Consider the following 60,654-nt stretch of genomic DNA (forward strand, 5'->3'; position numbering starts at 1 on the left):
ACATTCAAATTAGTCCATATTAAAGTTTGAAGGGTCCAAAATTAAACTTTGTTTGATTTCAACTAAAATTGAATTTTTGGTGTTTTTTTATATGCTGAATCTAAACATATTTGTTTAGGGGCCAGCTGAAGGACGCCTCCGGGTGCGGGAGTTTCTCGCTGCATTGAAGACCCATTCGTGGCCTTCGGCTGTTGTCTGCTCTATGGTCGGGTTGTTGTCTCTTTCGACACATTCCCCATTTCCATTCTCAATTTTATTTTTTACAGAGTTTGTCTTTAGTGCCTTGTGGAGACAGTAGAGTGCCTCCCCGTGCTTCAGGTTTATGCTCTTATAATATACTAGATTATGGAGTGTGTGTCCGAGCGAGAACTTCTCTATGTTCATTACTTTAGGAATATTTATCAAAAAGTAGTATTTCACATTCAGCCCCATTCTTCTATTTAGTCAGACGTCAGTCGCTACCCTGATATACCCTATCTTTTGTTTTATTTTTCGGGTAATATATGACGGATAGCGTTTGACGTCTTTAGCCGAACAGTTTTATCATATTCACATAATTCAATTTATTGTGTGCTGGTTCATATTCTGGACGCCAGTCTTTGCTCCTTTCTAATAAAATCCACATAACAAAAAACAAATATGAAGCTTAGAAATGGAAACATATTAAATACTAAACTCGTTCAAAGGGTATCTACACGTCTCAATCTTCAAAATCGCTTATCTAAAAATACTACCATCGCTAAGATTTTTAACAATAAAAATCGTGGTTACTCTTCTATCGATAAGTGTCATGCCAAAAAATGACTTACATGTCCCCGTCTTTCCACCAACAATACGGTAAGGTCTACGTTTAATGGTCGCACTTTTTCTTTAAATTTTGGAACTGATATAACTTGAAAAACAAACAGTATTATTTATTTACTCACATGAAACAAACCGGGATGCGGTATTCAGTACGTAGGTGAAACTGGACGATATTTATCTAAACGCACGCAAGAACACTTGTATCGTTTTAAAAGACCCAATAAATTCAAAAGTATCATTTATCAACATCTTAAAAAGCACAATCATCCTATTAAATATTTAACAGTTCAACCTTTAGAAGTAGTAAATAAGCAGCCTGGTGAATCTCATTCAAAGTTTGTACGATCACGGAAAATAATTGAATTAAATTGGATTAAAAAATTACAGACAGTCTACCCTCTCGGTCTTAATGATAATATCATGGGAATTGGTAATATATCAAGAACCGATTCTGTTAACATTTTGGATATAGTTTCTAAAACTGTTCGTAAAAACCGTTTCCATGGGCGTAGAAAAAATCGCAATCAAAGAAAATTTCGGACCAACCATACAAATATTTCAGACCTAATTTCTATTTCAAAAAACAACGGCAGACATTATCTATTAACCAAGCTCTGTTCTTTACCTATAAATAAATTAAATAAAATTTTAGAGGATTGCAACACAATTTCATATTGCAGTCCTAAGTATGAAATCTTTCAAATTATAATGGCATATTGTTATTCTAAACTGTTTCCCAAAATTGATCGCCCTGAAGATCATAAAAAACATTTTATTAAAATAAAATATGTCAATAAAGGTTTTGATTTTGTAAATATTGCCGGTATTTTTAACGACCATTCTGTTAAAGAACAAATTCCTGGATATTTTGATAATACTGAACTTCCTCTTATTTGTTATATTTACAAGAAATCTACCCGAAAATTTGTGTTTAATTATAACCAAGTCTGTAAAGATGTCAATATCAGTGAAAATATACCTACGTCATGTAATTGTAGTAATTCCGAATACACTTATGGCCCCATTTCCCATGTTATAACAGGAGACCTTAACATTGTTCGCGACCGAGAGTTAAAATCGTTCCTCAGTAAAGGACACCTAAATATCGTCCCCCTTCAATTATTAATTGGAATGAGTGTCGTAATATCATCCACGACTCACTTCGTGCTTACTGTTTGAAATGGATAAAACGAGAAAAAGCTGACAAAAAATCTTTGGACTCTTTTTTTAATTCAGTAATGAAGATAGTTGATATACGTATACAACATTTTAAAGAACATTTTACTCTTAACAACAACCATAAAAATCCTATTTCTCGTATCAAACATAAACTAAAAGAACTAGCCAAGGAATTTGTTTTTGTCCTGGCTGATAAAGCTGCTAATAATATCATTATAGTTTGACGTAAATTTTACATTGAGGTTCTGCAAAATGAAATCACGAATTCACCAACATTCCAACTTCGACTTCATTTTCAGAAAACGATATCTGTAACAAACATAAACTATTAGCTACTTCTTTACAAGCAGAACCAAATACAATGAAAGTCCCAACTATGTACTGGCTTCCGAAGCTACGCAAATCACCTTACAAATATAGATTTATTTCGTCTTCAAGTCATTGTTCCACTACTAAATTGTCTATTCTACTTACTAGTACACTTGGTACAATCAAAAACCTGATAATAAATTGTTCAAATAAAGCCTTTGAAAATAGTGGAATTAACTACTTTTGGAGTGTCAAAAACTCGTTGGAAGTACTTGATAAATTGCATGCATACATTGGTGATTTTGAATCTGTTCAAAGTTTTGATTTTTCTACCCTATATACCACTTTGCCTCATATTCTTATTAAGAAAAAATTGACACACCTAAATAAATGGGCATTTAAAAAGTCAGAATGCGAATACATATGTTCAAACTCTTTTATGTCATTTTTTAGTAGCAAACAAACACAAGAACTATGTCAATTGGACATGCTTTGATCCTATATCTGCCCTTGAATTTTTACTTGATAACATTTTTGTTCGCTTTGGAGATTCCGTATATCGTCAAGTTATTGGAATTCCAATGGGGACTTACTGTGCACCACTTATTGCGGACCTGTTTTTGTATTGTTATGAGTTACAATTTATGACTAAAATCAACAAAGACCCATCGAAACAACATCTGATACAAAAATTTAACAATACTTTTAGATATTTGGATGATATATTGGCTCTCAATAATGACGACTTCAGTATGTTGAACTTACTTTAAATAAAGCTAATACTAACAATGACCACTTTCCTTTCCTCGATCTTGATATCTATGTCATTAACGGGAAGCTTAATACAAAAATTTATGATAAAAGAGATGATTTTTCGTTTCCTATCGTTAATTATCCCTTTTTAGATGGTGACGTTCCCTTGTCACCATCTTATGGTGTTTATATATCTCAACTTGTACGATTCGCTCGTGTATGTAACAACGTATTAGATTTTAGCGAGAGAAATTTATGTATTACTGAAATATTATTACACCAGGGTTTTCGATATCATAAACTAGTCAAAACATTTACTAAATTTTATCATCGGTATAAGGACATCATTCGTAAATATAACTCAACATGCAGACATCTTATATATTAACGTTCGGGTATTTCACATCCAATCTTTTATGGTCATATTCTTTACAAAGCACAAAAATGTCAGTATTCACCTCAAAAGCTAACAAAACCTTTAAACAGACTTATTAAGAAGGGATATAGTTACGATACTGTTGTCAGGTCATTAAAGATTGCATATTTTGGCTTTAATATTGATTCACTTATAGGGTCTTTGCATCGGAATTAAACATATTTATTCTAAAACAAGTTGTTGGCATGACACGGGTTATGTTCTTCTCATATATTTTATGATGGTATAATACTAAACCCCTAACAGGAGGGATTGTGCCTGATATTCATATGATGAAGACATAATCTTTCAATCAGTTTAATTGAGGTCTGGAGCTGGCATGTCAGTAACTGCTACTAGTCTGTTGTTATTTATGTATTATTGTCATTTTGTTTATTTTCTTTTGTTTCCTATTCTGACATCGGACTCGGACTTCTCTTAAACTGAGTTTTACTGTGCGTACTGTTGTGCGTTTGTTTTTTCTACATTGGCTAGAGGTATAGGAAGAGGGTGGGGATCTCAAAAAACATGTTTAACCCCGCCGCATTTTTGCGCCTGTCCCAAGTCAGGAGCCTCTGGCCTTTGTTAGTCTTGTATCATTTTTGTCGAGCCTTCGACTTTTGTCGAAAAAGCGAGACATATGCGATCCTACATTCCGTCGGCGTCGTCGTCGTCGTCGTCGTCGTCGTTGTTGTCGTCGGCGGCGTCCACAAATATTCACTCTGTGGTTAAAGTTTTTGAAATTTTAATAACTTTCTTAAACTATCCTGGATTTCTACCAAACTTGGACAGAAGCTTGTTTATGATCATAAGATAATATTCAAAAGTAAATTTTGTAAAAAAAAAATCCATTTTTTCCGTATTTTCCTTATAAATGGACTTAGTTTTTCTGCCATGAAACATTACATTCACTCTGTGGTTAAAGTTTTTGAAATTTTAATAACTTTCTTAAACTACCCTGGATTTCTACCAAACTTGGACAGAAGCTTGTTAATGATCATAAGACAGTTTCCAGAAGTAAATTTTGTAAAAACAAAATTCCATTTTTTCCGTATTTTACTTATAAATGGACTTAGTTTTTCTGCCATGAAACATTACATTCACTCTGTGGTTAAAGTTTTTGAAATTTTAATAACTTTCTTAAACTATCCTGGATTTCTACCAAACTTGGAAAGAAGCTTGTTTATGATCAAAAGATAGTATCCAGAAGTAAATTTTGTTAAAAAGTTTTTAAAAAAATCCATTTTTTCCGTATTTTACTTATAAATGGACTTAGTTTTTCTTCCAGTTAACATTACATACAGTCTGCACTTTAAGTTTTTAAAACATTTATTAGATTCATAAACTATCCTGGATTTTTACCAAACTTGGACAGAAGCTACTTACAATCAAAAGTTAGTATAGAGAGGAATATTATAATTAATTTTTTTCCTCATTTTTGTTGAGCCTGCGATTAACAGCAAAAGTAGGCGAGATACTGGGTTCCGCGGAACCCTTACGAATTTTTAATGTTAGTTTCTTGTGTATAATTTGGAGTTTAGTATGACGTCCATTATCACTGAAAAGTATACATATTTGTTTAGGGGCCAGCTGAAGGACGCCTCCGGGTGCGGGAGTTTCTCGCTGCATTGAAGACCCATTGGTGGTCTTCGGATGTTGTCTGCTCTATGGTCGGGTTGTTGTCTCTTTGACACATTCCCCATTTCCATTCTCAATTTTATGTTGTTAGATTTTGGATATCAGACCATACTAGGTAAATTAAATGTCCCATTTCAAATTTTTAAGATCTTTGACCACATTTATTTTGTGTCAGAAACCTATATTATGTAAAAAATTTGATCACAATCCAAATTTAGACAGTATCAAGCTTGAATATTGTGTCCAAACTTGCCCCAACTGTTCAGGGTATGACCTCTGCGGTCGTATCAGGTTGCGGACGGCGAAGCATTTTATTAATACAGTTGAAAAAGTGTTTAAAGAGATGTAAACCCATTTGTGATGACAGTATTGCACAGGCACTTGTCTCAGAAAAAAATTTCCTATATACCTTAATATGTTTAGGAAAATTTTTTTCTGAGACAAGTGCCTGTGTCCAAAGGGTCCAAAATTAAACTTAGTTTGATTTCTTCAAAAATTAAATTGTTGGTGTTCTTTCATATGTTGAATCTAATTGTGTATTTAGATTTTTTAACTTTGGAGCCTGTCTTCAAATGGTCCACATTAAGGTCCAAAGGGTCCAAAATTAAACTTTGATTGAATTGAAAAAAAAATGAATTCTTGGGGTTCTATGATATGCTATATCTGAACGTGTATTTAGATTTTTTGATTTTGGGCACAGTATTCAAGATGGTCTAAATTGGGGTCCAAAATTAGAATTTGTTTGATTTCATCAAAAATTTAATTATTGATGTTCTTTGATGTGCCAAATCTAACCGTGTTTTAGATTTTGGGTCTGTTTTTCAAACTGGTCCAAATGGTCAAATATTAAACTTTGTTTGATTTAAAAAAAAAAAGGATTATTTGTTGTTCTTTGATATGCCCAATCTAATAGCGTATTTAAATTTTTGTTTTTTTGGTCCAGTTTTCAAGTTGGTTCAAATCGGGGTTCAAAATTAAACTTTGTTCGATTTCAACAAAAATTGAATATATGGGGTTCTTGATATGCTGATTTCTAACCATGTAATTAAATCTTTGATTTTGGGTCCTGTTGTCAAATTAGTCCACATAGACTAGGTCAAAGGGTCCAAAATTAAACTGTGTATGATTTCATCAAAAAATGAATTCTTTGGTTTCTTTGATATGCTGATTCCAACCATGTATTTAGATTTTGGATTTTGGACCATAATTGGTAAATGTCCAATTTCATATTATTTAAGAACTTAGACCACATTCATTCTGTGTCATAAACTATGCTATATCAAATATTTAAGCAGAACTGTATTGCACAATTGATAGAAATTATAAGTAGTTATTGTTAAAAATAGATATAGATAGCATCATATAGTTTGAAATTTACTGTTCATTATTAAACAATAAAATGGTTAAGTAGAGCTGTAAATCTGTCATCTCATGCATGCTGATAAACGGACAGATAATATTACTTAACAAACAGATGTTTAAAACAAAAAACTGAAGGAAGATTGTGTCCAGTTTCTGCTATTTCCACTCCAGGACAGGAACAATGAAGTTAATGAAATTTTGTTTATTTTAACATTTTTATAACTAAGCATGGAAATTAAATATCAAAATGAATAAAAGAAAGTTTGTGATTTACTAATTCCTGACACATTAGCTAATGCGTGTACTTGTTTGATTATTTTGTAATTCTTTGTTTGTTATATTTCAATGTTAGTTTTACAGCTCTCTTTAGACAAAAATTTATTATTACATGTATTATTATTATTATTATTATTATTATTTGAAAAAAAAAATTAAAAAAAATTCTTCCTTTAAAAAATTGAAAACAACACGTTTAATAATTTCATGCGTCCGAAGCTACACACAATTTGTATTGCATATTTACATTTGTAATTAACTAAATATTCAGACCTTCACACAGCCCTCAAATTGAAAAGTTTAGACAACTACTGTTGAGATAAAACCAACATAAAACTTAAGTGGCTGTCAACATCCATTTAATGAAATTTGTAAAATTTGTAATTTTAAAAGTAAAATTGACATTACACAGGTTGGTTCAGATATCTTACTAGCTTCAGTGATAATTTCTGCATCCTTTGTGATAAAACTGGTCATAGATGGCATTGTTTTTGTGCAAAACATGAAATATAAGTTTAGGTGTATATATACACATTATAAACATAAAAGAATTTCTTACTTTTTGTTAGGGCTGAAAAAAAAATCAACAGAAAGTAACTGTTTGGTATAAACATTTCAACCAGTTTTTACAAATAATAACATTTTAAAAGTAAGATAGAATTATACAATTGAACATATATATGTTTCACATCTGTATGGCAATTGGCATTTTCAAAGTTCATCTTTTCAGATATTTTGCACTTACATGTATCACAATTCAAGTTACTAAACTAAAGAACAAACAAGAGGCTGTCAGAGTGACAGCAAACCGGATTTTCCTGCAGAGGTCGAACCCTGAACAGTTGAGCAAGTATGGACACTACATTTAAGCTTAAAACAGCTCTGAATTTGGATTGTGATTGAATTTTTGACACAGCATAGGTTTGTGACACAAAATGAATGTGATTTAAGAACTGAAATACTTGAAATTCGACATTTAAATACCTATTATGGTCCAATGTCAAAAATCTAAGTACATATTAGAATAAGCATATCAAAGAACCCTAAGAATTCAATTTTTGATGAAATCAGACAAAAGTTTAATTTGAGACCCTTTGGTCCTCAATGTGGACCAATTTGATAAAGGAGCCCACAATCCAAAATCTCTCAATACATGGTTAGATTCAGCATTTCAAAGTACCCATAAATAATTTTTTTGTTGAATCAAACAAAGTTTAATATTGGACCCTGATTTGGACCAACTTGAAAACTGGGCCCAAAAATCTAATATTTAAATACAGGTTTAGATTCAGCATTTGAAAGAACCCTATATATATTTAATTTATGTTGAAATGAAACACAGGTTAATTTTATCCATAATATTTTCTGTGCAAAGGGAAATAACTCAAACTGGATAAATAGTTCTCTAAAATAAGATATGATGCAATTTTTCAAATTATAATCAATAATATGGTTTAGGGATGGGGATCTCGACCGTTTACAAGTTCTCAAACAGGAGGTGGTGGGGGTGACCCCAGGGGACTCGCCTTTTTTTTATTTGATTTGTTTTATTGTCCCATACAAGAATATATATAGTTTCAGGGTGTGGATCTTGACAGTTTACAAGTTTTCAAAAAGAAAGGGGGTGGGGGTGACCCCCATGGACTTCCCCTATATATCATTTGATTTGTTTTATTGTCCCATTCAAGAATATATATGGTTTAGGGGTGGGGATCTCAACGGTTTACAAGTTCTTAAACAGGATGGGGTGGGGTGACCCCAGAGGACTCGCCTTTTTTTCATTAGATTTGTTTTATTGTCCCATACAACAATATATATCTGGTTTCGGGGTGGGGATCTTGACCGTTTACAAGTTTTCAAAAAGAAGGGGGGGGGTGGGGTGACCCCCATGGACTTCCCTATATTTCATTTGATTTGTGTTATTGTCCCGTACAAAAATATATATGGTTTAGGGGTGGGGATCTCGACCGTTTACAAGTTCTCAAACAGGAGGGGGTGGGGGTGATTCCAGGGGACTCGCCTTTTATTTCATTTGATTTGTTTTGTTGTCACATACAAGAATTTATATGGTTTCAGGGTTGGGATCTTGACCGTTTACAAGTTTTCAAAAAAATAGGGGGGTTGGGGTGAACCCGGGGACTCCCCAAATATTTCATTTGATTTGTTTTATTGTCCCATACAAGAATATATATGGTTTAGGGGTAGGGATCTCAACCGTTTACAAGATAAAAGCACATTCTCAAATTGAAAGGGGGTGGGATAAGAATATATATGGTTTAGGGAGACTTAATTATCTACAAAATGTCTAATGATGAACAGTAAATTTCAAATTTCATTTATACAGTCCTACTAGTAAATTTCAAACTTTATATATACAGTCCTACAGGAAACAGAAAATTTTTAAATAAATCTGTCACTCCAATGATATTATATGCTAAGATATAACCCAGATCTAATTAATAATTAATAATGTAATTAACTTCAAAATGTCTAATAATATCGCTTATAATCATTACCACTTAGGAAATAGATAATTTTCAAATAAATCTGTTAATTCATTTTTTATTGTGAGATAAGACATTATGCTTAGTCATAAAAAAGATAACAAGAGTAAAATATTTTAAAATTCCACTTTTGGATATTAAAAATGGCGATAACTCACAAAGGAGATAAACTAATGTCTTGAAAATTGAGCTAGACCTTCATTAAGTCCCAGGAAACAACATATTTAAATTTGAAAAAAAAAATTGTTAAAGCGTTTTTCATGTTATTGTGCTGACACTGTTTGGCAGCCGCCCGTAGGCCCGCCCAGCCGCCCGCCGTACATCACCATTTTAATAACCGATATTTCCTTCGGGGGTTGAAAAATTAATTAATTTTCATTTAAATTTTGCAAATGAATAAAAAATCCATAAATATCAGGATTCACAATTTATTCTTTTAAAACATTTCACCAAGACTCTAGCAGAATCCCCCCTCTTTCCACACACACACCCCTTGTTAATATTTCAGGACAAATTTAATTGTTATTCTATTATTTAGTCATATTAGAACATTCTAATTCTGAGCTGACCAGTCTGCATTTACTCATTTATGCTTTGTGCTTAGCAGAGAAGCAGCAAATACCAATCTTATTTTGTCTTGACTTGGAACCAGCCACCTCCCCCTGTCCCACCCTATTTGAACCACAACATCCAGATTCTAAATTCCATGATAAAGATTTCAGTGTTATATAAACAACCCGTTTGTAAAAGAATACAATTAATAAGCATGAAAATAATTACTTTTCTATTTTCTTTCTAAGTTTTTTTTATAAAATGAAATCTCCATCTATGACAAAAGTTGTAGTCAGTTAGTTTTTACATTGTTTGTAGTCATTTATGAATATGGATAAGTGTTGTGTATTTACTATTGATTCATTCATGCACAAATACCACCCATTATCTAGGAAAAACAAAACCTGTGGTATTCATCAAATAACGGAGTGACAAATTTATTTGAAAATTTTGTGTTTTCTTTGTGGTCTGGATGATAAGCTGATTTTGATAAGCTGATTTTAAATCCATCATCGATCATTTTGATGTGTTTTCTTGGGTATAACTGTAGGACTGTATTAATTGGGAATGATATTTTTGAAATTGTTTTTTTTTCAAATTTTTTATTTAAATTTTTTTGAAGAACTTCGTGATAGGTTTGTTTGTTATTCTGTATAAATTACTTTTCAGAATACTATATATATATATGATATATTCTATGAGTGAAGCGAACCCCTTTAAAAAATTAGCTCATATTGTCCATTTATAAATAAATTGATTAAAATCTTGGTGTACTTTGATATGCTGGATCTGTCCAAATCAGGGTCCAAAAATTCAATGTAAGGGGTTCTTTGATATGCTGAATCTAACCTTGTATTTAGATTGTGGGTTTCATGACCCTGTAATCAAATTGGTCCACATTGAGGTCCAAAGGGTCAAAAAAATTATTTGTTTTATTTCATCAAAAAATAAATTCTTGGGGTTCTATGATACCGGTATGCTGAATCTAACCGTGTATTTAGATTTTGGATAATGGACCAAAATAGGTAAAAGTCCAATTTCAAATTTCAAGTTCTTTGACCACATTTATTATGTGCAAGAAAATTATGATGTGTCAAATATTTAATCAAAATCCAAATTCAGAGCTGCATCAAGCTTGAAAGTATAGTGTCCATACTTTCGCTAACTGTTCAGGGTTCGACTTCTGTGGTCGTATTAAGCTGCGCCCCGCGGATCATTTTATCTTATAATGGGAGCAAGGTCTCTCAGGGGGCAACACATATACACGTGTTTCGTCTGGTTTGCCAAAACTAAAGCAGGTTAAATTATTGCTTAGTCACACTTTCATGATTTTTACTCAGCCGTTCTTGATGGGACCACTCTTGATTAAAATTTGTCAAAAGTCTGATCAATAACCTGTGATTTTAAAATTGGAAATTTAAAAAAAGCCAATTCTAATCTATACCATAATCAGATATTGTTTAGGAAGCGTCCCGATTCAGCTATATCCTGTCGAATTCGTTCCGATTATCCAGTTCTCAATCCAAGTATATCTAATTTGTATATTTCACATAGTGAAAAGCGACAGAATTTTTGTCGACAGCTTCAAGATTTTCCAAAATGCAATCAGATAGTGATCCAATGCAGATGAAAGGCATTCAGCAAGATAGTTTACCCCCCAAAAAATATCATTTGGATTAAAGAACTCAAAAAGGAGTCACATTATTTTTAAAGGCAGTGGCTATATTGCCGGCTCCGGCAAAATAGCCTCATTAGCGCAATTTTGCCGGGTCCGGCAGAATAGCGATTTTTTAAGGGTTTTGCTATTTTGCCGGTTTTAATGCAGATTTTTCCGTATATTGATTACGAATAGAAAGAAATAAAGAAACATGCATTTTAACATATTAATTAGAAAGTTTTTTAAAATATAATACATAAGCAAAGCATATCAAATTTGTTATTCTAATTAAAAATTATAATAAAAATATCCCATAAGATCCGAAATATAAAGTGAAACTCAACATCTTCAAAATGCTTTACAAGTGTTACAATACCAATGCCTTGCTTTGGGTGTATTTTTAGTCTTGCACAAGAAAGATACTACAGACATGAACTGCACATAATACTTGTTGTATAGGGTTTTTCAGAATAGTTTGTTTAGGATTTGTTATTTAACAAGAATAACACAATTATGTTTTATGCTTTATTGGTTATTTTAAGTTTGTAATATTATGCATTATAACAAACTTGTTAGTGCAAAGTGCATACCAAGTTTGGTTCAAATCAATTTAAAGATGTTAAATGACGGTCAATTTCGCAAGTTTTGGCAATATTATTTTCAGTGCTGCTTGTCATCTCAAATGCGTGCCACCATTCGTAACTGTATATAGTTACAAGATAAAAACGAAGATATACGTACATGTAATGATGAAACAACTTGACTATCCAGTGGACGAAGGTTTGTGGTCATTTTTTTTTTGACAACGAAGTGTTGTCTTCCATTTTCGAATGGTTTCAATGAAAAATCATTTCATTTAGTCTGAAAAAAATATGAAATAAGACCGGCAAAATAGCAAAACTCTATGTAAATCGCTAAGGAGGTTTTTTTGCCGGAGTAGGTAAAATAGCACCTGTCTTTTTTAAAGCTTCTGTCACACATTCAGGATTTTTACTCAGACGTTCTTGAAATGACCACTCTGGATTAAATGTATTAAAAGTCTGATTAATATAGGAGATATATAATCCTGTTCTCAATCTAGCAATTATGATCCGGTTTGTATATTTCGAATAATAAAAAAACGACAGAATTTTTGTCGACAGCTTTCCGATTCTCTTAATTGCGATCAGACAGTGATCCAACGCAGATGAAAGGAATTCGGCAAGATAGTTACCTCACAAAATCATTTGGATTAAAGAATTCAATTAGAAGTCGCATCATTTGTTAAGCGTCGAGCGATTTAGGAAGAGCTTAGGGTATAAAAGCACGGAGGTGGTGTATTTTGCATGTCTCTGGTCAATAAGTTTGTCGTACGAATTGACATGACATGCATGGATATGCTATTGTAAGATCTGCAAATGCAGGCACTTGTTTCATGTGATGGTAAAGGCTAGGCGGCTTTTACTATTGCATGAAACAATCAAAATTTTAAAATCTACGAAAGTTGCAATGTAAACAAATCTTTTTTCTTTCCTCCGCCTACATTAATTTTCTATTTGGAGGAACCCCTTCAATGTTTAATGCTAATGCGTATCACGAGTTACAGAAAAGGAACAATTTCTTAATATAAATAGCCAAGATGTTAAAATGGTGTTTTTATAATTTGCATACGGTCTCCTTCTGCTGCAAATAATGAGTATATCAAAATATGTTTGCCAAGCTTCAAAAGCTTCGGAGAAATCAAAATTGGTAAAAAACCGTATGGATTTTAGTTTCACTTAGTCAAAGTTTTGATTTTCAAAATGTCGAAAATTCGAGAATTGAAAATGCAAATGTTTTAGCTTAACCATATAGAAATATGATACATAACAAAAATAAGTTAAAATTTCACAGAGTTTCAAATTATAAATGTCTAGAAAGATTAATTGAAACATCGGGAAACTTTCACTCTACAGATAAGCATTCATTATTTATATCTTTGATAAAACATAATTTGATGTGTTATTCAGAAATTTGGTACATGGGATTTTTTTTATGAACAAGATATAAAGGCCTCACAAAGGGCATACACCAATATACTTTGTTGTCAGAAACAGCTTGAAAATAGAATAAATGTCTTTAAAATGCGAAGTAGTGATCATTTTTAGAATCTGAAAGGGACAGATATAAAAAGATTAAAAGAGAAAATAGGATTTGCCAATATTACAGTTTCCGGGGAAAGAAATAGTTCATGTCAAGAGTGAATTAATTACACTTGTTTTTCACCTGTAAACTCTTCGTTTAGAATTTGAAAAAAACCATTCCAGAACTAAATAATTTCGATAATAAATACTATAATCTAATGAAAATAGTATCTATGAGGGAAGGACAAGGATAAGGGAACATACGAATGAGGGGTGGGAAGCGGGAGTTAGTGGTAGGGAAGCAGGATACAGGGGGCGGGTACCGGGGAAAGAAGGAGTAAAAATAGGAATATGCTGGAAATAACATTTTGACCGATTTTCGCTCGTATTGTTTGAAAATCATTAGAGAAACAGATTCCACCACCAAAGCTCGTGTAATACGACATTAATCCACTCTCGACAGTTAGGGTGAGGGAAGTTGGAGTAGGGGGGGGGGGTGAGAGTTGGATATGGAAGTGGGATTCAGAGACCCACCATCCACCCCTCCGTCTATTTCTGAGCTTATACAGTTTGTCGCCTAGTCTAAAGTACTGCGGAAAGTGAACTCTTTGTCTAATTAAATGAAAGTGCTTACTTACTTACTTACTTACTTACTTACTTACTTACTTGCTTACTACTTACTTACTTACTTACTTACTCTTACTTACTTACTCACTTACTCTTACTTACTTACTCACTTACACACACTCGCTACGACACTTTCATCTTTCCGCACTGCTAATGTGTCTACGTAACGCTATAACATAACAAAAGGTATCTAATGACAACGTTACTTTCTAAACAAAGAAGATAAGCGACAGCAACAGCAACAGGATGCCACGCTTTAGTTTTAGCTCGTATGTCACCAAAAAAGTATTAACTGGCGTAAGTTCTATAAATAAAGAAGATTTAGAACTGAAAGATGCCTTCAAGAAGCAAGAACTCGAAGACAGTCAACTTATTCTTTCCATTGCGTCTACTAGCATCGACAAGCAACAGTCGCTTTCGGAAACATGCGATTTCAAAGATTTTGACAATGTATCAGATGATATAAGTTTATTGAAATTCAAAGGACTCGATGAAAAGGAAAACACAGATCAACTTTCTATAGAACAATCTGAACATGTTGAAAGTGAAGCAGATAGCACCATTTTTGGACCGGAATCAAGCTGTGTAGATGATAACATTGATGGGTTGTCGGACCAACATGCATGTCCATTCTTATTCAACGGATCTGAACACTCTATAGAATGCAACCAATCGGCAGTAAATCCTCCAAGTCAAACAGAAAAATTGGAAAGTCGAAACAATTTAGAAGAAGCAGAACAGACACGTACACTTAAGATGTATATTGTTGATAAAACAGAAAGTAAAGGTAATATGTATGTGATATAAAAGAATTATAAAATTATAAAATGCACTGTACTTAATAATTTTCTTTTTCTTTTTCTTTTTACCTTTATTCCAGATTGGATTTGAAGTTATTTCATATAGCTTCCTAATGAAAATTCTTATCTCTTGTAGGAAATTTTCAATCCAGAGCTTTAATATCTTACGATATCCAAGATTAACTTTTGGAGAGTTGATACAGTTTCGCATTGTATTGTGTTTTTTTATTGTGATTTTTATATCTGTTGTAGATCGAGATGGGATCTTTAAAGAACCATAAAATAAAACAGGTTTCCGCGCTTGTTTATTATATGAGGTTATTTCGTTAAAATCATATGAAAATGAGTTGAATTTGCTATCCTTTATTCACAAGGCTCTTGTTATGTTGTTCGAATACGTTATTACTATATGTACTGTGTAATCGTAACAACGGGAAATTGAGCGTGTATTATCGCGTTAACAGTGATCTCACTGCCTTTTTATATATATTTGATAAGATGAGTTTCTAATTGTGTTCGTCAGAAAAAAAATTAGAAACTCATCTTATCAAATATATACTTGCTGTACCCTTCACCATTTACAAAATCTGTGACGGTATAATTAAGGAAACCAAAATTTATTTCAGGTCATTTTTTAAACACTTCTTATTAAATTCTGTGTCTGCTTTTTAATCAGACCTGTTTATCCTCATTTTCGAAAATAAAAACAGTTTGCAAAAAATATTTGCAGTGAATTCCATAGCGAAAAAAAAAAGAAAACGGTTGATTTCCCCTTCAGCATTTAACGGGAATATATTCTTTGTTCAATCACTGCATCTCATATTTTTGGGGGAATTTGGGGGATCAATATCGATTCGTCAATATATAGTTTGACGAAAAATTAAAATAACTTTTAATTTTCTGTATAGTTTGTTTTGAGCATTGAAAAATATCTTGTATTTCTGTATTGTCCATGACATTGTTGTATGAAATCTTCTATGATGTACAGCAACCGATATTAATATTAAGTATAGGACGGCATCATATCTTATCAGCAGGTTAAGTACTTTGAACTTGTTTTTAGTAACTGCGAGTATTCTTTGATAAGGTATAAATTTTTTAAATTTTTATTTTGTTCTATTTCAATTATCTTTTATACCGTTATTTTAGTGTTTTTCATGTACTCGTTTTTATTGGAATTTCTTTTCTCTTCTTTCTGTTTTTCTTATAAAAGGAGAAGGTTTGAGATCTCTTAAACTTTTGTTTACCTCCGCCACATCAGGAATCTCGAGAGCAGTTGTCGTACATATATCAAATCTTAATTGTTTCGTTATTTTGAGAGATTATTGTTTCGGTTCATATATCATCATAGATAAAGGATTAAATTTTATTCGCTACTTGGGACGATTGAGAGCGTGATACATTGTGTTTACTCAGGGTTGTCAGGCTTGTCTATTGTTCAAGACTCTTTATTGACGTCATAAGAAAAACACTCTACGGAAACGCATGGTAAACGGCATAAACAAGGCGATAAACGGCCAGTGACTGTATATATCATAAATTGATATAAGGCACATATATATAAGGACAGTCAATGCATATGTATTAATACACCTTATCGCTATTTGTCCGCCATTACTGGACATCACACAGGTTCCCGTAAAATTTTGACGTCATAAAACAAAATATCTGACGCCACAATGGAAAAGTGATTGTTGTTGACGTCAAAAGTTCAAGCGGCCGGGTCAGCCGGGAATAGCGATAAGGTGTATATAGAATAACCATACATTGTCTCGAAATATAAAAGTGTGATTTATTTGTAAAGGCTTAGAAGATCTTAGAAACAGATAGAATGCTAGGCTTTGCCGGGAATTTCTATCCTGTTTCGACCAAGTCCAAATAAAATTTATATTTCGAGACAATGTTAATGTATGATTATTCTCTTTAATCTGTAGCTCTCACAACTGTTGATCACTGTTCCAAAGAAATTTTTTGGGTAAAAATCATCAATTTTTGAATTTGAAGCGGACGACTAAGAAATTCCGCAAATCTGTATTCTTTATTGACGTCACAAAAAAAAAACTACGAAAAAAATTCTCCTAGGAAACGTATTGGTCAGTTGGAAAGCAAGTCCTTAGAAACGTCCGTTGTTGCCAATCTCTATCAGCAACAATAGCAGGGGGAATTAATTAGGTGGCGCTACAGTCGTCGGTGACGTCAAAAAGTCCGCCAAATCAATCGGCTAAAAAATCGACGTTTAAACTATTTTTTTTCAACTTGTCATGCTTTTATTATAATTGATTTTTAAAGTTTGCAGGTTTTGTGAGCAATATAGTTTCAATACGACATAGAAACATTGTCCAAAATAACTTTTTTTTGCTATTTCTTTATCCTGTCCGTTCTAAAAATTATTCGCCATCTTTTTTCGCGAAAAAAAATCGAATTTAAATAACTTGACGTTTGCGTATCCAAATACGGAAAAGAACGATAAAAATCTTAAATGAAACCGGGTAACCTATTTCAAATTTCTATACAATTATGAAGATATAATTTTGTACTGTAATTACACATCAATTTTAGTGACCACTAGTCATGTCAATTTGTAGCTGGTTTTGGCTGCGTTTCTTGTTTAAAACAGTGAATGTTCAACTTCTTCCCATTGTACCTGTTTCCAAAGTACTCTAAAATACTGATTTTATTAGAGATATGAATGAAGTTGTGATTGAAAATTGTTGTTTTTCACAATTCCATACGATACCTCCATTTAAAAGTAACTAAAACCCTTCTTGATCCCCTACACAAATTGACGGTGACATTGTTTTCTTTTTTCAACATACGTCATATAACGTTAACAAAATATATGTCGGGGTCATGTGCATAGTGAAAATTTACACATTGGAAAAGTGAAACAAACATGTGAAACTGTACGTCTATGAAAATTTCATTCATACTGGATACAAATCAGACAAATTAATGAAAGCCTATAATGGATTGACAAAAGCACAAAAAATAGCAATAGAAAATGCGTTGTAAAGAAAACTTCTGGAGGAAAAAACATATGAAAAAGGAAATGAAGGTCAGTTAATTATCTATAAGTTAAAAACCTGCTTATTTGATTATCTTTTTACTAAATGAGCTACAGTAATAAGTGCAAAAACTAGCTTATCAAGTCAAAGAAAAAAATTCATAGAGATGTTTTCTTACAATATTGAATTTATTCAAATAACAAATTCTTGATAAATTTAACAATCCATTGGCATTGATCATTTATATGTAAAAGGCACAAGATTTGTCCCACCAACTTTCATTTCTGATATAAATATACAATATTAAGGTAAAATATACAATATGTTGTTTATAAATATGTATACCAGCTGATACAGCAACCTGAAGAGTAGAATTAAGCCCCATTTATTATTTCTTCAAAAAAGTTTACTTTTATAATCTATAAAATACCCTGAAATGAGGGTGGTAAAGGGTTATTTTCGTGCAACGTTTTCGGCCTTTTTATTTTACGTGTTTTCGTGTTTTGACGTTTTATTTCTCGTTTTCTCGTGTTTGATTACATTTACTTGCATTAATATTCAAAGTGTAAAATCAAAACTTGATATTTTGGAGGCAGAGCTTGGGGATAGAGATATAATTATGTTAACTGAATCTTGGTTAAAGCCGAACATATCCGACAATTCAGCGACTCTTTTCACAAAAAATCTTACGATTAAAATTGATCGTAAGTTATACTGAAATGTGTATGACTTACGAGTATTTTTACTCTTAAGATTTTTTGTGAAAAGAGCCGCAGCTGTATTATCAAACTTTAAGACTCCCTATCGTAATGACAGAGAAGGTGATAAGCTTGGAGGGGGAGTCGTGATGTATGTAAAACAAAATATCCCAAGTGAGCGACGAAATGATCTAGAAATCAATACTCTCGAATGGTTATGGGTTGAAGTAGTAGTTAAGGATCGTAAAGTATTGTTTGGCCTATTCTACAGACCTCCGGATTCACCATATCATATTTGGAATCATATAAATCAATCAATCGAAAACGCAGTAAATAACGGTATAGAAAGTATAGTGGTCATGGGTGACGACAACGAAAACTTACTACTGGCCAACCGTAATAATTAAAAAAAAATATAACTTATTACATAATGGTATGCGCCAAGCAATTACCGAGCCAACATTTTATTGTGAAAATTCCTCATCACTCCTCGACCCCCTTATAGTTAATGATATCCTTATTCTGGCATATCACGAAGTGAGTGAAAATATTTTAGAAGCAAATACTAGGTTCCATTGTCCAGTAAGTGGAATACTTAAATTGCCTAAACCGAAATACACCAAATTTAAACGTAAAGTTTGGGATTTTGAAAAGGGGACTACGACCGCTACTGTGAGGAGTTAAGACAAGTATACTGGGATACATTACTTGATACGAATTTGAACAATGCAGTCTTCATTGTGACACAAAAAATACGAGATGCTGCTAACAAGTATATGCCAAGTAAATTAATTGTTGTTCGCACGAAAGATCCTCCTTGCATGGATGACGTCATTTATAAGGAGAAAAATTTTCAAACGGAAACGTTCGCACAAAAAAGCCAAAAAATACAATACTCCTGAGTCTTGGGAAAACTTTAAGAATATTAGGAATGGATGTGTAAATTTGATTAAACAAGCAAAAACCCATTATTTTGAAAAACAATGTTAATCATTAGATTCACATTAAGAATTGGTGGAAAAAAATGCGTAACTTGGCTGGGCTTCCTTCCAAATCCTCGAACTACCCCCTATCCTATTAAATGATACATACTTAGACGATAATAAAGATAAGGCAAATGCCTTTAATCGTTATTTTTGTGATCAATCGAGCGTTGATGACTCATCTACAAATATTCCAGAAATAAACATAGATGACGTAATTCATACTTTAGATAATATAATTATAACGCAAGAGGAAGTTTATGACCAACTCCTCTTGTTAGACGTGTCTAAGGCAACAGGCCCCGACAGCAATAGTCCAAGATTTCTTAAATATGCGGCTCGCGAATTAAGCTATCCCCTAGCTCTGTTGTTCAATAAGTCACTTCAATTGTGCATTTATCCATATGACTGGGAAATAGCAAATGTAATACCAGTTTTCAAGAGTGGTTCTCAAGAAATTTTATCCAACTATAGACCAATCTCTCTGTTGTCTATTATTGGTAAAACGATGGAAAAATGTGTTTTTAAATATTTATTTAATTTTCTTTCTCGCTATAAAATAATTACACAGATGCAATCAGGTTTTATGCCTGGAGATAGTACTGTTAATCAACTTATTTATATTACCCACGATATTGCTAAAACTCTTGACTCTGGGAAGGAAATCAGAGTTGTGTTTTGTGATATCAGTAAAGCGTTCGACCGGGTCTGACATGAAGGCCTCCTTCATAAACTATATATAGAAAAATATGGAATAAGAGGGGACTTCCTGAAATGGTTCAAATGTTATTTATCTGAGAGAAGACAAAGAGTTGTCATAGGAGGACAGACCTCTGATGTTTATAGTATTAAAGCCGGTGTCCCCCAGGGCTCAATTTTAGGCCCTGTATTATTTTTATTATTTATAAATGATATTGTATGTGACATATCATGCAACATTAGACTTTTCGCTGACGATACATCATTATATATAGTACTGGTTGGGTATCTCTGAGTGAAAGAAGATCTAGACATAAAATTATCAAATTTCACGAAATGTTTCATGATCAAGCTCCCGATTATCTTTGTAGTCTCGTTCCTCAACAACTTTATCAAGTTTATAACTATAATACTAGAAGGGCATTTAATGTTCAAAACATGAACGGTAGAACTTCTTTTTATCAAAATTCCTTCCTACCATCTGTTATTCGTGAATGGAACAGCCTTCCACAAGATGTAAGGTGTAATCAAACAAAAATCACTTAAAAATTATTTAAATCGTGATATTAAGAAAGTCCCTTCATATCATAATACTGGTTGTAGAAAAGGCCAAATACTTCACGCCAGACTCCGGTTGAACTGCAGTGGCTTAAATGAACACCTTTTCCAGAAAAAAATATTGTTCTTTCCAGCCTCTGTATATGTGGACAAGTTGAGAGCAGCAAACACTATCTGCTAGAATGTCATAATTATAGACTCATTAGGACACAAACCATTTCCACACTATCAAGATATAATATGCAAACATTATTATCAGGTAGTGAACTCATCAGTGATGAGGAAAACGAAAATATTTTTAAAGTTGTACAAAGTTTTATTTTGAAAACAGGGAGATTTGGTTCATAAACTTTTATTTTTATGTCAATTTAGATGTTGAAACTTTATAATTTATAATTTATTAACCTTATTTTTTGAAATTTACATATTTTCACAGCTACATGCGAGACCATAATTATAAAAATGAGTTGATCAATTTTTGATCAAACTGACTTCTGAGTAACTGGCAAACCACAGAATAAACATGTAAATGTAAATTGAAAATTATAGTATGCGGGTTTCTTCCACTATGTTCCCAATTTTGTCATTTTTACATCGGATGTCCGTGAGGGCATTCCGGTGTATTGCTGTCGCCTAGATTTCCATTACGTAACTTTCGTGTTGGGATTGTAACCGATCTATAAACATGATAAATACGCGGACATTATCGAGTGCAAAATAACATTCCTTATCGCTTGTTATAAATTCATTTTTTCAATGGATACTCCTAAAAATATTTTTTTTAGAACATAAATTAATAATATGAAAATGTTTTGTCGTTAGAAATATATATATAAGTAAAACATTTTTAATATCTATGCACACGTACAGAAAATGTGTGTTAACGCATGCGGAAGAATATCTCAAGAACGTTTGCAATCTCCCATGCAGAGTTGTCGGTCCTCGCTCTCTCTCAAGGACCGATAACTCTGCATTGGAGATTGAAAGTTTGGTGGGAAAATATGAATGCCTTCCCAAATCCAATCTATTAGAAATTTCGAATTATTACAGAAGAGTGTCCACCATGCACTTGCACTGCACTATTATAAATATAGTAGAATAGAATGATATACAAATGGATGAAAATCATATATACATGTAACTGTAATATACAAATATTAATATAATATATAAAAACAAACCAGAGTATACTGATTTGTATCACTTCAATATCATATTTATTACGATGAGGTTGAATTCCCTGTCTTTTATTTATCATCCACGCACGAACTTGTCTAAGAAAAAAAATATATCTGTACATTAACCTCACTTTCATGTATAGAGATGTGATTTTTTTTTCAGAGACAAGCGCTTGTGACCATCCACAAGAACTTGCAGTCATCCGATGTTCAGTACTTCAGTACATTGATTTTTTAAGGGAGACGGATTTATATAAGTTCTTCTTGTTTCCAAATCCCTGTATTTCTATTGTACATTTGTAATTTGTGCACTTTTGAAAAAAATAAAATATTGTTTAAACTAACGATATTCCAGTAAATCAAAAAATTACATACTGGTGCCTTCAAGTGCAGGCGCGTAGCTAGGCCAAAATGATGTGTACTCAATGCCTGAGGAGTATATCATACAGCAGAGAGTATGGGGCCGCTTAAGGCCCCCCGAAGCTCTGGAATAAATTGTGCATTCTCGCAATTTCCTTGGACTTCAAATGACGTCACGAAAATCTTATTTTCATGAATAACAAATCACCTTTTGAAAACAAATTTGAAAAAAAAAATAAATAGAGAAAAACAAACAAGTACTGTGGGCTTAAAAAATTGTTTTTGAGCTTGATTAGGTATTTAAAAGTACAATTAAAATATATGGTGCCATCACCATATATTCTAATTGTAACCTAATCAGGCTCAGCCCACTTTACATTAGAAAAACCAAATTTCTAAGCCAACACCGGTGCAACTGAAAGGGTATTTTTTTAATTAAGAAAATACATAAATGAATAGAATCACAAATTTTCTATGCTTTATTTTATAAGGGAACAATTAGTCTTTCTTTCAGCATTTGATTCTCAAAGTTAATTCTGAAAAATCTAGGACTTTTTCCTTTCCATTCTTCTACTGAAGATATCAAAAACCGTGTCAGCTGAAATTTATTTTTTCATGGTATATGTTCAATAGACAAAGCCCAGATAAACGATTGGTTTTCATTGTATGGGTTTTATTGATACTGAAATAAAATTGAGAATGGAAACGGGAATGTATCAAAGATACAACAATCCGACCAAAAAAGATAGCCCAAGGCCACTAATGGGTCTTCAACACAGCGAGAAAATCCCGCACTTCGAGGCGGGCTTCAGCTGGCCCTAAACAATAATGTGTATATAATTGTTCTGCGAAAATGGACGTCACACTAAACTCCAAAACATATAAATGAACTAAAATTTAAAAAAACATACAAGACCAACAAAAACCAGAAGTTCCTGACTTGGGACGGGCGCAAAAATGCGGCGGGGTTAAACATGTTTTGTGAGATCTTAACCTTTCCCCTATGCCTCTAGCCAATGTTGCCGTCGAGAACGGCATATATGTAAATACGTTAAGTATGTTAAAGATTTTCGGGTATAAATCCTTGTTTATAACATTTAAAGTTTCTTGTAAGTTGTCAGGAATGTCATCAAAATCTCCATTCCATTTTGCTAACCATCTCGAATTTCAAATCGAAATTCTTCTTTTGTAACATTGGCATCATCTACATATTCATCAAAGATTAGGTCTCCAACAGCTATAGTAAGCTGAGCAATGTTTACTTTTTAATTTAGTTTAATACTTTAGTTTTATTCTTACTATAGATCTACCATAATTTTATTTTTGTCAAATTTTCGATGTGTACGCAACTGCGTTTTTGCGTACGGGTTGCTACGCGCCTGAAGTGTATAGATGTACTCAGGTCAGGTTTAGGAATTTTGTCAGATGTTCGGACTCCTTGGGTTTTTTCCTACGATACAGGGTAACATATTTTGTCCCATATCACCAACTTTTCTTTTCATAAAAGACTTCAATAGCTCATAAAACGTCATTTACCAAAATTCAAGCAGATTCTAGATTTCTTTTCTTACAATTTGAGACCATATTAATGCTAATGCTAAATATAAGGTAAAAGTCCGAGTCAGCCTTTTCTCGCCATTTTTTGAAAATCAAATATCTCAAAAAGGAGTTCCATAACCTATCAATATGTTTAGCTTATTTTGTTCCTAAAATAATGCTCTTCTGATTTATAGCATCAATTTTAAATTTCGGATTTTTTTAATTTCACCTGACTACACCCTTAAGTCTAACTAAAAATAATACATTTTGTTCATGAACCCGTTAGTTTTCTCTTTTAAATTGTTTTACATTTTGTATTTTTCGGGGCCTTTTAATCGCGAACTATGCTGTATTGGTTTTGCTATACATCAGTTGGTCCATGTGTGATAGTTGTCTCATTGGCAATCGTACTACATCTCATTATCAAAATATCAAACCCGTTTTGAAGAAAATTTTAATAACAAAATCAAAATAGATATAAAATTAGAAGATTGTCTGTTAAATGAATCAAGTTAAAAAAAAAACTTATTGCTAAGGATTTATATAATAAGATCCTTTCTATTATATATAAATCCATGAAATTACAAAATATCGAGTCAGTGGTCATAATTTAGAAAAAGAAAGAGGACGCTGCAAGAATTTCCAAAGAAAAAAGACTATGCAATACCTGTAAACAAATTGATATTGAATATTTTTTTCTTTATTGTTAAAAAATAATCACTTCAGAACTATTTTCACAAGATTAAAAAGATACATTCAATTTGTAAAGTTATACATCCAGCCAGTGTGAAAAATTAAACAGATATTAAATTCTTAACTTGAACTTGTACCAGCCGTTTGTCACGTTAATAAGCAGTCCCTTGAATTGCGAAAATGAGGGCCACGTCAGGTCAGCCAATTAATATTTGGTAATCATTGTTATAAAGTATATTTGTATGACTTGTGTGGTTTGCTTTGGCCCGTGTGGACGTAATTATCAAATTAAGTTTATTATTGTATCGTTTATAATTACTTGTTTATTGATTTTAAAATATTTACAGAGCTAGTTCCTGCAACTCAATCTACTGTTCCCAATTTGAACGAGTTAACCAAGCATGCAACAGCTGTAATGTTTACCGATGAGGACAACTTTATTCACCCAGTAAGAAATACCAAAGATATCAACAATCTTATTCCTGCTCTTAAAGGAGAGTCAATATCTCCTTTCCCACAAGAAGTAGAAGATTCATTAAAGCGTATTCAAAAAATACCAATGTACCAAGTAACACATTTTGCGCATCTTGGAGACTACATGCGTCATCTTCAGGCAAATGAAAGGATATGTGATGTATTGGTCTTCATCGGCACTAATAAGTATTCAGCTCATCGCATATCTTTGGCATGTTTCAGCGACTTTTTCGCCGATATGTTTTATACAAGAGGCGAAAAACAGCGTGTTCCACTTACTATTAGACTAAAAGGTATCAAACCAAAAGCATTTGAACTTTTACTCAATTTCATTTACACTGGAATGTTAAATGTCACACCAGAGGTCATTGGTGATTTGATGACAATGGCAAAAAATCTCGGAATTTCTATGATAAAAAACCGTATAATTGAATTTCTGGAATGTCTACCATTAGCCCAAGCACTCAGCATCATCATAAAGCATAAAGTACTGTTTGGAATGCTGTATGATAGAGCAATCAAGGCTGTCTGTGATAATTTTATTACGTTCAGACACGAAGAAGTAGTTCAAGAAGTAGATATTGAAACATTAATAGTCATTCTGAGCAGTGATAATCTTAAAATTGACACAGAACTAGAAGTGTTTAGAACTGCAGTACGCTGGATGGCCCACGATACGGAGGCGAGAAGGAAGGAACTTATGAGGTTGATGCAGTGTGTACGTTTTGGTAACATGACCCAATTAGAGCTGGCACAGTGTAACGAATTCACCGATCTGTTGAAAGACAGCAAAATGTGTAAACAAATCTTATTGGAAGCCAACTGGTAGGTTTCTACTTTAAGTAGTACAATATAGATCAAATTACTTGACATACATTTGTATATTTACAAAAAAAAAAGCCAATTACAATGTATATGTTACATTTTACAGACTATAGACTATAGACATTATAAGCCTGTCTAACGTTGTTAACTTGTAATCTAGTGGTTTGTGTTGGTTTCTTTCTGCAATAGTTGGTTTTTGTTTATAAATTGTAGTATAAAGGCATTTTTTTTCTTTCGAATTGTCCTCGTTTTTAATTCCACGGCTTTTCGTATGCTTAGCATATACACATCTCCTTATTTTTATATTGATTGCAGGGTTTGTTACTGGTGCTGTGTGGGTGCTGTAGAATGCGTCCCCCTGCTTGTAGAGTATCATCGGTCCTTATATTTTACAGAGTATATATGGGTGTTTTGCTTGTGAGAGAGCTGTCACTTGGGTGGATAGTTGTCTCATTGGCAATCATACCACATCTAATTTTTATATAATTATCGGTTTTGCTCATTGTTGAATGCCATACGGGTGCTTGCAATTGTTCATATTTTTATTCTTTGGTCTTTTGTGGATAGTTGTCTTATTGGCAATAAGACCACATTTCCTTATTTTAATTTTGATGTAATGAATTTAGAACATTACAATCTCTAAAAAAATTAAGTCATCACGACCTAATTTGTTTGTTTCATTGACATCTTGAGATTTTACGTCGAAATACTGATCTCGGATACTTAGTGACCTCATACATGTAATCATTACTTGATGTAAGGATTCATTTGGGAAGTAAAGTACCCTGTACAATCATTACACCAGGGTTTTCGATATCACAAACTAGTCAAAACATTTACTAAATGTTATCATCCGGTACAAGGACATCATTCCTAAATATAAATCAACATGCAGACATCTTATACGTTCAGGTATTTCACATCCAATATTTTATGGTAATATTCTTTACAAAGCACATTAATGTCGGCATTCACCTCAAAAGCTAACCAAACCTTTAAACAGACTTATTCGGAAGGGATATAGTTACGATACTGTTGTCAGGTCATTAAGGATTGCATAGTTTGGTATTAATATTGATTCACTCATAGGGTCTTTGCATCGGAAATAAACACATTTATTCTAAAACCAGTTGTTTGCATGATACGGGTTATGTACTTCTCATATATTTTATGATGGTATGATACTAAACACCTAACGGGAGGGATTGTACTTGATTTTCATATGATGAATACATAATCTTTCAATCAGTTTAATTGAGGTCTGGAGCTGGCATGTCAGTAACTGCTAGTAGTCCTTTGTTAATTTATGTATCATTGTCATTTTGCTTAGTTTCTTTTGTTACCTATTCTGACATCGGACTCGGACTTCTTTTAAACTGCGTTTTACTGTGCGTATTGCTTTGTGTTTCTTTATTCTACATTGGCTAGAGGTATAAGGGGAGGGTTGAGATCTCACAAAACATGTTTAACCCCGCCGCATTTTTGCGCCTGTCCCAAGTCAGGAGCCTCTGGCCTTTGTTAGTCTTGTATGTTTTTTAATTTTAGTTCATTTATATGTTTTGGAGTTTAGTGTGACGTCCGTTTTCACTGAACTAGTACACAATTTTATTTAGGACCAGCTGAGGACCACCTCCGGGTGCGGGATTTTCTCGCTGCGTTGAAGACCCATTGGTGGCATTTGGCTGTTGTCTGCTCTTTGGTCGGGTTGTTGTCTCTTTGACATATTCCCCATTTCCATTCTCAATTTTATATCTTACAAAACTTAAGTCACTCTAACCTATATCTTATACCCCATTGATTTGTAGTAATTAGGTTCAAGATCATTTCTCAGATACTACGTGGCTAATATTCGATTGTATTTCAATCGAAGTTAAATCTAACTTCAATAACTGTTCTAGTTAGTATATATATATATATTTTTTATAAAGCCAATAAAGGAAAGACACGAACTTTACAAATTATAATATGATATATAATGGTAGATTACAAATGTTTTTGCAGGATCGTTACAGTCAAAATGCTACATAAAGATGACCCATTTCACCTTACTACCCAGAAACAACGTACGCCATTACAGAACTAGGTAAGTAACTTACATCACACGGCTAATTCATAGTGACGTCAGACCGTTAGTTACGAGCATTTCAATTTTGTATTGTCATGCTGATAGTTCTCCAGCAATGCACATCTGTGTCGCCTGAGGACTCAATATGAACAAAAGTAGATGCTGGGTAAGCGTCAATAAGACAACAACAGTGTTTATATATTGCCGAATCAGTAGTTTAATATATCATGGCATTGACATTAACGAAGAAAATAGCCAGACATATTCTTACAATCAGACGTATGACACCTGGAGATGTATTTTCATTCTACTTTTTGCGGACAGTTACACCATGTATTGTTCTTTTTTCACGATAAGTTTGAATTTTGAAATTCATTTTTTAACTTTATTTATTTCTTTCATTCATAATTCTTGTTCGTTTTAACTATTAGCTGTAAGGTAAAGGATATTGTCGATTTACAATCTTTTTATTTTTTTTCAGCAGTGAAGTGTTTAGATTCTTCAACAGGGATGGATATTATAAAATAAATTGAAGGCACTTGAAATATTCTAAAGCTAATGGACGCATAAATTTTGCTTAAACATTATTATATACAGATATTTAAAACAATACCAATGTTCATTACCAAATCAAAAATAACAAAATAGACCAGAAAATGAAACCAGAAGCATCCATGCACTACTGAATCAAACAATGTTCTACATATTCGCAACAATAAAATTGTTAGAACCATGCAATAACGCTTTGATATTCATTGAATAAGTAAGTATATAAAGATTTTCGTGACCTCTCTGTGTCGCAATGTTGACTGGTTATAGGGGAAAAGGGGGATTGTCATTGGATGGCATGTTTATTCACGGGAAAGGGTAAATTAATGGCATAATGTAGGGTGTCGGACGACCACAATCATGCATCGCCTTATTTATAACTAATTTATTACCGGGTTTGTACTTATACGAGCAACACGACGGGTGCCACATGTGGGGCAGGATCTGCATATCGTTTTGGAACACGTGAGACCACCCCCGGTTTTTGGTGGGGTTCGTAATGCTCAGTCTTTCGTTTTCTATGTTGTATTGTGTATACTGTTGTATGTCTTTTGGTCGTTTTTTCGTATTTTGCCATGGCATTGTCAGTTTGTTTCCGACTTGTGAGTTTAAATATCCCTTTGGTATCTTTCTTCTCTCTTTCAATTTGTTTCCCAATTTTTTTTGATAATACGCAGATTTATATTCCACTTAAAACTCCTCCAAAGACTACATTACAGTGGCTAAAAATGATGTTTCATTGATATGCATCTTTCTAACTCTTTGATACAATTTTTACCAGCTGTTCCAAGATAAGCAGGATATCAGCTATAATTTCAAGGTATATTGAAAATTTCTCAGAAACGACTACATAATTTAAAAAAACCTTGGTAGCTGTAAGGGATAAGGCGCCGTTCAACATCGAATAAAACTCATATAACTATAGTAAGCTGTAATACATGATAGTTCCTAGGGTGCCAAAATGTGAAAGTATTCAAAGAGAAAACTAACGACCTGATTTTGACTAAAACAAATAAAAATCAAAATATCATCATGACAAACAGAAACCAACGACAATCATTTAGATTACAGTTACTGCGCTTGGGATTGACACCAAAAGAATGTGACATTGTTGATATGAACAAAAGTAGTTGTTGGGTATGCGTCAAACACCTTTAGAATGCGACGGTGTTGATATTAATAAAAGTAGGTGTGGGGTATGCGTCAAACACCTTTAGAATGTGACGTGTTGATATTGATATTAATAAAAGTAGGTGTGGGGTATGCGTCAAACACCTTAAAAATGTGACGGTGTTGATATTAATAAAAGTATATGTGGGGTATGCGTCAAACACCTGAAGAATGGGACGGTGTTGATATTAATAAAAGTTGGTGTGGGGTATGCGTCAAACACCTGAAGAATGGGACGGTGTTGATATTAATAAAAGTAGGTGTGGGGTATGCGTCAAACACCTACAGAATGTGACGGTGTTGATATACGTAAAATTGAGAATGGAAATGGGGAATGTGTCAAAGAGACAACAACCCGACCAAAGAGTAGAAAACCGCTGACGGCCACCAATGGGTCTTCAACACAGCGAAAAAATCCCACACCCGGAGGCGAGCTTCAGCTGGCCCCTTAACAAAATTGTGTACTAGTTCAGTGAAAATGGACGTCACACTAAACTCCAAAACATATAAATGAACTAAAGTTAAAAAAAAATACAAGATTAGCAAAGGCCAGAGGCTCCTGGATTGGGACAGGCGCAAAAGTGCGCCGGGTTTAAACATGTTTTGTGAAATCTCAACCCTCCCCTATACATCTAGCCAATGTAGAATAAACAAACACACAGCAATACGCACAGTAAAACTCAGTTTAAAAGAAGTCCGAGTCCGATGTCAGAATAGGTAACAAAAGAAACTAAGCAAAATGACAATGATACATGAATTAACAAAGGACTACTAGCAGTTACTGACATGCCAGCTCCAGACCTCAATTAAACCGATTGAAAGATTATGTCTTCATCATATGAAAGTCAAGCACAATCCCTCCCGTTAGGTGTTTAGTATCATACCATCATAAAATATATGAGAAGAAAATAACCCGTATCATGCCAACAACTGGTTTTAGAATAAATGTGTTTATTTCCAATGCAACGTGTTTAAAATACTAATAAAAGTGACGGTATTTAATACTAATAAGAGTAGATGTTGGATCTGCGTCAAAGACAGGGGCAGGAGATAAAAATAACCAAAATAAATCTAGAGGTTATCATACAGTCTTCAACAATAGACAGGTTTTTATACAATATGTTAAGTTCTAAATCGTACCAAAACTTTATAAGATTTTATTATAGATTTAACAAAAACAATCAAAGATCTTAAATCAAATATGATTGCTAGTGCTAAATCACCCCCCTAACCTGGAACAGTGGTGTAACAGTGCACCAATAGAACAATGTATAGAACAATCTGTAAACATAACATGAAAGGGAGCTAGACTCGTCAGATGAGTACTAAACACAATTTAAAAAAAACACAAAAAATAACAATTTGACAATAAAAAAACACAAATAGATATAAGAAGATGTGGTATGAGTGCCAATGAGACAACTCTCCATCCAAGTCAAAATTTATAAAAGTAAACCATTATAGGTCAAAGTACGGTCTTCAACACGGAGCCTTGGCTCACACCGAACAGCGAGATATAAAGGTCCCCCAAAAATTACTAGTGTAAAACCATTCAAACGGGAAAACCAACGGTCTAAAATCTATATAAAATACGAGAAACGAGAAACACTTATGAACCACATCAACAAACGACAACTATAAGTTTTAAATGGATTCAATCTTAAATGGAGAGCGCTATGAACTTATAAGAATGTGATACTCAGCTAGTAATAAGTTTAATGCAGGTGCAGCCAAACTTTGGCCTTCAAATTGAATCTTTGTATTTTTAAAATAAATAATAAATGTTCAAGGTTATTTATGATTACGAAACACTTGACATCAATAAATCTCCCTAAACAAAGAATACCGTTCATTAAAATGCACGACGCAAATGCATCACAGCGATTGAGATGGGACACACCGTAAGAAGAGATCAAATTAAGGAACATCCGAGTCTAAAAAGGGGAAATTTATGATAGAAATATGGGATGGAAAAAGCCTCTTTTGTCGAAAATTTTCCTATAAAGTTCTAATTGTGAAACAGGAGTATCCAATCAAGAAAAAGGTCGGATAATCAGTGCTGTGCATATCAGATTAATGATAAGCCAGTAAATGTAAATAAATAGAAAATACCGGATTATTCAATTGTGTGTGCATTTAAAACTCGTGTAACTGCGTTTGAATATTGAAAAAAGGATTTATCCATGCAGAAATAGACTTCTATAATACTAAAACTGCACTAAATATATCTAAAAAATGCCTTGGGAATTACGTAAATGGCGGCGAAAAACACCATTTATTTTACTTTGAATTGCGATTTCTCAAAATTCCGTGTAAAGAGTTTATCTAAGAATTAATGATATATTATTTCTGAAATCATTTTTACATCGGATGTGACCTTGAGATGTCATACCGGTGTTATTTTGCCGCAGAAATTTCCTTGCGCTTTTGACTGATAACCGAACGTGTGCAAAATAACATTCCTTATCGCTTGTTATATATTAATTTCATCAATAAATATTCATGAAAATATTTTTTAAGAACATAGATAAATGATATGAAAATTTTTTGTCGTGAGAAATATATATATCAATAACAAAAATCATGAATACCGAAAGTTTGTGTTAACGCATGCGGAACAATATCTCGAGAACGTTTTGCAACAAAAGCGGGAAAATATGAATGCCTACTCAAATCCAATCTATTAGAAAAACGAATTAATTTATTACAGAAGAGTGTCCACCATGCACTTGCACTGCACTGCACTGTCATTAGAATAGTAGAATAGAATGATATATAAATGGATGAAAATTTGCCTGTAGAGTTATTAAGATGATCTGCTATATATATAACTGTTATACAAATATTAATATAATATATAACAACAAACCAGAGTATACTGATAACAAATGATTATATCACTACAATATAATAATTATTACGGTGAGGTTGAATTTCCTGTCATTTATCCATCATCCACACAGGAACTTGTCTCAGAAAAAAAATACATCTATGTACCCTAACCTAACTTTCAGGTATAGAGATATGATTTTTTTTCTGAGACAAGTGCTTGTGACCATCCACCAGAACTTGCGGTCATCCGATGTTCTGTACTTCAGTACTTTGATTGTTGAATGGTATGAAAATATTAGGGAGTCTTCGGATAGTTTTTTTTCATCAGAAATCAATGTAGACTAAATAGAATCGTTAACAAAAATCGGCATTCCCATGGGAACCAACTCACGTTCTTGCCAACGTGATTATTCATACAAGAAAGATTTCATACAGAAGCTTGTCAGACAGAATATAAAAAGGTAACATGATCCTTTAAGGATGTTCGCTACTCTGTTTCAAAATAACAAGCTTTTTAAAAGACTGTTATAAATTGGTAGTTTATAAATAACGGAACTCAAAAAGCAGAAAAGGGTCCGTGTCCTTGTTGTCGAGATATGAGCCATTTAAAATTTTGCGGGAAATGATTTTCTCTAGACTTTTCATACATATAACATTGGCAAATTTTCTCTTTCAAAAATATGAAAATACAACAACTATTTTATAAGATTTTCAAATATGACTTTTTAAACTATACGTAATAAAATTATGGAAAGAAAATTTGGGGTTAGCGTGCAAAATTTTTAATGACACTACATGGGTAAAACCGGAGGATTCCGAATATCTAACAAATCTCAAAAGTGCGAACATCCTTAACTTTACGTTCCTCTAAAAAGATGAAGTCTTCTCACTAAATAGTTTTAGCTTGATGACTATGTTGATTGTATCTATACCATCTCGATATATACACTGTACAGAGAAATTGACAAAATAGGTCGGTTGAGAACAACACATTACGACAGAAGAGATAATTTCACCTTTCCAATTGTGATATTTCCATTATTATGTAGCTGACTATTCTGTCAGGGCTTGCAAATGAAGTATATACCTCCTGTTGATATGATATTCCAGGTCTTGCGTTTCCAATCATGATTTCTTATATAAAGGGTTGCTACATACAAGAAAGCTATTCAAGTGACACCATAATGATTTCGTCGACCGTAAAAGAATATCTGTTCCACATATGACCAAGAATGTGTTTCAATTGTCATAGCAACAATCCCGTCATCTTTTGTTCAATTGTGATCGATATAATCACCAAATGAGACTTGCCACCGAATTTGTTCTTACCATGAGGAACACGACATGGATTCAACTTGTGGGACAGGATCTGCTTCCCTTCTGAAGTACTAAGTATCTGAGATAACCACCGGTTTTTTTATGGGTTAGTGTTTCTCAGTCTTTCTATGTAGAATTTCGTTTTGTTTGACTTTTCGTCGTTTTTGTTTTACTCCCACGGTTTTGTCGGTCTCGCTTTTGATTGAACCTTTGTATCTTCCGCCATTTTTTAACGGTACGTCACACTGCAAAATCGTTATTTTTGACGTTTTGACAGCAATAAGATATTATCTTCCAATTATTCTGACGGAATTTCTTAAACAGTAATATAAGAGAAGGAAATGTCGGTACGATTGCCAATGAGGCAATTATTAGTATTAAACAGAGTCCAAGTGATGTAGATTAAAAGAACAAATGGTAATCCTACAGCCTTCAACAATGAGTAAAACTACATAGTCAGCTATAAAAGGTCCTGACATGCCGTTGCAAAATATTAAACAAACAATAAGTACATCTTGCATATTTATCTGTTTACATTACAGAGAAGACTATATATGGGTTGAAGCAGATAATTATGTTGCAGTTGTATGAATAAATGTAGATGTGGGTTGTATGTCAATGAGACAGCAACATAACGACACAAATAAACAAAAGTCATCATATAGTTTTCAACAATAAGCAGCCTGTGTCTTATGCAATATGTAATCGCCACGAGTTTAAAAAAATAACTATTAAATAATTGCCATCATACCCAAAATATTCATCTTTTAGAATTCAATTGAATTGTTTGTCATGCATGTATAATCAATCTGAAGACGAAATGAAAAGGCTTGTTTTACTCAAAGAATCTATCTATATCTATATATATATATACATGTACAAAAATCATCGGCATTATAATTCCCATAGATGATCATCTTTTACGTTTTGTGTTTGGTTTAATATCCACATATTCTTAATGGAAAAATAATATTCCACAGGAACTGATAAGCTTAATTTACTTTACTGAAATCTGGAAATGATCTTAAGGTTGTACCTAACACTACAGGGAGATAACTCTGTAAAATCAGCTAAACGTTTTAATTACGTAACGTTGTATTGTTAAGGAAATATTAAGCTTCTCAATTATTAAAATTAGTGTTTGTCAAACTGCTATATATCCAATGAAATTTCTCCGAGATAGTGATTGGTTCAAGTTTGTTGAAATTTTTATATTTTCTTCAAAGGGTCAAAGTAAATATTTTGTCAAAATTTTATGAAAATTAAACGAGCCAAATTAATTTTAGCCAAGGTGTTGGGTACCACCTTAACGAAAATCACTGTATGTTCTGTATGTGAAAAGGTAACAAAAACAGATCTTGAAATACAGAAATTACGTGTTTTTAATATGGAAAGTATTTTTTTTTTAATATGAATCATGATTTTATAAATTTGAACTGTTAAGATAACCATCCTTGTTGGTTTTTCGTAGCATATCAATGTATCCACTTTATTAAGTTGGATGTTTTGGTTTGTTTTTCACGATTTGTTAGGCATACCTGGTCATTTTAATCACTTACCTGCACAAATAAAATACTCTAAGATTTATACGTTTCCCTATTTGTATGTTTAGTTGTGTATTGAATATATCAAATTTCTATAAAACTTACACGCAGTTACAAATACACTTGCCGTTCTGCTTTAAAAAGAAGATGAAGTTTTCTATTGCAACTATTTTGTCTGTGTTAGTTTCTTTTCTAAAGGTCGCTGGTTGTACATATAATTCCAGCACAATAGTAAAAGTAAGCGCCGAGATAGAATTTCGACTGAAAAATCTTGTGGACGCTTCATTGGAGATTTCAGCACTTGAAAATATATATAAAGAAAAAACACGACTTGTGAAGCAGGAATATAATCCGCTCCATGTTCTCCTTAACATTGTTGGAAATATAACAGATCGACTCGACAATGTTGTCGAGATTCTGAAAAGAAATAGGGATTTTATTCAACAAAACTATATCAATGTTACACACAATACAAATATAAATAGTTCTCAATGTTGCATCTCAAGAGATCTCCGTTTTGATGCTAGATTTAATTTAGTGGAAGAATACAAAACGTGTTTCACGAGCGCACGTGTGTCATCTATGGATCTAGATACTTTTTATCAGAAAAACCTAGATAATTCTGCTCTTCTGTTGTGGCAATATTTCGGAGATTCAGACGGAAATTATCATCAGTATCCATGGAAACCGAGACAATCCGTCTGTTCAAGTACAAAAACAAAAGACCATAGATTTCAGTAAGTCAGTATAAATAACATTAAATCAGTGTTAGCTATGTTATGTCCGCTTTCTGTTGGTTTGGGTCGAGAGGAAAGCTAAGTGTACTCTTTTATGATAGATTAATTTTCGCCCATCGAAAACGAAAACGAAAGTCGGCTTAAGGCAACGCTCATAGGTGTAATGGGTGGACAAACAAGAAGAGACTAATCAAGAATCAAGCCGGATATATAAAAAAAGGTTCAACAAGTGCCAAACCGATATATTTGTTTTTCTTTCATTCGACTGTTTCACAGTCCTTGGTAAAGAATATGTCAACATTTAAATTAAGAGAAACAGTGAATTTTTAAAAACTTTTCATATACATTTACTTTTATCAGAGACATATATATATGTGTATATATGTCTCTGCTTTTATACAGGATATTGCAAATTTGAGATACGCCATGCTCGTAAGACCCTTCCGTTAATATCATTATAACCTTTTATTACATTTTCATAATGAAAAGGGTCAGATAAAGTGGAAAATAACGCGTTCTCTTTTAGACCGACGTCAATAAGTAGGTACAGGTATGGGTTGTTTTCATACGATATGAAAGCATATGACGGAATAAATGAGTCGTCTTTCAGCTAATAAAAGATCAACATTTTATATGAATTGAACACTCAGTTGTACATATGACAAAGAGGAAAATCGGACTTTATCAAATAAGGTATTAAATTAATGTCATTAATGAAGTCTGTTTTTTTAACAAGAGACAAGGATTTTATAATATGAAAAAGATGGGAAAACTAAAGGCAAAACTAAAATTGTTGAATCACAAGCAATACAGTTGAGTAATTAGAACTTTAAAAACCAATAAAATTGAATTAAAAAAATGTGGTTTTGAAGTAGAAGTTGAAAGAATTGTACATAATGTATATACATACAATTCTTTGGTAAAACTATAAATACCATATGTTTTTGGTAAGTTTCTGGCATCCTTTGACATACCACGGTAAAACAAAATCAAACATATTGAGTTAATGATAACAGAGATATATAATCTGATAAATATTACATCATGTTGTGTGTTTTAATGTTGTGTTTGTATTACCTTATATTCGGTAAAAAGCTCTTAAGAGCTTATGTTTGTATTGTTATATGTGAACCGAATCAAAATAAAACTTTCGTATTAGTATTCGTATCAACTAATATTCTTGAACATCAAGACTGCATGAAGTCAGCCATTAAACACCAAATCTCCATTTGCTTTCTCTCGTACGTATCACGCCGGGTCACTTGTCTCCATGAAAACGTTTAAGTTAACTTACCACAATATACAAGGCATATTTGTGTTACAGAAACAAGACTTAAAGTATCTGTGCACCGAGCTGTGGAAAAAGAAATAAAACAAAACTATCACAATATTTGCCGTTTCAGTCCCTTTTCCTCAACGGTACTTTAAACGTTTTGCCCCAAACAACATCGTTTTTGTGTGTAAATATCATTACATAGACTGCTTGATAAATGAATTAGGTATTGACAATTCACTTGGAAACTCAACATATACCCTCACGACACTTACCAAAGAGGAAATCCTGGATAATCATAGGTCTGTTCTATGTTCCTTTGGAATTTCAACCAAAGACGAAGAACTGGATCTTCCATCACTGTATTGGATACGTAAACTACATAAGTGTCCTTACAAACAACGGTATATTGCTGGGTCTTCCAAGTGCTCCACGAAACCTCTTTCTAAATTATTAACATCCATTTTATCAGCAATCAAAGCCGGGCTCCAAAGTTATTGTGAAACTGCCTATTCTAGAGGTGGCGTGAATCAGATGTGGATACTAAAAAATTCCAAAGATCTTTTAGAGTACATACAATCTAAGACTCTCTCATCTTGCAAAAGTATTAAAACATTTGACTTTTCCACACTTTACACAAGTATTCCCCATTGCAAACTAAAAGACAAATTAAAAGAGTTGGTATTACTTTGTTTCATTAAAAAGAATGGCGAACGTAGATACAAGTATCTTGTCTTGGGAAGGGATAAATCCTACTTTGTAAAGAATCACTGATTCAAACAAAACATTCTCTGAAACTGACATTATCAAGATGCTTGATTTCTTGATTGACAATATATTTGTTATGTTTGAAGGACGTGTTTTTCAACAGACTGTCGGCATTCCAATGGGAATCAATTGTGCCCCTCTGCTTGCTGACTTGTTTCTTTATTATTATGAGGCTGACTTCATACAGGAACTTCTTAGGAAGAAAGATAAGAAGTTAGCAATATCATTTAACTCTACCTTCCACTATATAGATGATGTTCTCTCACTAAATAATACAAAATTTGGTGACTATGTTGAACGAATCTATCCCATCGAACTAGAGATAAAGGATACTACAGATACAGTTAAGTCTGCCTCATATCTTGACTTACATCTAGAAATTGACAATGAGGGTCTGTTGAAAACAAAACTTTACGACAAAAGAGATGATTTCAGCTTCCCAATTGTGAACTTTCCATTTCTATGTAGCAACATTCCAGCAGCACCTGCATACGGAGTATATATCTCCCAATTGATACGATATTCCCGGGCTTGTGTTTCCTATCATGATTTCCTTGATAGAGGATTGCTGCTCACAAGGAAGATATTAAACCAAGAGTTCCAAATGGTGAAGTTGAAGTCATCCCTTCGTAAATTTTACGGATGCCATCACCAGTTGGTTGACCGTTATGGAATAACCGTTTCACAGATGATATCGGATATGTTCCTTTATGTCATAACTAAAATACCCTCCCTTTTCACGAATGTGACTTACCGAATTAGACTATTTACCGGATTTGTAATAAGATAAGCAACATGACGGATGCCACATGTGGAGCAGGATCTGCTTACCCTTCCGGAGCACCTGAGATCACCCCCAGTTTTTGGTGGGGTTCATGTTGCTTAGTCTTTGGTTTTCTATGTTGTGTCATCTGTACTATTATTTGTCTGTTTGTCTTTTTATTTTTGGCCATGGCGTTGTCAGTTTGTTTTCGATCTATGAGTTTGACTGTCCCTCTGGTATCTTTCGTCCCTCTTTTTGCCAATTACAGCTTCTACTCAACAAATATCAAAGTCTTTGATTTGAACTGCTATAACACTGATATGAATGCCCCAGCAACTAGGGACATTATATGTTTACTGGTATGAGCGTCTGACCGATTTTATGTTCATGATGATCCGTCCCACATCAAGTTTTAAAGTTTTGGCAATTCCAAATTGAAGATGAAGTTTTGGATTTGATCACCCGTTTACACGTACAGTTCAATGAACATGACACTGTGATAAACACATTGATGTGGCTTTAACTATTTTATTTGTATGTTCATCAGTTTCTTATTTAAATTACATTGTGCATGTTTCTTAATCCCTTCTGAGTCCAGAGTGATTTTCTGATAAATTTGGCCACTCCGGACTCTACATCTAAATCTACATCTACGACATAGCTGCAAAGCTATGTCATCACTTGAAAAAGGTACTTTGACCCATCACTCAAGTATAGATTTTAGTTTGACGTCTTCCAACATGACAAAAAAATTTGGATTTAACATTTAATAAACAATAGCTCCAAATTGTGCTCCAAATTTATGTACAGGTGCTGGTTAAAAATTTCATCTATCTTTTGTTTTTGTTGGTTAGCCACTACAGAGAAGCTTGGTGAGTTTGGTCTTGAATTCCTCAATGCTCTTAATCTCTAGTAGTTCGTCTGGTAGTTTATTCCAGTCTCTGATGGTCTGAGGAAAAAAGCTGTACTTGTAAATATCTTTGTTTGGCTTGATTTGTACGTATCTTTTAGTATTCGGTTGATGGAGTCTCGAAGTTCTTCTTGGTTTTAAAATGTGTGATGGAATAGGTACATGTATAGCAACCTTTTCATGGATGCCATGGCTTTATGAAAGAGTGTTATACGTGCTATTTTTCTTCTGGTTTCTAGTGGTGTCATGTTAAAAATCAGAATCCCAAAAGGGATTTACATGTTACATGTACTATGTGAAATTTTAGGATTTTATCCAAAAAACAGTTTTTATCCCAAATTCCCAAATACGATAGTGTGAAATGGAAATTGGTAGAAATACAGAAAGATGCATGTATTTTTTCAAATTTTAGTTTAAAGTATTTTTTATGTGATATACAATATAATAAATTTATTTGTTACCCATATTTAATTAAGTGAACTTCACGGTGAAAAAAGGTTTATAGATTTTTCCAAAAACACCCATAAACACTGAATAACATTATCATGATTATAACACTTCAATTTTTTTGTACTGATTGTACAAGACGTCCTTCTTAGAATTAAAAGAAAATGTTTTATCAATTATTCATTTGTCTATTTTCTAAGTTTATTTTTTATGTCTTGTTCCAACTAATTGTAACATGTTAAGTTTGGTGGTGCATACCTGCCAACCTCTGAAACCTTCAAAGAGGGAGATCTCCCTCTCAACTATGACAGCTGAGGGGGAGATTTTGCGCGATCGACATTTTCAAGTTGAATATATGACCTGTTTACGTATTCATCTACAAAACACCAAGTGTCAATAAATATACTTTATTTCTCCAATTTATGGTTATAATCTATACAACAAGGTGTTTTTTTTAGCCTTTTTTAATACTGTGACATAATCTCCAATTTGTTGAAGACAGTTACTATATGGTAGAAGTAGATTACCTCCGAGTCTCATAACTCATAACATTCCATATTTTGATTTTGAAAGTGGGAGATTTTTTACTCTATTAGATGTAACTAAAATATGGTGATGCATATTTTATGATTATTCCCATGTGTCCTTATAGTTTAAACCCTTTAAACTTTGGTTCTTTCTATGCATTGTTATGTATATCAATCCTCGTACACAAATACATGTACACATATTCTTTATTACCTTTATAATACGTAACATGTAGATTTTCATGTTTCAGAGATTGGTATGTGTTCACAGCATCCCCAAAAAAGAAGAATGTTGTCATTGTTGTGGATGAGAGTGGCTCAATGTCAATTCCTAATGGAGGATTTAAACATCCAAATACCACACTGAGAGTTGATATTGCAAAAGATGCAGCAAGAACGGTACTTGAAACCTTCAGTCCTACAGATCATGTAAGTTAGTAAATTGGGTATAAGAATGCCTTTTGAGAGACAGTATTGACAAGAAGTCATGAATTTATAGAATCCTTATACAGTAAAAACCTGACAAAAATCTGTAAAAGGAACATATTTTTGTTTGAATTGTTTTGCATTTGTCATTTCGGGACAGTTTATAGCTTGCTATGCGGTATGATTTTGCTCATTGTTGAAGGCTTGATGGTGACTTTATTATACTTCTACTTCATTTGGTCTCTGTTGGAGTGTTGTCTCATTGGCAATCATACCCCATTCACTTATTTTTTTATTAATAATTTCTGATCAAAATTTTCTGTAAAAAGAGATTTTGATTTGTTTGTTATAATAAGTCATGAACTGAGAAATCCTTATGGTTGTCACTTTAATTTCTAGGTGATACGTTAAATTTTTATGCAACTTTCAATTATTGTTTGTAAGAAATTTTGGTGATTGTACCATATAATTTTATGTTTCATTACAGGTTGGTGTTGTAGCTTTCAGTAACGAACCAAGGAGTCCATCTGGCTGTCATGGAAGCAAAGTAGCCAGAGCTACAGTAGAGAATAAGAAAATCATTCACCAGTTTCTTGATAGTATCAAACCAAAGAGTAAGTAGACAATATAAAGCCACATTTCTAAATAATCTGGCTGACTTATCGAAGACCACTTAGCCAAAACAAAAACAAATTTCATGCCCTATGATAGTAGAGGAACATTCTGTTTTCTGATCTGTGCGTCATCCTTTGTTTTGTCTTTTCAATACCAGGATAGGGTTTTTGGTCTAGGTAGTTTATAATGAAGTTAAAGTCACAACAACTTAATAAACAGGTTCATTATGATGTTAACTTTCTAAATTATATGCCAAATTACGATTTTGACCCCCAATTTCAAAGAACATGGAAATGCCGTTTTGAGAAACCAGTACATTTTCATGGAAAAGTTTTTGGTTAAGGTTGTGATAATGTGAGCAGGGCATGGTGTGTTGTGGACACATGTTCTTGTTTTTCTCTCTTATTTTTTTTTTGCTAAACTTAATCCTCAAACTGTAGTAGCCATTTTATGACTTTGATCTTGTCAAAACACCAAAGAAGATATCATTTTTCATGTAAAAAACACTTGTGAATTCTCACTTGCTTGCCTTTTGTTTGTCATTTTTTTGTAAAATGTACTTTATTTGATATTCTGTTTTGCTAGTAAAACTGTATTTGCAAAAGTCAAACCCCCCATGTGACTTTGGTTGCTCTTCCTATGCATCATTATTATTCTTTGAATGGTACTTGACCTGCTTGGTAGGGGTTAATAGTTTTACACTGATGAAATCAATTATGTACTAATTATTTGTTTAAATGTTTGGACTGTTCAAGTTAAAAGCAATTTGTGATGATGTGTACACTTGTTGTTTTTGGTTACAATGTCTGCATTAATATTTGTTTATTCATTTCTTTTAGAGGACACCTATTATGGAAAAGCATTCAGATCAGCTTTTGGACTGTTGAGAGAAGCAAAACAGCAGACACCAGTATGTATATACATAACATGAGAACAAATAAAGATAAATGTCGCATAGATGTACAAGAGGCGAATTCACTTTTATACTACTCAAGTCAACAGTAATTATAAATATTTTAATTAATGGTTCAAGCAATGAAAAAGATATCATGTTGAAGATAAAGTTAAAACTTCATCAGTTGTACATGTCTTCCAGAAAAGATGGAAGAAAGCCTTTTGTGTTGAATATTCCTGTTTATACATGTTTTGTCAACTGAGAATAGGTAATGGTTCAAAACACTACCGGTACATGTAAAGCACTCAAAATTGCCAAATTTAAAAACCAATTAAAACATACTTTTGCCATGCTTTTGGAGGGTTACACATTCCATTTAATTACGTGCTGACTTCAGATCAGCCTTCTTTTATTCATTATTGTTTGTTTAATATCGATTTTCGTGGATTTTGTGTGTATAGGAGATCCACAATTTTCAATGTTCAATGAAGTATAAATTTTCTATAGATTAGTATGCAGACTTTGGCAAAACCACAAAATCTAATATACACGAAAATACAATTTTTCCTCAATCCACGAAAATTGGTATTGACGAAAATAAATATATCCACAGTACTCATATTCTCTATTACAGGATCAGTTTGAGAACTCCCTAGACATGATACTGTTTTTAACAGATGGAACTCCATCAGAATCTAATATAAACAGTATATTAGAAGAAATTGTTCATGGACAGGACAGCGTGGTAATAACCATATGATAATACACTTTCTTTTTTTCACATGTATAGCAAAATCAGCCATAAAGGCTATAAAAATGTGAAAACAAATCAAATTAAAAAAAAGCATCCTGATTTATGACAAAACAATAATGAAAAACAGAATGACATTATTTACAGATTAAGATTTTGAAATTAGGGTTATTACAAAAAGCTTGCTTGCATTTCACTTGTACACTGCATTTTCAAGAAAATCATTCTTTTGCAGTTGAATTGCTACCAATGAATTAACACGGAAAATGTTTGTTTTTGTAATAGTTTATATATTTGTTGGAGGAAAACTGAAATTAATGGTAACAATAGCCATTTTACTCCCAGAGGTATGGAACTCTGTTGTAAGATTTTTTTTCTCTTAATTTTCTCATAAACCTCTTGGTCAACAATGGCTAAATAATGATACCCATTTATTGTTGCATTTTCTTATCCACCACCTAAGGTAAAATCATTATGGTGTAATGAAAGCAAAACATAAAGAAATAAATTCTTAACAAATAAAAAGAACAAACAAGTTTAAATATAATTGACTTCTGCTGGAAATGTTTTTTTTTTCTAATCTATTAAAGATTGTATATTTCAGAACAACACTATTAAAATTTTTGTGTATGGATTTGGACATGAGATCTTGAATTCCAAGTACCATAGTAAAACAGATTTACTACTAAAGATTGCTGACCAAAACAATCAGAATATGTCCTCCATGTTTGGTATATCAGGTGGCAAACATCTACAGTGGCCAGTATGTATGATAAAGTAGGACATATGGGAAGATTGCTTTATTCTTAAAAATATGGGATAAAAAAAAAGAGGAGGAAACGATGCTCTATTCACTAAAAATTATAAAAGTTTTATGGGTTATGCTTGAAAACTTCGAAACAAAGGTCAGGGTAAAATGGAATAGTGCATTTGTGTAATATTCATCGAAATTGTTCATAAATAAAGTTGAGAATGGAAATGGGGAATGTGTCAAAGAGACAACAACCCGACCAAAGAGCAGGAAACAGCTGAAGGCCACCAATGGGTCTTCAACACAGCAAGAAAATCCCGCACCCTGAGGTGGGTATCAGCTGGCCCCTAAACAAAAATGTGTACATGTCAGGGAAAATGGACATCATACATAACTCAAAAACATATAAATGAACTAAAATAAAAAATCATACAAGACTAACAAAGGCCAGAGGCTCCTGACTTGGGACAGGCGCAAAAATGCGGTGGTTTTAAACATGTTTAGTGAGATCTCAACCCTCCCCTATACCTCTATCCAATGTAGAAAACACAAACTCACAGTAATACGCACAGTAAAACTCAGTTTAAAAGAAGTCCAGCTCCAGACCTCAATTAAACTGATTGAAAGATTATGTCTTCCTCATATGAAAATCAAGCACAATCCCTCCCTTTAGGGGTTTAGTATCATACCATCATAAAATATATGAGAAGAATATAACCCGTATCATGCCAACAACTGGTTTTAGAATAAATGTGTTTATATCCGATGCAAAGACCCTATGAGTGAATCAATATAAATACCAAAATATGCCATCTTTAATGACCTGACAACAGTATAGTAACTATATCCCTTCTGAATAAGTCTGTTTAAAGGTTTGGTTAGCTTTTGAGGTGAATGCTGACATTTTTGTGCTTTGTAAAGAATATTACCATAAAAGATTGGATGTGAAATACCTGAACGTATAAGATGCCTGCATGTTGAATTATATTTACGAATGATGTCCTTGTACCGATGATAAAATTTAATAAATGTTTTGACTAGTTTGTGATATCGAAAACTCTGGTGTAATAATTTTTCAGTTATATGTTATAAAATTACTTACATTTTCAAGCCATTTGGTTTAGTGTTATACAAGAACACTTTGTTAGATATGAATTAAAAGAGATGTAGAATAAATGTCAAGAAGATAGGAAACCTATGACACAGAAAACAAAAAAGAAATCTAGAGGTTTAAAAACAGACGAGTGTCTCTTCCTTAAGTCTAGTGGCTCAGATGATTTTACCTTCTATCAGCTAGTATTATTTTGCAAATACCCTTCTTGAACTTGATTTATCTGTTCCTTATATATAGAATATAGTTTCAAATATTTTGTGGATCAACATAAACAACCAAATAAGAATAAATGTAAATTTCACCACATTTTATGATGTGCAGTTAGATATGAATCAATAAAATTCATGCTGTTAAAAAGAAATCTGAAACAAACATAATGAAATTTTCACCATTCAAATTTGAGGGTTTGCTGGTATTTTTGATCTTGTGAAAATAAGGTGAAGTACTGGTAAAATGAATGTAGGTAGGCAAGTGCGCCAGTTAGAGGAATGTGTTTATAATTAATGTAGTGATCAGAATATATACTTTTATTTAGTCCAATGAATAAGTTAGTTTATCAATTCTATTACAGCAACTTTCAAACCTGAAAGACACTTCTAAACCTATAGGTCCTGTGGGCAACCTGACCATTTTACCAGATGTTGACCCTGAACAACTGAGAAATGTAATGGGAAGTTATTATACAAAGTTTCCTATGTCACAACATACAGATTACAGTATTAGTCTACCACACATAGAAGATAAGTTAGGTAAAGATCTGTGTATGTTACTCATAGTAAAGTTACCACACTAAGATTCCTACAGTAGACAAGAAAGTAACTTTGTTTTAGAATTGTCTATATTACAGATGCCACTAATGTGTCGTATGTAGAATAAAACATGCATCTGGCATACCAAATTATAAGCCTGGTATCTTTTATGAATTTTCACACATGTTTTATGTTTCTTTGTCTAGTTTCCATACTATGGTATTTTACACTAGATAAAGGAGGTTACTTTTTTAATTAGCTGGTAAAGGTATTTCTATATTACACCTGATTTATGATTCCAGGTCTAGTCACCACACTAGGTATTCCCACACTGGACAAGGGAGGTAACTTCTTTGGAGTAGCAGGAATTGATCTATCTCTGTTACTCATGTTTTATGAAGTGGTACATTTTAGACAAGGACAACATGGGTATGGTTTTGTTGTTGGAAACAAGGGTAAATGTAGAAATTTTGTTTATATTTATACACCTATATAAAAAAGGGTTAAAATTCTTATTAAAAAAAGAATATCCAACAGTGAAAAATAATCTTGACATCAACAAAAACATAAGTAGACTTTGGTTTTCTGTGTGGAAAACTTTGCATGAATTTATTTTTCTGTAATACAGTGATATAGTGACCAAAATCAATTGCATTAGTGACTCTTTATAAGATTTATTCTTTCATTATGACAGACATATGGGTACAGCACTTATTATTCCAATGGAAAACACTGTCAATATATTCAATACTTTTTAATATAGGAAAAATTCTGATACATCCCTATATGTCCAATCCTCAGCAGCAGATGAAACAGCCCAGATTCTATGATGTTGACCAGATAGAGCCAGTATTAAGTAATGAAGCTGTATTCAACATAACCAATGGTTTACCAGGACATTTCTACTCAAAAACAGTATGTAATTATACTATGTTACACTTAAAGTTTTACATTTGTGTATAACAACAATAGTCCTATCAGCATTTAACAATGATTTAGGAACTTTCAGTTACCGTAATTTGCTGTGTATAGTACGCAGTTGTGTGTAATACGCACCCCTTTTCATTCCTCCAAAATCGTGAAAAAAAGTAACAAAAAAAATAAAATAAAATAGAAAGATAAAAAAAGAAAATTTAAATAAAAAAAAAATAAAAAAAAGTAAAGTATTTTTTTTTAAGTCTAGTTCACTGTAAAAAGCCTTTAATATGGAACAATTATACCATACATTTATTCTTCATTTAAGTTTATTGAAAGATGAAAATAATAAGATTGATTGTTCAATCAAATAATTTTAAAGTCACAACCAATTAAATGGTAGAGCTTTTATCGTGTAATTAACATTTATTAATTTTATAAAAGTTAAGTTATTAATTAAAGATCCCTTTTGAAATCAATGTTTGTCTAAGCTTGTTCAAGCTGATGCACTGTTCAAAAGAAATAATTAGAATGTTATGGAACAATAGAAATAAGACCTCAAACATTTTAAAAGTTGATTAGCAGTAATTAAAATTTAATGACTCTTTAATCCGATATTTCCTTTTCATTGATCATGTTGATTTAGAGTACTGCATGAGGTTATTATATTGAACACCTGTCAAAAGTTGACATGATTATTCAATTGCTACACACCCATACTTAATTCTTAATTACATTTTATGCTCACTCATGCAGGATGTCACACCATTACTTGTGTATTCAATATAGAAAGGAAAAACACTTTTTTTTAAATTACAAATAAAGAAATAAAATAAAAAACGTATTAACATATACAACAATGAAGAAAAATAAACGATATTAATAAAAAAAAAATCAAAAACCGTCTGTAACTGTGTATGATACGCAACCCCTCTACCAACTTCTTTTTGGGGTAAAAAATGCATACTATACACACCTAAAGACGGTAATATTGTTCACAGCTTTGGGATGAAACTGCTCTGGAGCTAAGGCAGGACTGATTCTAAATAAGACAAACAGCATTTTTTTTGTAACTGAACAGCTGGAAACCATGTTTTAATATAAAGGCAAGATGGAAAAGCTTGAATACTTTGGATTCATATGTTGTTGTGGATACCAATTTTTCCAGGATTGAGGAACAATTGTATTTTTGTGAATATTTCATTCTGGTTTTTGGTTTTTCCAAAGTTAACATACAAGCATATTGAAAATTTTTACTTTTTTTGAACATTTGAATTTGTGGTTTACCTACATCCATGAAATCCATGATAATTGGTATCCCACTAAAAACAGTGAATCCATAGTGTATCAATTAAGGTTTAACAGGTGAATTTAAATAAGTTCAGCCTTCACTAGCATATTTTAATGCCCCCGCCTTCCCAAAATTGGTTTCCGTTCTCTAACTTCAGTTTGCCTCAACCAAATAGTATGAAACTTATACACAATGCTTATTACCACAAAACACAGATCAAGATTGAATTTGGGTGGCGTCACTTCTACCATTCTAGAGTTATGTCCCTTTACAAATCGAAAAATTTCTGAATTTTTCATTTCTGTTCTCTAACTTAAGTTTGCCTAAACCAAATGTTATGAAACTGATACACAATGCTTAGTACCACAAAACTCAGACCAAGTTTGAATTTGGGTAGTGTCACTTTTACCATTCTTGAGTTATGTTCCTTTATAATGTTATATGCAAACGGGGGCATCATCTGTGTCCCATGGACACATTCCCCATTTATTTGATATAAAAATTTACTATGAAAAATACAAGTTAAGAATTTTGTCTAGGAGCAATTACCATCAGAAATTTACAATTTTCTTTATCAGAATGCCTGTTATAAGGAAATGCATTTTTACATTTAAAGGTTACATAATATTTGTTTTGGCACAATCAATGAAGAGAGGGTCATATTTGTGCCAATGGACAACTATTTACCAAAGACCATAGGACACGGATGTAAATAACTATAGGTTGTTATAGGGCCTTCAAAAATGAGCAAATCCATGTTATATAGAAAAAAAGTTATTTGAGCACCATCATGAAATATGCTCATATAATGTTATGTCTGAAATCTGAAGTCAAAGCGTCCTAAAGCAATAATGTCTCGTCAGCAACTTTCCAAGATGAGTTTAAAAGCAGAAAGTATGCATTTCCCTTTCTTAATTGAATCAAATAATACTAAGCTTTACAAGTTGAATAAACATTATTGTCTGAAATTAAAAGCAGTACGTAATTTTTACACAACACGCTGGTTATGGCATAAAATGTCAGGTGATAATAACTGATTCTTGACAGTAATTGGTATACATGTATTTACCAGTAGATAATAATATATTTAAGTAATACAAGTGTTGGTACTCACATTATCAGATCAAAGTTCTTAATTTTATTTCAGTTTTTGTTGAACCTGTGACTTTTGTCACAATACGAGACATAGCGATCCTACATTCCGTCGGCATCGGCGTCACCGTCGTCGTAGGCTTCCACAAATATTCACTCTGTGGTTAAAGTTTTTCAAATTTTAATAACTTTCTTAAACTATCCTGCATTTCAACCAAACTTGGACAGAAGCTTGTTTATGATCATAAGATAGTATCCAGAAGTAAATTTTGTAAAAAAAAAAATCCTGTTTATCCGTATTTTACTTATAAATGGACTTAGTTTTTCTGCCAGTTAACATTACATTCACTCTGTGGTTAAAGTTTTTCAAATTTTAATAACTTTCTTAAACTATCCTAGATTTATACCAAACTGGGACAGAAGCTTGTTTATAATCATAAGATAGTATCCAGAAGAAAATTTTGTATAAAAAAAATCCTGTTTATCTGTATTTTACTCATATATGGACTTAGTTTTTCTGCCTGTTAACATAACATTCACTCTGTGGTTAAAAGTTTTTCGAATTTAAGTAGCTTTCTTAAACTATCCTGGATTTGTACCACACTTGAACAGAAGCTTGTTTGTGATCATAAGATAGTATTCAAGAGTAAATTTTGTTAAAAAAAAATCCTGTTTATCTGTATATTACTTATAAATGGACTTAGTTTTTCTGCCAGTTAACATTACATTCACTCTGTGTTTAAAGTTTTTCAAATTTTAATAACTTTCTTAAACTATCCTGGATTTGTACCAAACTTGGAAAGAAGCTTGTTTATGATCAAAAGCTAGTATCTAGAAGGAAATTTGTAAAAATTTATTTCCTGTTTTTCCGTATATTACTTATAAATGGACTTAGTTTTATTCCAGTTAACATTACGTACAGTCTGCAGTTAAAGTTTTTAAAACATTTATTAGATTCATAAACCTTCTTGGATTTTTACCAAACTTGAACAGAACTTCTTACAATCAAAAGATAGTATCTAGAGGAAAATTTTTAATACTTTTTTCCCCATTTTTGTTGAGCCTGCGACTAACAGCAAAAGTAGGCGAGACACTGGGTTCCGCGGAACCCTTACAAATTTTTAATATATTAGTTATAATACAAAATATTGCCATTATTTTTCTCACAATTTTGTAAAACGTCATCTTAGTTGCAGCAGTCAGAAAATATTTCTGTTGATTTATTGTAGGCTACTTTCTGGAAAACACCAGAAATTCAAGGATCAAAACCTGCAACATTTTACTATAGGCCTATTCTCCATTTCCATGGAAATTATTCTGTTGTCTTGGTGATATTTGATGAGGATATTGAAGAGTTGAGGGCAGATGAGGTAACTCTCTGTAGATTTAATATTTCCTTGTTTACATTTATTTTTAAAACTTTTAATTCACTGTTTTGAAGGAAATTTCTCTCGAGATGTGTATAAGTATTCTATAGAATGTTAATACTTGCCAACTTTTCAAGAACTCCATGGGGGATTTTAAGCACAAGAGCTCCTAATATATTGTCATAGGTGTTTTTAATCTAATACTACTAGAACTCACCCGCGACATTGCTGGTCCGTGTCTAAATTAAAGTACCTATGCCTTGTTTTTAGCCTGGATTTTTAGTATTCGTATTGTCATCTGATAAAATCATGCTGATTGTAAGGTGCTCTCTGCTTTCAAATATTTCTGTTTTACCCCGTCCTGATTTCCTTACTACAATACACTTAATATAAACTAAATTTGATTTGTAACTAATTAACCAAATTAATGGTAGTATTGAGGTGGAAGAAAAGAGACTTGTTAGATAGTGTACTATATTGTAACATAGATATAAAATTACTACTGGAAGAATTCCATGTTCTCCTGATAGAGGAGGGATTTACAGAAGGTAACAGGTAACCGGAAACTACATGTGACATATACTATTGGTATTGGTATTGGATTTGACCCAGAACTTGTTAATTATGTGAAAAACAAAAGGGCCTGGAATGGTGTAATTTTTAAACAACACCATTGTCCTATATAAGTTATATATAAAGTTGGAATTCTTCGATTCGTCGTTTTTTGCGTCATGCCGGCTAAAAAATTGGACCTCGTTATTTTAGTAGTATAGATATTGTTAGAATGAGTATGTTTTTTGCTGAAATACCCTTTTAACTCATTTGAATTCCTATTTTGAGGTTTTCAGTTTTTATAATAAAGAATTCCAAAATTCAGGTCAACACCTCTCATGTGGGAAATCCCCCATAAATCATGAAAGTTGGCAGGTCTGAATTTTTAGGAATTTAAAAATTTGCATGTCTGATAAATTTTCAGAGGTCCCACCGAATTGTAGAACACATCTGTTGATTTAATTTTGTGATTTGTTTTTAGCTCTTTGGTTAAGTTTATTTTCCATTTACATCTTAAGAAGAGAATTTTGATTAACATCTTGTAAATGTAAATTGGCTTATGTATTTTCTGCAAAAAAGGCAAATTTGTGCCACATGATAACGATTTAATTTAAGCATTCTGTTTCAGGATATAGAAAAAGGAGAATTTCCAAGTTTTATTTATCATCGTATGGATCTTTATGATAATGATACACTGAATAACTCTGACTTTTGTACTAGAGATAACAGTGTAGTCTTGACAAAAAATGCAACAGTCAAGGTGAGACATATACCATAGGGGTGTAGTTAAGGCAAGATTTGTGTATACACCAATATTGTAACTGGGGTATAGACAATAGTTTACACTTCTTTTTTGTAATAGGGGTATAGAAATACAATTGTATTTAAGTAGCTAGGTTTCTTGAACTTGTGTGTCTGACAATTTAACTCATGGTGATTGGTTGGCCATCTGACTGCTGGATATATAAATACAAAGCCATATGATTAATGGTGTGGTAACATCCAATATTGTTGTATTATTTTCATGTGAAACCCATATAATGTGTAGAAGCAATCCTCTATAAAGAAAATTCTATTAGGAAATGCCAGCTCTTGTACATTGTACCAACTGGGATATTTATAGTGGTATACTCCATTTGCAAGTCCTACAAGAATGTTGCTGCATAGATTTGGAAAGTTAATATCTTTACTGCTGATATTACTGGTTTTCTTAGTAGATTTTAATTTAGTATAAAATTATTATTTAATTACAAATGACAGTGAACCAATGCTTGGTAAATATTCAGTACGATAGAATCCCTAAAGTGGATACCTCGGTTATGCAGGGTTTTCTTGTTCATGTTTACTTCCATACATGTATATACTTTCACTTTCTATTTATATACTCACAATGGTTACATTGTGACGTAATTTATGCATACCCTATTTTGTACTTCAAACGCAATTTTCTGTATTGTTTTTATCCTGATGACAGTGCCCTAGGCACCGAAACATGTCCATCTCATCAAATTACTGCAGCAATCCCTAAAGTGTTGTTGCTATAACTGCTTTTCAAAAGTTTTATTTGTTTAAGATATATACATAATAAATTAATAAATTGCAATCAGTAGTAAATTTGATATGTTGAAAGCTTTTGTCAGAAAGTGACATTTACTATTTTTGGTGTTTTTAGTTTGCCCCAAGTGTTTATTCTAATCCAGTGAAAAGTTTGGAGTATGAGCAGAATAACAAAAATAGAAGTTATCCTTTCTATCAACACTACAGAAATGCTAGATTGTTCTCTAAGAATGCAGGTAAATTACCTAGTCTATCAGTACTACAGAAATGCTAGATTGTTCTCTAGAATGCAGGTAAATTACCTAGTCTATCAGTACTACAGAAATGCTAGATTGTTCTCTAGAATGCAGGTAAATTACCTAGTCTATCAGTACTACAGATATGCTAGATTGTTCTCTAAGAATGCAGGTAAATTACCTAGTCTATCAGTACTACAGATATACTAGATTGTTCTCTAAGAATGCAGGTAAATTACCTAGTCTATCAGTACTACAGATATGCTAGATTGTTCTCTAAGAATGCGGTTAAATTACCTAGTCTTATCAGTACTACAGATACGCTAGCATCTTTTCATGAAATGCATGTAAATTACTGAATCTCAGTACTACAATCAAGATGATGATTATGATTCCAGTGGCAAGTCAAATGTATATTCAGGATGAGAACATGTTAATGTGATATGAATATAAACCCTGCTTTGTACTAGACTGACACCTTGAGTCTGGTATTTAACATGTTAGTTCACAAGATAACAGTCTGCAGGAAAACATGTCACCCTACACAGAGACATTATTCTGACTCTTAACCAACAGTCTTTGCTCCTTATTGCTGAGAGCTTAATGCCAAGAGCTCAATGCTGACAGCTTAGCAGAGAAGCAGCAAATTCCAGTTTTCAAAAGTTTTTTGGTTTGACCTGGCAGGGTATCTAACCCAGGACCTCCTGCACTTGAGGCAAGCAATCTATGACGAACCCAACAAGGCAGTTTAGAATGCAAAAAGTTTGTACATAGCATAACATAATAACCAGTGTAAATTTTTCACACTTTGGTGAACAGTAAAAAATCTCACTTGTTGACACAATAATGTTTTGAAGCATTACTTAGACATTTACACACATACCAAAATATGAACACTCCTCAGAAACAATGTAAAACTGACAAGAGAAGATTTAGATTTAAAAAAATAAATGAGTATGATTTTCTATGGACAGATATACACCAGTCTGCCTCTAATGACATTGTATTAACCGATATAACCTCTATTGACAGATATACACCAGTCTGCCTCTAATGACATTGTATTAACCGATATAACCTCTATTGACAGATATACACCAGTCTGCCTCTAATGACATTGTATTAACCGATAAAACCTCTATTGACAGATATACACCAGTCTGCCTCTAATGACATTGTATTAACAGATATAACATCTATTGACAAATATACACCAGTGTGCCTCTAATGACATTGTATTAACCGATATAACCTCAATTAACAGATATATATAGATTCCACCACTGCAACAAGTGTGTTACTATATTTCTCCACTCGAGACAGTTAAATTTTAATATTTAAAGCGCGAGGCTTGCCGAGCTTTTTAAATAATAAATATTTAACTGTTGCGAGTGGAGAAATATCGTAATACACGAGTTATAGTTGGGGAATCTGTTTTTCTAATGATTTTTATCCTTCCTTTTCAAAGATTTGCAGAAAGTTGTGTTCTTTATATGTGACGTCATCAGGCATGGTTGCCTTTTTTCATGACGTCACAATAGGAAAATTTAGAAGAAACCAAGAAAATTTGACGTCATAATCAAATTTTGACCAATCATTTGCCGAGAACAGATATTTCACTAGTGAGGAGAATATTTTTCACACACCGATCAAGAAATGTGAAAATAGCACAAAAATTAGAGAAACACCAGTCTGCCTCTATTGACATTGTATTAACCGATATAAATTCTGTTGACAGATATACACCAGTCTGCCTCTAATGACATTGTATTAACAGATATAACCTCTATTGACAGATATACACCAGTCTGCTTCTAATGACATTGTATTAACCAATATTACAGACCAAGTATGGGCAAAAGATGATATGATATGGAGGTACAATATTTCTCTTCTTTATTGTAATAATAACTTAGTTAAAGTCCATCTTTAAGCAATGATCTAACTATCTATCATTATAATTCATCAGTAGGGATATACTGGAATTGCTTGGTGAGTCTGTCTTTACAATTCTTATTTTATGTGGTGCCTTAAGTTTGTAATGCTTGTCATCACCCCTGGTTTTTGGTGGGTTCGAGTTAGCTAAAGCTTGAGATTTCTATGTGTTTTATATACTTTTGTTGTCTCACCTTGACGGAGTCGAAAAGCAAGTCATAGGTATGCTGTTTCCAGCATCGCAGTCGGCGGCAGCGGATGCATCAACAATGTATTAGTTTGTGATAAGGTCTAGTTTATAGTGAACCACTAGTGGTAGGTCAATGATATTTGGTATGCAGTTGTATTAGCATTGGCACATCTCATTACCATGGAGATTATTTGGCCTCACCCCCTCAGTCATGGTCTATTGACTGAAACTTTTACTTAGTTTACATGTATTAGTTTGTGATTAGGTCAGTTTCAGGGGAACCAATAGTGGTAGCTCAATGATATTTGGCATGCAGTTGTATTAGCATTGGCATATTTCCATAGAAATTATTTGGCCCTGCCCCCTCATTCATGGTTCATTGACTTTGAAATTTTTTATAATTTACATGTTAAAGTATTGCTATCTTAATTTCAACACTTGCATTTTACTATCAAAATAACAAAAAAGGCCAGACATATCTCTGTGTTAACATATATGTCCTTTGGTTTGTTTTTCATTTTTTGCAGTGGCGTGGTTAGTTTGTTATCGACTTATTATCCCGATGGTATCTTCCGCCTGTCTTGTCAAGAACTAAGTCATACTTTACCAAACAGTTATCCACAATTTGAAGATAGAAGTTGACTCAATCAAATTTCTTGAAGAATAACAACACAGATAATACTTGTATTGAAATGCTGTTTTGAAAACATCTTTTATTTCTAGCATCATGCAGTCAAGGTCATTTTTCACAATTATTCAAGGCATTGTCATGACCTTGACCTAAGATCATATGTGGCAAAGTTACTTCTGATGTAATGGCAAATGTTGTTCAGTTCATAACTTTGTGCTGTTGGCTTAGATCTCATTAATATTTCACAGATGTTAGCTATAATTGACACATATATATTATGACCCAAGCATGTTTTCTAATTTTGAATAAAATCACATAAAGAAGTCAAGGGGTTACTCAAATATTTATGTCCATACCACAGTAGTGTAAGTTGCCTTCTTAAATCTAAGCAATACTGTAAAATGTGGGCTATAATTAATTAATGGTAATAAGGGCATGTTTTAGTCATGATTTTGGCCTCTATGTAATATCCTGAAGTCCAAAGTGACTAATGTGAACCGTTATTAATTACTGATGTTTTAGTCATGATTTTGGCCCCTTTGTCATATCTTTAAGTCCAAAGTAACTGATTCCTATATTGAAATAACACTTCTCCTTTGTATTACAAAGCAAATAGGAAATTAATATTTGCACACAGGTCTCATCTGCCAAGAAATATGAATACGAATACGAAATATTGAAAGCTTTATTTAGATTTGGTATAGTTACAAACTACAAAACATGACCTGTACATAGCTTTTAACCAAAGACATACAAACATATATAACAATATAAAAAGCATAATCATGCAAGCAAACTAAAAATAGGGAAGCACATATAAAAGTAAGAACAGCACAAGCATGGCAAAGCAAATTATATATGCTAGCATAACTGTAAATGAGCAAAGTAATGTAAAATAAGCACAGTGAAAAAAAAAAGAAAGCTAATCTACTTGCAGAACAGGAACATTCCCAGCCATTCCAGGACTGTACAAGCCATCCTGAAATGGTTCAGAAGACTGTTCCACAATGTGGCAGCAGCAAATTTAATTTTTTTCTTACTGTAAGTGGAAGTTTCAACATGTGAATGATTTTTAACTGTGTCTAAGCCACATAAAAATAAAATAAACAATGTTGAGAATGACTATCTAACACTGCCTTTGTTTATGTGTGTATTATTTTGTTATAGATATTTAGGAACAGAAAACGGATTTTTCAAGATTTTTCCAGGAACAATGCTGTCTGATATCCATTACGATCCAAGGGATGATATTTGGTATAGAAAAGCTGCCGAAAATCCTAACAAGTATGTCTTCATTGACATGGGAACGCCACAACAAAATACTTCCTTATATGTAACCATGGCAAAGGTGTTTTATCAGACAAGGTACTATACTTCAGCGGAATCAGACAATTATTTATTTTCATATGTACCCACAATTTGCTCAAATTAAAATAATTGCTTTTTGTGATTTTCTGGAAATCTATTTCTTACACAAAATTTTGGACAGGTGTGTAAAGTTAAATTACTTTTTTCTGTTGAGAACTAGCGGCCTTAGATTTGAATTATAAAAATTGTGCATTTATCTATCAAATATTCAATAATTGACATATATTTCTGACTAGTTCAAATGCAATTTGAAGATCACATAAGGATGGATGATGTAAGATTACTTTGCACTTTGATAATATCTATTTTCAAGGATCTGCCATCAACGCCATTTTTTAAAATGAAAATTAAGACAAGTGGTGACAGGCACATGGATATGTGGTGGGGTTACTTTTAAACAAATTCATCCTAAAAATATCTTATTTTATGTTTCAAGCAATGGTTCAGTGAGTGGAGTTGTAGCAGCAGATATGAGCAGACGTCAATTTTCTACAATCCTCACAAACATAATGACTTCCTGTTTACACTGTTATATTGTGGATGACGCTGGGTAAAATCAATTATGAAGTTATATTACAAAATTGATAAAATGTTGCAGTCTATAAAATTTATTGTAAAGAATTGACCTTAAAATATCCTGACTATAATTTAAAGGACAATCTAATTTTTTTTTCTTTAACTACATCTTTATATTTAGCATACTATTTTTTGAAACGTCATAAAGCAACTATTTTCTTCAGATATGTAATTGGACAAGCCATTGCAAGTAAGGATTTAAAAAGGTCTCATATAACACAAGTAGCAGGTCCAGTCAGCTTTCTCTTGATGAAACAAGGATTTCTGAAGGTAACAACTGTTGAAAACTGTTCTGTTCATACAAATCACAGTAAATTAAGACTTGTCAACTGAACAAGTACTTTGAGCTTGCTTTGAATAATTGCAAACAGTCGATGAATACTTTTAACTATATATCTCAACAATTCTTTGCATCTTTTGATAAGGTCTGATTTAGTTCTGTTTCTCATATTGACAAGCTGTTGTCAACTTTAATAATGATATTTCTCAAGTATATTTTTGCTCACTTGGCCGGTAATACCAGTGAGAACCATTGCCATCATTTCACATCCTTTGATTTGTCATCCATTATCTGGCAAAAAGTATTAACCTTGGTTGCTGACAACAATAAGTAAATTAAAGTGAACCTAAGAAATATTAAAATAGATTAGTTGAATAATAGCTAAACTTTTACCATTATGGAAATAGGCAAGAGTGATCTGTTTATAAAAATTTTAAATAGTTTCATAGGCAACTTAGTTCATGGGAAACATATACTGATTAAAGTCAGAACAATCAATTATATACATGTGTTTTATTTTTCAGCCAGAGGTATGTATGGATGCAACTTCTGGAGTGAAAAGGCTTGCCTACAGATTAGATCTAGGTCGAAAGTGGTCCTTGATTAGAAAAGCTGGTTGTCATGACTACACTCTAATGACTATAAATAATACAAATTTGTACCTTCTGAGATACCAAGCAGATAAATGTTTTTCTTTGGATGTAGGGGTAAGTTTTTAAAACAATCATCAACTTAATTGTGGGGCCTCGGTGGCCGAGTGGTCTAAGTAGTTACTACTGTAATCACTAGCCAGTCAACGCTGAGGTTGTGAGTTCGAACCGCGCTCTTGCGGGTGCACTCGACTCCAATCTGAAATGACTAGGATTGTCAGTTTTCCTATCGAAGGTCGGTGGTTTTCTCCGGGCACTCCGGCTTCCTCCACCAATAAAAACTGGCCGCCACGAAATAGCCCAAAAGCGGTGCTTAAAAGTGGCGTTAAAACACCAAAAATCAAATCAACCTAATTGTTTTAATTGGAGTGCCATTGATGAGTCTTATGTCTGGCATACAAAATTATGAGCCTGGTATCAAAATTGTGGATTTATGGTTAAGTCTGATAGATATGTCAAATATGTGCACTTAGTTTAAAACTAACAACATCAAACTATGGACTACCATTAACTTTAAAAAATCAATATTAGATTTGATTTTTTTTAAATTGCAAAATATAATATGTATGGGGTTTGGCAATTAGATGTGGGAAATAAAAGGCGAACACAGTACCCTCTGTTAACTCTTCTTTAAATAACTAATATAAAAATAAGGAGGATTTATATCTTATTTTTAAAAACTTTTTTTTTTCAGACTTGCAATTGTCAAGAAAAGTGTTTGCGGTGTAATAATCAAATGGATTCAATGTGCCAGGTTTGTGTTATAGCATACATTTATTTTTTTTAAGTCTGTAATAAACAGAAATTTTAAGTTTGTATTCAGTCATACACAAGGTTACAAAATATGTTTGTTAAGTCAAAGTTATGACATCATAAATTAAAAGTTGTAATGAAACAATATGAATTTGTGTTAATTAAATTAATTTTATAAGTTTTCTATAGAGATAGTAATGTTATTCTTAGTTTGTGAATTTTCAGGTACATAGTCAATTCCATGTGAAATAATTTCTTTATCAAAATTATTTGCATATAAAAGTCTCAAGTTTGGATATGATCTGTAAATATATTAGCATGCTTTATGTGTATCTTCACGGTTTCAGTGTCCTTGTACTTGTGTTAACAGAACTACAGATAACTGTAATAGTAGTTTTACTATGACTCAAGGCTATGCTCCATGTAGAGGTAAATATTCTGAGTAAAGTTTGACTCGATAGTTCTCAAGTGATAGAAAATTAGCCAAAGTCAATAAATGGATCAATGATTTAAGAAAATTAAGGGTTTTGTTAATAGTAAAAAACTAAAAACTTCAGCAACAGTGGTATATTATTTTTAACTTGAGTAGAAATATATTCTATTAAATCTTCTGCACATGAACGAAACACACTTTGTTTTGTTTTACAGAAAGACTGAGACATTGGAAGACAGTTAAGGCTATCAATCTTCATCAGTCAAACATAACAGAATGTCAACCACAGTGTCCCTCATTGTAAGTGTTAAAATCTTTCATAATCAAAATGTCAGTCACAATGGCCCTCATTGTAAGTGTTAATATCTCTGAGTTCTAAAGTCAGCCACATTGTCCCTCACTGCACGTGTTAACATCTCAGATTTCTAATGTCAGTCACAATGTTACTCATTGTAAGTGTTAAATTCTCAGAATCGGAATGTCATCCACAATGTTACTCACTGTAAGTGTTAAATTCTCAGAGTCAGAATGTCAGCCACAATGTTATTCACTGTAAGTGTTAAATTCTCATAGTCAGAATGTCAGCCACAATGTTGCTCACTGTAAATGTTAACGTCTCAGAGTCAGAATGTCAG

General features: G+C 32.7%; 3 protein-coding genes across 4 annotated transcripts; all 3 read left to right on the forward strand.

Moving 5' to 3' along the window:
- Positions 1 to 14,374: 14,374 nt before the first annotated feature.
- Positions 14,375 to 28,793, forward strand: LOC127707597 (kelch-like protein 31). Of its 2 annotated transcripts, none has more exons than XM_052212196.1 (4): positions 14,375 to 14,965; positions 25,039 to 25,990; positions 27,992 to 28,073; positions 28,537 to 28,793. In XM_052212196.1, the coding sequence occupies exons 1-3, from the start codon at positions 14,425 to 14,427 to the stop codon at positions 28,071 to 28,073; spliced, it is 1,575 nt and encodes a 524-aa protein (XP_052068156.1). In that variant the 5' UTR covers positions 14,375 to 14,424; the 3' UTR covers positions 28,537 to 28,793. The 2 variants fall into 2 exon arrangements, with proteins under 2 accessions (XP_052068156.1, XP_052068163.1); XM_052212203.1 differs by having other exon boundaries at positions 28,540 to 28,787.
- Positions 28,794 to 41,149: 12,356 nt separating this feature from the next.
- LOC127737989 (VWFA and cache domain-containing protein 1-like) lies at positions 41,150 to 54,315 on the forward strand. The gene is made up of 11 exons (XM_052248970.1): positions 41,150 to 41,321; positions 41,806 to 41,932; positions 42,773 to 42,843; positions 43,463 to 43,573; positions 46,016 to 46,193; positions 46,496 to 46,648; positions 46,957 to 47,108; positions 50,721 to 50,861; positions 52,039 to 52,170; positions 53,083 to 53,203; positions 54,236 to 54,315. The coding sequence occupies exons 1-11, from the start codon at positions 41,214 to 41,216 to the stop codon at positions 54,313 to 54,315; spliced, it is 1,374 nt and encodes a 457-aa protein (XP_052104930.1). The 5' UTR covers positions 41,150 to 41,213.
- Positions 54,316 to 55,002: 687 nt separating this feature from the next.
- Positions 55,003 to 60,323, forward strand: LOC127737997 (VWFA and cache domain-containing protein 1-like). Its single transcript, XM_052248982.1, has 8 exons — positions 55,003 to 55,081; positions 57,127 to 57,324; positions 57,764 to 57,877; positions 58,068 to 58,173; positions 58,708 to 58,890; positions 59,528 to 59,587; positions 59,934 to 60,015; positions 60,235 to 60,323. The coding sequence occupies exons 1-8, from the start codon at positions 55,071 to 55,073 to the stop codon at positions 60,321 to 60,323; spliced, it is 843 nt and encodes a 280-aa protein (XP_052104942.1). The 5' UTR covers positions 55,003 to 55,070.
- Positions 60,324 to 60,654: the final 331 nt, after the last annotated feature.

The sequence above is a fragment of the Mytilus californianus genome, unplaced genomic scaffold (assembly GCF_021869535.1).
Source record: "Mytilus californianus isolate M0D057914Y unplaced genomic scaffold, xbMytCali1.0.p SCAF_1, whole genome shotgun sequence".
NCBI lineage: Eukaryota > Metazoa > Mollusca > Bivalvia > Mytilida > Mytilidae > Mytilus > Mytilus californianus.

Bases quoted from the DNA above. Each gene is read 5' to 3' on its own strand.
- LOC127707597 (XM_052212196.1), top strand. From the start codon at position 14,425: ATGCCACGCTTTAGTTTTAGCTCGTATGTCACCAAAAAAGTATTAACT. The intron at 14,966-25,038 runs GTAATATGTATG...AAATATTTACAG, and splicing joins TGATAAAACAGAAAGTAAAG to AGCTAGTTCCTGCAACTCAA. The intron at 25,991-27,991 runs GTAGGTTTCTAC...ATGTTTTTGCAG, and splicing joins ATCTTATTGGAAGCCAACTG to GATCGTTACAGTCAAAATGC.
- LOC127737989 (XM_052248970.1), top strand. From the start codon at position 41,214: ATGTCAATTCCTAATGGAGGATTTAAACATCCAAATACCACACTGAGA. The intron at 46,194-46,495 runs GTAAAGATCTGT...TTATGATTCCAG, and splicing joins ACACATAGAAGATAAGTTAG to GTCTAGTCACCACACTAGGT. The intron at 53,204-54,235 runs GTAAATTACCTA...CTCTATTGACAG, and splicing joins ATTGTTCTCTAAGAATGCAG to ATATACACCAGTCTGCCTCT.
- LOC127737997 (XM_052248982.1), top strand. The intron at 57,878-58,067 runs GTAAAATCAATT...TATTTTCTTCAG, and splicing joins TATATTGTGGATGACGCTGG to ATATGTAATTGGACAAGCCA. The intron at 58,174-58,707 runs GTAACAACTGTT...TTTATTTTTCAG, and splicing joins TGAAACAAGGATTTCTGAAG to CCAGAGGTATGTATGGATGC.